Raw genomic sequence first — 66510 nt, forward strand, 5'->3', positions numbered from 1 at the left:
CAAGGATGCTCCTTTCTCCTTATACAGCTGGCGAGCTATGTTCATTCTTCAAGAGTCAACCCAAATATAAACTCCCCTCTGGAGACTTCCCTGACCCCTCTGTCTCTGTGCTTCTAGACCTCAGTTAGAATTCTTATGCATTTTATTTTCGTGGTCACTACACAGCTGCTCCTGGTAGACGACGGGTCGTAACAATAATAGGAGCATCGGGCACTTCTCCACCACCTACGACCACTATTCACTCATTTCACATGTACTGACTTTTATTTTATCTTATTTTTTTAACGTTTATTTATTTTTGAGACAGAGAGAGACAGAGCATGAACGGGGGAGGGGCAGAGAGAGAGAAAGAGAGAGAGAGAGAGAGAGAGAGAGAGAGACAGACAGACAGACAGAATCGGAAGCAGGCTCCAGGCTCTGAGCCATCAGCCCAGAGCCCGACGCGGGGCTCGAACTCATGGACGGCGAGATGGTGACCTGAGCTGAAGTCGGACGCTTAGCCGACTGAGCCACCCAGGCGCCCCTATACTGACTTTTAATCCCCACCCCCAATCACAGTGTAGGCGCTGTTATCTTTGCAATTTTACAAGGGAAGAAAGTAAAGCACAAAGGAGATGATATAAGTTTCCTCAAGTCCCACGTCTAGTAACGCTGGGGCAAATGCTGGTGGTCTGGCCCAACAGTCCACGCTCTTTATTTTTAACTGTCCTGAGACTGCTCTTTTTTTTTTTTTTATGTTTATTTTTGAGAGACAGAGAGAGTGAGCATGAGCGGGGGAAGGGGCAGAGAGAGAGGGAGACACAGAATCCGAAGCGGGCTCCAGGCCCCGAGCTGGCAGCACAGAGCCCGACACGGGGCTCGAACCCATGGACCGCGAGATCACGACCTGAGCCGAAGCTGGTCAGGCACTTAACTGACTGAGCCACCCAGGCGCCCCTGAAACTATAATACTTTTGTACAAAAACACAAGAAATTTTTTTAAACTTTGGTTTGGGTGAAGTTTTCATAGGACAAAAAAGTATCAGCTACCAAAGGAAAAAAAAATTGCTAAACCAGACTTCATCAAAATTAGAAACTTGCCCTCTTCAAAAGACCCTGTTAAGACCATGAAAAGCCAAGCCACAGGCTGGGAGCAAATATTTGTGAGGCATACATCTAATAAAAAAATTGCATCCAGAACATAAAGAACTTTTACAACTCCATAATAAGAAGACAAACAACTCAATAAAACAAGATGGGCCGAAGATTTTAACAGACATATTCCCAAAGAAGATCTGCGAACGGCCAATGAGCACATGAGGAGATCTGCATCATCGTCAGTCACCAGGGGAACGCAAATTCAAACCAGAAGGCCTAACATTTAAAAGACTGTCAATACCAACTGGAGGCTGGCGGGTGGGAAAGTAACATGGCACAACTGCTTTGGAAAACAGTTGGACAGTTTCTTGTAAAGTTAAACACACAATTACCGTATGACTCAGCAATTCTGCCCTGAGGTGTTTATCCCGAGAAATGAAAACATACGTCCACACAAAGACCTGGCGATGTATGTTAACAGAAGCAGTAAATCACGTCCAAAGCAGCACTATCCATAAAACCAAGAACTAGAAGCAATCTGAGTTGCATCGACAGGTTATTAGATAAACAGATTGTGGGTATTTCTAGACAATGGAACATTGCTCAGCAAAAAATCAAGCGATAAACTGAAGATGAATAGATTATACTTCTCCCTGTACTTCCCACTAAGTACAGCTAAACACTGAGAACGTTACACAGAAGACAAACATAAGAAGACTGTAAAAGGTACAGGTAAGAAGACAGACTGGCTAGGGACCTTGGGACCTCAGAAATGACAGGGTGGGGAGTTCCGGGGGGTTTTGCCTCACGTATCTGGGTCGGATGCCGGAGGGGATGCCAACCTGGGAACACCAACAGGTACAAACAAACAAACATCCCAAGAAATTTCTCTGGTCAAAGGAAGAAGAAGGAGAAGGGGGGGGGGGAAGGGGAAGGGGAAGGGGAAGGGGAAGGGGAAGGGGAAGGGGAAGGGGAAGGGGAAGGGGAAGGAGAAGGAGAAGGAGAAGGAGAAGGAGAAGAAAAAGTCTTGCTAGTTTGAAAGACCTTTAGACACAATTGCTCTCTGCCCGCCAAACACCATGGAAAGAACCAGAACCCCATCCACACCTGCATCAGCAAATGCTGAACGGACAGCCTGGACCTCTGCTCTTCTCTGCTATGACAAGGTACCTCTAATGTCCCCCTGCTGGTGTGCCATCAGAAAAAAATGGGCAGAGAGGTGGGACTTTTATCGCTACTTGGTGTTGATGAGGCCACCCTTCCAAGATGTCAGGGGAGACCAGTGGGGATCCTAGACCTCCATCTGCACCTGGTGATCGTAGGGTGCCACTCCCCACCCCACTCCCCAGGTCAGAAGGGGCCAACTGGATTGGCAGGGTGGATTAAAACCCATGCCACAACAGTACTACGTTGAGTGAAAAACAGCCAATCCCAAAAGGTCATACATTGTATGATTCCATTTAAATGTTTTAAATGTTTATCCATTTATTTTTGAGAGAGAGAGAATGCAAGCGTGGAAGGGACGGACAGAGAGGGAGACACAGAATCAGAAGCAGGCTCCAGGCTCCGAGCTGTCCGCACAGAACCCGACACGGGGCTTGAACTCACGAACTATGAGATCATGACCTGAGTCTGGAACCCACGAACTGTGAGATCGTGACCTGAGCCGAAGTCGGACGCTTAACCGACTGAGCCACCCAGGTGCCCCTGTATGATTCCATTTACAGAACATTCTAGAAATGACACAGTTATAGAGATGGTGAACAGATTAGCAGTTGCCAGAGGTTAGGGATGGTGAGGGGGGAGGGAGAGGGTGAAAGCAGGGAGAGCTTTGGGGCCATGGAAGAGCCCTGTAGCTTACCTGCATTGGTGGCCGCAGAAATCTACATGTGTGACAGGGTGGCACAGAACTACAAACACCCATTGTACCAGGGTCGATTTTGAAACTGGCCTACAGTTAACCTTAGTGTGTAATGTGTACATGGGACCTCTTTGTCCTACCTTTGCAGTTTCTTGTGAATCCATGAATATTTGAAAATAAAAAGTCTTTTTAAAGAAATGAACTGATACCCAGAATACAGTGGACAAATCACTCAGATGTTATGCTGGGTGAATACAAGAGTATATGATATCTGATTCCACTTACACATAACCCTGGATAACACAAATCTAATCTATGGTGACAGGAAGCAAATCAGTTGTTGCCTAGGGTCAGGGAAGGTGACTGGCATGAGGCACAAAGAAACATTTTGGGGTAATGAAAATATTCCATATATTTATGTGGTCGTAGATATAAAGGTGTATAAATCTGTCAAAACTCATGGGCACGTACCATAAATGCATTTTATCGTACACAGACTATACCTCACCAAAGCTGATTTAAAATTACTTTACAATAGGGGCACCTGGGTGGCTCAGTGGTTAAGCATCCGACTTCGGCTCGGTCATGATCTCATGGTTTGTGGGTTCGAGCCCCACGTCGGGCTCTGTGCTGACAGTTCAGAGCCCAGAGCCTGTTTTGGATTCTATGTCTCTCTCTCTCTCCCTGCCTCTCCTCTGCTTGCGTCCTCTCTCTCTCTCTGTCTCTCAAAAATAAATAAATATTAAAAAAAATTTTTTTTCAGGGGCGCCTGGGTGACTCCGTCGGCTAAGCATCCAACTTTGGCTCAGGTCATGATCTCACGGTTCGTTGGCTCAAGCCCCGCGTCGGGCTCTGTGCTGACAGCTCGGAGCCTGGAGCCTGCTTCGGATTCTGTGTCTCTCTCTCTCTCTACCCCTCCCCCACTCACACTCTGTCTCTGTCTCTGTCTCTCAAAAATAAACATTAAAAAATAAAATAAAACAAAATAAAATAAAACAAAATAAAACAAAATAAAATAACTTCACAATAAAACAAAAAAATCAGCAAGTCACCTAATTTCACGAAAAAGAAAAAAGATATTTAATTGTACCTTTTTGTTAGAAAATATGGCATACCCGGCCATCCATAAAATGGCTGAGAAAGTCCAATCCAACTGTAATACCCCCACATGTACACAAAAGCCTTGCTGACATACTTTGTCTGCAGGTACCCCCCAAAGTAACGCTCATGAACTGTATACCCTCCTGCTATCCTCAAAGCCTGACACGTAGAAGCTTAAAGGTCTACAGGTGTTGATCGACAACTTCACAGAACACGTACAAGTGCATCCCACCGGGAACCAGAAGGTGACCACATTGCAAATATGAGGGCAAAACGATTCTTCAATATGAAGGTTTCTTGATATAATCCACTCAGATTATAAGAGACTGAGATCCTGCTACTGCTCGAAATACTCTACTTGGCCAGTATACAAAAGTACAGGGTCACCACCGAATAACTCCGGAGGAAACTCCCGACCTAAAGATCTTCATACAAGTTTCAAACTACTGCTGACAGGGTCTCTGCGCTGTCTTTGTAATTTTTCTGTAAACCGGAAACTATTTTCAAATGAAAAGTCTATGAGAATAAAAACAAAAACTCTTCCTTTGTAGATTAATCACTGAATTTTTTTTTTTTTTAACGTTGGGGACACACTGTGACCTGAGCAGGAGTTGTGACGTTTCTGGGACCCACATCAGTGAAACCTTAAGGAAGGTCAGTGGCTCCACCTGCCAGTTTTTGGTGCTAGGTATACACCCCATTGCTCACAGATGAATGCGTTAGAGTGGATTTGTGGGAGGGGGGTTTGGAAAATTGTACCCGAAACATCCCCCCCGCCAAAAAAATATTGGTTAACTACTGCCAGTGCTCACAAAAACACTTCCGGATGCCAGACACAATGGAAAAGCTATCAAATGTTACTATAAAATTAACATAAACTAGTTGGCCAGTAGACAGGTGCTGTCTGGTGATGTTATTGTCTGTGAACAAATCAAGGTGACCTACTTTGAAGTACCTCTTGGGGCGCCTGGGTGGCTCAGTCGGTTAAGCGTCCGAGTTCGGCTCAGGTCACGATCTCGCGGTATGTGAGTTCGAGCCCCGCGTCGGGCTCTGTGCTGACTGCTCAGAGCCTGGAGCCTGTTTCGGATTCTGTGTCTCCCCCTCTCTCTGACCCTCCCCCGTTCATGCTCTGTCTCTGTCTCAAAAATAAATAAATGTTAAAAAAAAAATTAAAAAAAAAAAATAAAGTACCTCTTCTAGGAGAGCTGATGGACAGAACTGTCTTTCCACCCCTCTGAAGCTCGAGGGCAGGCACCAGGACAAAAGTCAACTCCCCAGAAAATAATTCTTCAGAAAAAAAAGAGGATCTCTACTTCAGACTACATATCGGGGGGGCAGGGGGAGGAAACATTAAGTAGTGAGTCAACGTGAAAATGTAAGGTCGATTGCTGGGCAAACAGTTTTCCCAGACCCAAACACAAGTGCCCCTGAAATTACCTGACTCACCTAGAGAGGTTCTAGAAATGTGAAAAAAAGCCAGGGGATGCCAAGTTCCTGCCCCTGAGAGCAGTACCCAGCAATTATGAGAAGAGAGCCATCTGGAAAAGGACCCCAGGAAGACAGGAAGAAATTCACTCCACATCCACACTCAGACAGGTCCTGGGCTGTCCAGGGAGAACGCTGGGTCACCGTTTCAAAGTGCTATTTCTTGGGCCCAGACCACAGGGGCCCCCGCGCCCCAGCCTAGAGACTGTGCCACTCAGTGCCTGCCACTTGCGTTATCCAGGATCCTTTGTTCACATGTAACAGAAAGTCAATTCAAAGTGGCTTTTAAACAAGAAAAGACATTTATTGGTTCCTATAATTTAAAAAGCCAGAAGTAGTCTGACCTCAGATGTGGCTGGATCAAAGTGTTCAAACGATCTCATCAGGATTCAGTCTCTCTCGTCCGTGACCCAGCTTTGCTTTCCTCTATGTCGGCCTTATTCTCTGACAGGCAGGCTTTCTCCAAGTGGAGGGCGCTGAAGTCAACACGCCTATAGCCTACAAGCTTGGTGGCCACCGTGGAAACACAAAGACTCTATTCTTTCTAGTTCCATCGAAGCCTCAGAAGGAAGCCTCATTGGTGCTGATTAGCCCATCCTGGGCCATGTGTCCACCTCTTGGCCAATCACTGTCCCGGGAGACAGGACATTATCATTGACTGGTGTTCAATAGATCGGTTACCAGTAGATAAGGAGCATAATCATTAAACACCCTGGGATCCACCAGCAATCCATAGTCCAGTAAAAGCAACAACAGTCAGAAAACAAAACAAAAGAAAAAACAAAAAACAAAAGACACGACACAGGAATCTCTTACAGACTGAGCAGGTTTTCAGATTTGTTCTCGAGAAAAGAGTGACAAGTACTGACACATTAAACTTAATAAGCTTCCTCGAGAAGTCTGGAATTATAATGAGTTCATACATGTGAAAAGCACTTAGATGAATGTCTGGCCCAAAGTAAGTAGTACAGAACTGTTAACTAACATCACGGAAGCACCCTAGAGAAGGAAAAACAACATATCCTAACAGGCCAGGGTGGGGTAAAGAATCGTTTAATCTAAATATTTAAAGGAATGTAACCCAATTTTGTAACAAACTGGTGAAGCAGGATATATTGGTTAAACTACTTTTGCTTCTTTGATTCATAGTTTGAGAATCGCAAGACTGTTTCAAAATATCTTTCCAGTCCCCAGTACAAGGAGATTTGGTAAGGAATAAATACCCAATGCTGATTACAAGATGGCGGACAGATAGAAACTGGAGTCTACTTTCCACACCAAATTCTAACCATAAACATGATAGGAAATATATTACAGATGCTCCAAGATCAGAAAGTGAATGGTTCATGGGAAAGAGAGGGAGAACTAGATAGAAGTCCTACTAGGCTGAAAGGGAATACCAGCGTGGAACATCAGCAGGAATACAGAGAGAGGAATCTACTCCTTTCTCCCAGGAGGAAACAAGAACAGTGCCCTGAGGTGTGGGAGCCACGTGGAAGCCATCCTTACGGAATATGGAGCAATCACACTCTGTGCCTCACCAGAAGCACACCCGTCCACTTCCAACTTTCAGTGGAAACAGAGTACAACCCTGACAGTGACACCAGCCCCTCTCCCCAGCTGGGCTGTGAAAACCAAGACGGCAACAATCTAATAGATAATATCAGCTATGAAGAGGAATACACAAAGAAAGAATTAGCAGGCAGTTGAGGAGTTTCTAACCTCATAAGAGAGGCACACGTTCAAACACTGGGAGAACTTAAACCCAAGGAAATGGCATTAATAAGGTATTAGAATAGGACTTCAAATAGGGATAAATAATATCTTCGGAGAGATAAGGGTAGGTAATCATGAAACAGGAACTGGGAGTTTCTAAGTGAAGCAATTAGAGAAGTAGGGAATAAGACAAGTGCTGTTGTTGAGATTACAACTCAGTGGCAGAACAGACACAGCTAAAGAGCGAATTGGTGAGTTGGAAGACTCAGCCAAGGAATTCTCTCAAAGTACAAAACACAGAAATATCATTTTTATTATAAAGTGAGGAAGAAATGTTGAGGGACATGGAGAATAAATCCAGAAGTTCTAACATCCATCCGAAAGGTCAAGAAGGAAAGACGAGGGAAAAAAATGGAAGAGCGGCACTATTTAAGGAAAAAAATCTTCTTTTAAGTAATGATGAAGGGCTGGAGTTCTTCCTCTCCTCTGCTCTCATTCCTTTCTCCACTGAAATGTCAGTTAAGGGACTTTTTAGGGGCGCCTGGGTGGCGCAGTCGGTTAAGCGTCCGACTTCAGCCAGGTCACAATCTCGCTGTCCGTGAGTTCGAGCCCCGCGTCAGGCTCTGGCTGATGGCTCGGAGCCTGGAGCCTGTTTCCGATTCTGTGTCTCCCTCTCTCTCTGCCCCTCGCCCGTTCATGCTCTGTCTCTCTCTGTCCCAAAAATAAATAAACGTTGAAAAAAAAATTTAAAAAAAAAGGGACTTTTTAAAAAAGCATAATGACAAAAGGAATTGGAGATCGTTGGTTCACAATCTGGCCCTGTATGCAGAGAGCAAGGAGAGCTCGAAGTAAGTGGCAGATCACTCTAGATTGGTAGGCGGCAGTTTTAATAATCAACTAACTTACAAGGCTTGTCTTGGGTGGCTGCAGAACAAGCAGATTACACCTGCCTGCCATATCTTAAAACTGTGTAAAGAAGCCATAAATGGGTTCAGTCACACGAACCATCCAGATGGTCTACACGACACACTGTTCTCTGAAGGCTGTGTCCTTGAAAGTGGCTCCCGCTGTAGGGGTGGTGGGGAGAGCATACATTCCAAGCACAGGGAAGGGCAAGGAGCCCCCAATATCCTGAGTCCGACTCTCACATGAACTGTGATCACATCTTCTCAATGATCTCTCCCAAGAGAGATGGTACAAGGGTAGATAAGAGATGACATCTACAGTTTGGACGGCGAAAGCACATGGACAAGTGGTAATTAATGTAGCAGACCGGAGAAAGTTCAAAGTCCAATGCCCACAGGGTGTGGGTGGGCCAATCAACACAGATCCCCCAGAAAGTGTCAGGAACTGGCATACTGATGATGATAGCAGTTAGGGCTACAGGTGAGACTGAGCACAGAACTGGTTGAAATTTAGAATGACAAGGAAGCAAATGGCCCCCATATTCCTTTATCAACCCATTCAGGCAATTCTCCTTCCTCTTCCCCAGGAGAAGACTAAAAGTTTATCCTCTGACTGAGCAAGGGAACTCTGGACCTGGGACATCAGGTGGACATGTCCTAGTGAAAACAGAAAATCTAAGTGAAAGCCAACATGCCAAATGGTGCATCCTCAGTCCTCTTTCTCCAAATGCTGCCAAGAATGTCAGTGGCCAGGCTTACATACCCCAAACAGGAAATTGGAATGTTGGGTCTCTGGAGAGACCAAGCATCCCACTAGAAAATGCCTAAAGATACTGATACTGGAGGTCCCACACCAATGGCCAGGTCTCTGCTCATTCCTTTGAAAGCCCCACTAACAGGCACAATCCTTTTTTAGTGCCTCAGTCTTAAATATGAAGAGAAGGCCAAGGATCACCAGACATTTAAAAAGAGAAAGGGACTCAAAAAAAAAAAAACAGGAATAGTGCAGGAGTAGAAATTTTTTTCAACCGTAATTATCATGTTCAGAAATATTAGAGATTTAGCATCCTTGAAACAAGAGCAAGGTGGGTTTTTTTTTTTTAAGTTTTTATTTAAATTCCAGTTAGTTAACATACAGTGTAATATTAGTTCCAGGTGCAAACTTCCATACAATACCTGGTGCTCATCACGACAAGCTCACTCCTTAATCCCCATCACCTACTTCACCCATCCCCCCACCCACCTCCTTTCTGGTAACCATCAGTTTGTTCTGTATAGTTAAGAGCCTGTTTCTTGGTTTCTCTCTCTTTTTTTCCCCTTGTTCATTTGCTTTATTTCTTAAATTCCATATCTAAGTGAAATCATGGTATTTGTCTCTCTCTGACTTCTTTCACTTAGCATAATACTCTCCAGCTCCATCTATGTTGTTGCAAGATTTCACTCTTTTTTTGGCTGAATAACATTCCTCTGTGTGTGTGTGTGTGTGTGTGTGTGTGTGTGTGTGTGTGTATGCATATGTGTGTGTGCATGCACGTGCTTGTATGTGTATATATACACACACACATACACACACCACATCTTTACCCATTTATCAGTTGATGAACATTTGAGCTGTTTCCATAGTTTGACAATTGTAGATAGTGCTGCTATAAACATCAGTGTGCATGTATCCCTTGGAATTAGTATCTTTGTATTCTTTGGGTAAATACCTAGTAGTGCAATTACTGAATCCTAAGGTAGTTCTATTTTTAACTCTTTGTGGAACCTCCATACTGTTTTCCAGAGTGGCTGCACCAGTTTGCATTCCCACCAACAGTACAGAAGGGTTCCCCTTTCTCCACACCCTTGCCAACACCTGTTGTTTCTTGTGTTGTTGATATTAGCCACTCTGACAGATGTAAGGTGATATTTCATCATAGTTTTGATTTGCATTTCCTTGACGATGAGTGATGATGGGCATCTTTTCATGTGTCTGTTGGCCATCTACATGTCTTTGGGAAAATGCCTATTCATGTCTTCTGCCCATCTTTTAATTGGATTACCCACCTTTTGGTGTTGTTTTATAAGTTCTTTATCGATTTCTTTATCAGATATGTCACTTGCGAATATCTTCTCCCATTCCATCGGTTGCCTGTTAGTTTTGTCGTTTCCTTTGCCATGCAGCCTTTTATTTTGATGCAGTACCAATAGTTTATTTTTGCTTTTGTGTCCCTTGCCTCAGGAGACATACCTAGAAAGAAGTTGCTACAGCCAATATCAACGAAGTTACTGCCTATGTTCTCCTCTAGGATTTTTATGGTTTCAGGTCTCACATTTAGGTTTTTAATCCATTTTTAATTTATTTTTGTGTGTGGTGTAAGGAAGGGGTCCAGTTTCATTCTTCTGCGTGTTGCTATCCAATTTTCCCAACATTGTTTGTTGAAGAGACAGTCTTTTTCCCATTGGATATTCTTTCCTGCTCTGTCAAAGACTAATTGGCCACATAGCCGTGGGTTCATTTCTGGGCTTTTTATTCTGTTCCATTGATCTGTGTGTCTATTTTTATGCCAGCACCATACTGTTTTGATTACTACAGCTTTGTAATATATCTTAAAGTCTGAAATTATGATGCCTCGAGCTTTGCTTTGCTTTTTCAAGGTTGCTTGGGCTATTCGGGGTCTTCTGTGGTTCCATACAAATTTTAGGATTGCTTGTTCTAGTTCCGTGAAAAATTCTGTTGGTATTTTGATAGGGATTGCATTAAATGTATAGATTGCTTTGGGTAATATAGTCATTTCAACACTATTTATTCTTCCAATCCATGAGCACGGGATGTCTTCCCATTTCTTTGTGTCACCTTCAATTTCTTTCATCAGTGTTTAGAGTTTGCAGAGTATAGATAGGTCTTTCATCTCTTTGGCTAGGATTATTCCTAACTATCTGATTGTTTTTGGTGGAGCCAACTGTTTTTTGAAAGTAACAAAGAACAAGACAGAAAAGTTTCAATAGCAGAAGTGGTTTTTTAAATGAGGTGTTTATTTATTTTTAAATGTTTTATTTATTTTTGAGAGAGAGCGTGCCTGTGCGTGCACAAGTGGGGGAGGGGCGGGGGGGGCGGTGGACAGAGGATCCGAAGCGGGCTCTGCACTGAGAGCAGTGAGCCCAATGCAGGGCTCGAACTCACGAACCGTGAGATCATGACCTGAGTCGAAGTTGGGGGCTCACCCGACTGAGCCACCCAGGTGCCCTGGCAGAAATATTTTTAACTTAATAGAAAAAAAGCAGAGATGAAGTTGAGGAAACCTCAAACAGAGTAGAGAAAAAGAAGTGATATGTGGACTATTCGTTGGATGTTTAAGTCACTGTATTTGGAGATTTCTTTGTTATGGAAATTAGTCTATCCTTACACTCACAAAAATAGTTTCAAAATTCTGAGGGCGGTTAATTTCCCATCCAGGATTCTAGGCCTAGGCCAATTACCAAGCAAATGTGAGTTGAATAAAGACATTTTCAAATATGCAAGATCTCAGAAAAGATGTACCTCTTAAGCACTCCTTCTCAGAAAGCCACTGGAGCAAATGTTCATGCCACACTCCTTGTGCAGTAGACGCACGATAAATAAATACATAAGTACTTCCTCACTAACCAAGTACTCCGTATATCCACTGATAAATCACCATGCACCCGTGAATTCCATAATGCATTTTTAAAATTTTTTTTGAGTTTCTATTTAAATGCTAGTTAACACATGGTGTAGTATTAGTTTCAGGAGTAGAATTTAGTGATTCGTCACTTACATACAACACCCAGTGCTCACCCCAAGTGCCCTCCTTAATGCCCATCCCCCATTTAGCCCATCCCCCCACCCCCCACCCCTCCAGCAACCCTCCGTTTGTTCTCTATAGTTAAGAGTCTGTTTTATGATTTGACTCTCTATTTTTCCCCTGTGTGCATCTGTTTTGTTTTCTAAATTCCACAAATGAGTGAAATCATTTGGTATTTGTCTTTCTCTGACTGACTCATTTTGCTGAACATGATACACTCTAGATCCATCCATGTGTTGCAAATGGCAAGGTTCATTTTTTATGGCTGAGTAATATTCCTGTGCGTGTGTGTGTGTGTGTGTGTGCGCGCGCGCGCGTGTGTGTGTGTGCGTGTGTACATCTTCTCTATCCATTCATCAGTCCATGGACATTTGGGCTCTTTCCATAATTTGGCTATTGTTGATAATGCTGCTATAAACACCAGAGCACATATAACCCCTCAACTCAGCATCTTTGTACCCACAGGCAAATACCTCATACTGCAATTGCTGGGTCGTAGGGTAGTTCTATTGTTAACTTTTTGAGGAACCTCCATACCGTTTTTCACAGTGGCTGCACCAGTTTGCACTGCCGTAGACAGTGCAGGAGGGTTCCCTTTCTCCACATCAATCAAGCCATTTATACAGGCAGGAGGCCCGCAAAGAGTTATTTGCGTGAAACCCTGCACGCCCTAAGGGCAGCCCCAGTTAAGGCAACGGAGACTGTTGCAACATTGATCACCTGCTTGTGACATGTGTGACTTTCGGGACAGCCCTTCCCCTCTTTGAGCCTTAGTGTGCTCCTTTATAAAACAGGGGTAATAATATCTACTTGTCAGAGTCTTGTAGGGTTAATTGTGTATATCCATCTTGCTTTCTCTTACTTTCATCAAACACACACACACACACACACACACACACACACACACACACACACACCTTGATTGTAGCCAACTGTTCTCTGGGGATGGTTTGGCCACCTCTCTTATGAATCTTAAGAGAGTCAATCTTTGTTTCCCTCAATTTACAGACATTTGTGGGAAAGGCAACATGCTTGAGAATTTAATCTTGGGAAATCACTTATTCTTGTGGCTAAAGTAGCAGATGGTCTATTATTCACAAAACACCTTGAAGAGCCATCTTGGTTTCAGAAAAGCCAGGAGGCGGAGCAGAGCTTGAAGAGACAGATACTTGGGACAAATAAGTTGTTTACATAATAAGGAAAATAGGGCCTTTCCTCAAGTATGTCATTGCTGAGGGGAGGGTGGAGGTGCGGAGAGGAGGTGAGAGGGTCTGCGAATAAACAGAAATAAGAGAAAGTAAGAACTTTCTACAGCAAGGCCCCTGTGGGTTGGGTCTGGGGGTCCCGAGGGTCAGGTCGGCCAGAGAGAAATCTCTGGTGGAAGGAGTGATTGCAAAAAATGTTAAGAATACAGATGGCTAACGTTAAGTCTTACAACTGACCCTGGATTTGTTCGTCCTAGATTTTTCTTTGCATTCACTTTGATTTTTTTAAAATACTGCATCAAAATATTTTCCATCTTTTTTAAAAACATGTTTAAGTTTATTTACTTATTTCGAGACAGAGAGAGAGAGAGAGAGAGAGAGAGAGAGGGAGCGTGCATGCACAAGTGGGGGAGGGGCAGAGAGAATCCCAAGCAGGCTCCACTCTGTCACTGCACAGCCCAACGTGGGGCTCGAACCCACAAACCATGAGATCATGACCTGAGCCGAGATCAAGAGTGGGATGCTTGATCGACTGAGCCACCCAGGCGCCCAAAAGATTTTCGATCTCGATTACTGAGTTTTGGGGGACCCCCTGTATTGTCATGCCCAAGGTGAGTGCCTCGCTTCCCTCCCCCTAGCCCCTGCCCTGGCTGTCACCCTTTCAAACCTTCAGTACGAGTCTGTCTCACGGACCACCCGACAGTCAGCACAGGGCGGAACATCAGGCAAGACGCAGAAGCCATTTGGAAGTCGGGGTGAGTAAGAAATGTCACTAACGTAGGGCGACAAGACAAACACCAGGCCGAAGAGGAAGGTCAACGGGTGGGATGGTGAAGGGTCGTAGGCAGGGCTCCCAGAGAAGGTGTGGAGTTTGTGTGGCCCCTGGGGTGTCCTCTCCCGGATGGAGCGGGAGGCACAAGGTGCCACGGGGGGTGGCCTTCCCGTGCAGTCCTGCCAAGATAAGCCAGGGATCCGAGGCTGGCTCTCCAAGAAACAGCGGGCGGCGGTGGGGGCTGGGGAGAGGGCCCAGGGTGCACCTGTCAGCCTCCTTCCAGAAATGCTGAGAAGAGCCCACTGTGGCATGAGTCATCCGGGCAGTCCCGAGACGCCAGCCTCACGGGGGTAGATCCGGGAGGCCCCTCCTGACACCCTGTCTGCTTGACACGCAAGCTGACGACACGCGACGACAGGCCCGGTGTCCGCGCCTGCTCCGCCAGCGACGCTGGGGAGATAAGAACGTGGTGGGGGGCCGTATCAGCCTCTGACATGGCCTCGGGATTCCCGTTCCGGCCGTTAACGTTCCGGAGGATTCCAACCTTCTATTTTCGTGTGGGTGCCTAGCAGCCAAGCAGGGAGCACTGCTAAGGAAATCACACCCCTGAGCCACGTTTTCCTATCACCCCCTTACGAAACCTTTAAGACACTGGCTTCTTAATTGCTTTCTGCCCCTCCTGGTTGAAATCTTAGCGCTTTAATGTATCTGTGGACCTGTGTGTGGCCCTCTGGAGGGCCACAAACCGCCGTGGTATCTGAGACGCTGTCGGCGCACGGGATCTACGGCCGGGTGTTCCATACGCTTCCTGGACTTCACCTGCCCCCTCGGGGTCTGCCCTCATCACCCGTATCCCATTTTCCTGCACCTCAACACCTCCCTCCCACTGCGTCCCCGGAGCCCCCCTCTCCAGCTACGACCCCCTCTGTCGCCTTCGCGGCCTTCTTCCTGGCGCACTGCGCTCTGACCTACACCCTGCCTCCACCTGTCTGAGGCACCGGCTCCCCGTAAGATCACAAAGAGCCCCGGGTCCCCACGGGAAAGGGCTCCGGCCAGCACTTGCCCCGCAGACGGCAGAAATAAACTGTTGCTCTCCAGCTGAAGATTTTTGATGGCCAGGAATAGCCTCTCCAGGGACAAGCTTTCAACTGTGAATTCACGTACACGTTACGAACGCCCCCTTCCCAGCCCTTAAAAATTCCCGATTATCCCCGTCCGTGGACGATTCAGCCGGTGCGTCCCCCGGTGTATTCCACCGCCAGGCAAGCAGACGCTCGGCTTTGTTGTTTTCATCCTGTTTGTTTTATCTTATTCTTGCTTTGTGGTCTTTTATTCTTTGCACCTTTCTCTTGGACTCCGATCCACAGAAACAGAACCACCGAGGGCATAAAGACGTAAGCACAAACCCACCCTTCGTAGCGTCGGTCGTGTGGCCCCAAACCGGAAACAGCCGTACGCCCGTGACAGCAGAGCACCACACAGCTGTTCGAAGGAACGCGTCGGCTGAATCACCAGTGAGCCCCAGAAGTTTCCGCGAGCAACATCTCTTACGGGAGGAAAGCAAGCTGTGGGGAGAAGTATATAGTTTGGCAAAGAGTTTTTTCCACGACCAAAACCAACCGCTCCTTGGAGGGCATCGTGACTTAAGAGCGCTGTGAGCACACAGAAATTCGCACAGACTCTTTGGGCTCAGCTTGGGCTCGCCTGCCAGAGACGAGGGCGCGGCAAGCGGGGGCAAGAGAGGCGGCAAAATAACCTGCAGCTTTTTCTCTCTGAACGGACGCAGCTCCCCGGGAGCAAACCTTCTAGGACTCTTCTCTGAGCTTTGAGCGTCCCCTCTCCGGCACCCTTTGGAGGCCCCACCAAGGCTCTGCCACACCCCAATACTCCCGTGGTGTGCAGACCGGCGGATGAGGAGGAAGGGGGGAGATTTGCCTAAAGGGCCCAAGACACTACCTGGAAGGAAAGGGACTGGGATTTGAATTCTTGTTTACGTTGTTCAATATTAATCAAGCCCTCTGTGAAAGACTGAGAAGGTCCTAATAGAGATCCATCAACAGGAAGGAACACTGAGGGTCCCGAGAGGGAACCCCCTGTGAGGAAAGTGGCTGTTCATACGACCGGGCTCAACACCGAGGCCTGACGGTTTAAGAGCCTAAAGCTGGGGGCGCCTGGGCGGCTCAGTCGGTGAAGCGCCCGACTCTTGATTTCGGCTCAGGTCATGATCTCATGGTTCGTGGGATCGAGCCCCGTGTCGGGCCCTGTGCTGACAGCTCAGAGCCTTCTTAGGATTCTCTCTCTCCCTCTACGTCTGCCCCTCCCCCTCAAAATAAATAAACTTAAAAATTTTTTTTTAAATTACAGAAGTGCTTTGAAAAAAGAAAATAGTCTAAAGCTGGACACGGCCCTGGTACAGCCCCCTCACACCAGAGTCACACGTGGGGACCCCACCCGAGCCTGTGTGAACTAAGAGCTTGGAAGCCCGAGGGTATGTCGTGGTCGAGGCAGGGATCCCTGTATCCCGAGAGACTGACCCTTAGACCGTGCGAGACAGTGTTTCCCTGGTCACCCCACTGAACAAGGACAGAATCGAGTGACGGCGCTCAGAGGGAAGTGCTGGGCCCCTGCAGGCAGGCCGAGCAAGCCCTCAAGTGACCAATCGGAAAAACAGATGACAACATTTCTACCCTGAAGTCGGGTCCCGTGTTTAGACGGTTTAAAGTGACATAGCTTATAATGCCATGTTTGTACGTCCAAGTTGTCCTCAAGGAACAGTGACAAATTCATACAGCCCCGTGCCCAAAGTGGGCCCCAAACGCTCATAGTGCCGGGGCGAGGGGGTCATCCTCTAGACTGGCTGTGGTCGGAACCACATTGGCACGGGAGATAGGAGGGGATGCAATTATTCTTACGTTTATGTTTAGAAAAACACTATTTTTTTAAATTCACTTTTTAAAAGTTTATTTATTTTGGGGGGGGGGGAGGGGTAGAGAGAGAGGGAGAGAGGGAATCCCAAGCAGGCTGCCCACTGTCAGTGCAGAGCTGGACTTGGGCCTCGAACTCACGGACCGTGAGATCATGACCTGAGCCGAAGTCGGACGGACGCTTAACCTGAACCGACAGAGCCACCCGGGCGCCCCTAGAAAAACACTTTAACGAGCCTTTCCGGCTCGAACACGTAAGGGCCATCCCCCTCCCCCACAGGCCCCCGGGGAGAGTGAGAGGGCTTTGATCAAGGAGTTCACGTGCCCTGTGAAGGGAGGTGGTGGCAATGTGGGAGTCGGCTGCTGGGCCCGGAGAACAGGGCCTGGGGGTCTGGAAGAGGGGGGAGCTCGGCTTCGGTGGGCCCGTGTGGCAGGTGAGGGCCTCCCTACCGCAGAGGGCCAGGCAAACTCAATCCCGCAACAGGCCTAAGAACAAAATGATCATCGTAAGGACAAAAAATAAAAAAATAAAAAAATGAAGAGGCTTAGTTCTCCCTGTTGAAGACAAGAGGCTTCTCCACTGTTCCCTGGTCTGAGAGCATCTCTGTCAGAAAACCTTTCGTTTTAAGTTCCTTCTCCATCTCCGTAAAATGCATGGAAATCCCCTTAGAAGCTAAACAAGCTTTAGATCCAAGAATGTCTTTCCCAAGGACCCAGGATCCACCCCTTTGAAATGCCAACATCAAAGGAGATGGAGCCCCTCTCTTCTGGCTTCCGTGGGAGGCTGGAAGCCCGACTGGGGGGGCGCTCCGTGCTCCAACTTGCGGAACCAGCTGCCGTCATCAAGATACAAGAAGTCTGCTTTCCTCACGACGAGGCCTGGCAGGAACACAGACCGCCATCAGTTACCAGGGGGACTTGGGATGAATGGGGCGTGACAAAGGGTGCCGCCAAGCCTTTTACTTGAGGACCGGTTACTCTTAACTTGAGATCATACTTGTGTGTGTGTGGCTGTATGAAAGGGACCATTTCCTTCTGTCCGTGAGTCTCTTAGCAGATTGCCTGTGAGACGTGTCACGTTCTGGTTTAAAGCGTAGTCAATGACAAAACTGTTCGGGGGCGCCCGGGGGGCTCCGTCGGTTGAGCGTCCGACTTCGGCTCAGGTCATGATCTCGCGGTCTGTGAGTTCGAGCCCCGCATCGGGCTCTGTGCTGATGGCTCCGAGCCTGGGGCCTGCTTTGGATTCTCTGTCTCCTCCTCTCTGCCTCTCCCCCCACTGGTGCTCTATCTCTTTCAAAAACAAATAAATATTCGGGGCGCCTGGGTGGCTCAGTCGGTTGAGCGTCCGACTTCGGCTCGGGTCATGATCTCGCGGTCAGTGAGTTCGAGCCCCGCGTCGGGCTCTGTGCCGACAGCCTGGAGCCTGGAGCCTGCTTTGGATTCTGTCTCTCTCTCTCTCTGCCCCTCCCCTGCTCATGCCCTGTCTCTCTGTGTCTCTCAGAAATAAATAAACATTTAACAAAAAGACTTTTTTAAATAATAAAACTGTTTCTTTCTCTGCAATCTTTGTGGAGGGGTTCTCCTGGGTTGGGAATTTGGGTTTTTAACTATATTTCCCCAACATAACCCACATGCTTAAAAAAGGAAAAAGAAAGGAAGTGAGAGGAAGGGCCTAGAGGAGTAAGACCCCCTCATGGGAAACTGGGGTCTTTGGAGGGACACGGAAAACAGGGCAGGGAAGGGCAGAGGAATGTCCAGGAGTGATGCGGACAACATTCAACTGGGAATTGTTTCCAGTCTGTAAATAACAGAATGGTAGCAGATAACACACATTGGCATCGTCTAAGTGTTTTAAACGTATAAACTCATGTAACATATGCTCTACTTGGGCCTATTCTTAAATATTTACTTCCCCCTCTGCCACGTGACTTTGCAATGCACCAGACAGGGCAGAAGGGGCGTCACAAAGGGGCAGAGAAGCAGGTTCAAGTGTGGACTGACTTGGGAAGTAGGTATGAGACAAATTCTTTTATAGGCAAAAGCGACCTTTGAAGGGGGTGTGTGTGGAAAAGGTCAGAGCCAGCCACTACACAGGCTGGGAACGCGAGCCATTTTATTTGGGTATTACAGAGCGGGGCGGTCCCCCAAACTGGAGGAACCGGGAGCCTGCGAATGGCAGACGGACGGTGCTGAGCACAGAGGACACAGGTGGAGAGGAGTCTCGAAAATACGAGGGAGGACGACGCCCAGTGCAGATCAGACACTTCCGTGCAGTTTGGAGGCTGTTCTGCGGGTCTAGAAGCCCTCTTACCCCCAATAACCAACAGACCAAATCATTTTTGAGGGTCAGGCGCAAGAAAGCAGACTTACTTTGCTCTGGCCCAGGCCACCAGACATACACCCTGGGGGCCAAACGCTTATAAGTGACCCGGAGCCAGGTCTAGGCAGGGACCTGCGGGAGGCGTCTTCGGATTCCTGGATGACAAAGCCCCAGTCCTGGGGTCTACAGAGTCCCTAAGCAGCACGGGCCCCACCGCTGTTCCCTAGTTTCCTGCCCCGAGAGCCAGGAGAGCCACTCAGGAAATTGCTGGGGGGAGGAGGAAAGATAAGGACAGCAGGGAAGAGGACAAAAGGGGAACTTAATGCCTAACAAAAGCCACTTACATAGAAGGTTTGAGAAGAGAACAATTCTGGTTAAGGGAAGAAGGCATCAGGGTCAGTGACGTGAAGACAAAAATTAACCTGTTACATACTGAAGGCTAAGGGACTCCGTTCACCGGAAAGGACCAAGGTCACGGGAACTGCCCGCCCGACTCCACGCTGCACCCTAACACCTGCGACCCTAACATCTGCACGCACTCCGAAGGGTGGATGCCAGGAGTTTGCGCCGCCCTGCCTCGGTGAGGCCTCTGTTTCTGGTGTCCCCGGGTCCTGCAGCCAGGACGTGTGAAAACGGCCCCGGGAAGGAGGGGGACCAGCCTTTGACCTGTCACTTTTCCAGGTTCTAGGGAACTAACTCCTGGTCATTTCTCGCAGGGCCGGGCTCCAACGCGGTAGAAACCAGGCGCCGCGGGCCCGCCGGGGTCCTTCTACCGGAGGCCAGCGCGGCCCCCCCCCAGCCAGCCTTCCCCAGGTGCCAGCCCAGGGAGGCCGAGACCCCCTCACCCCCTCTTCCTCCCCACTTTCCCGAAGGCCTGGAGCCTCATCCTTGCAGCCCCCGACCCTGCGGCCCCAGCCCCACCCCTCCCCCCCTGGCCGGTGCGGCGGGCGCCTCCAGCCTCTCGGCCCCGCCCACCGGGCCCCCTTTATCTTCCCGCAGCCCCCCCCCCCCCAGCCGTCTCCTCCGCGCACAGGTTCGGGCTCGCCTGGGGCGGGGACTGGGGAGCGCCCGAGAGTTGCGAGGGGGCGGGGACGCAGGCCCCTCTTTAAAGGCCCGCGACGGGCCGGAGGCGCCCCGACAGCCGCCGGCGGCCCCGGGCGATCCCGACGCGCAGGCCCCGGAGCCCGAGCTGCGGCGGGACCGCCATGGGCCGCTACCGCATCGGCGTGGCCACCGGCGCCTGGCTCTTCTCCGGGTCGCACAACCGCGTGCAGCTGTGGCTGGTCGGGGCGCGCGGGGAGGCACGGCTGGAGCTGCGGCTGCGGCCGGCGCGGGGCCAGGTCAGACGCCCCGAGCGGGGACCCCGACTTTGGCCGGGCCTGGGCTCGCGGCGGGAGGGCGGCGGGGACGCGGGCGGCGGGGACGCGGGCGGCGGGGACGCGGGCGGCGAGCGACGGCGAGGTCGCGCCGGCGGAGACAGGAGCCGGAGCCCGGGCCGGGCTCAAGTCCCTTCTCCCTCCGGTCCTCGCAGCCTCCCCACTGGGCTTCCCCAAGTGACCCCAGAGCCGGTGTCAATGCGGGATCGGAGGTCCCGCCAGAGGCTGCTCCGAGGGCGGGCGCGGTGACAGCTCAGGGCTGGGCCCATGTGGGCGACGACGCTCAGTCACTGATCGCTGACCCCGCGGGCCGTGCCCCGCGCGCCCTCGTCCTCCCGGGCCCGCGCCGCGCAGGTGTCCGGAGAGGGGAACAAGGGCTGCCGTCTCTGGAGGCCTTGGGCAGCGGGGGCTCCGCAAAGGCGCCCCCGACCCCCACGAAGACGGCCTCTCCCCGGGCCCCTGCTCCTAAGTGTCGCGGACTGTGGCCCCCGCAGGAGGAGGAGTTCGAGCGCGACGTCCCCAAGGACCTGGGGCCCCTGCAGTTCGTGAAGCTGCGCAAACACCACTCGCTGGTGGACGACGCTTGGTTCTGCGACTGCATCACCGTGCGCGGCCCCGGAGCCTGCGAGGAGGCCACCTTCTTCCCCTGCTACCGCTGGCTGCAAGGCCAGGACGTGCTGAGCCTGCCCGAGGGCACCGGTGAGGGGTGGGGGGCGGGGAAGCGGTATGGACACTGGGGACCTCGGGGGTCCCCAGGAGGGGCTTGAAAACAGTGGGTGCTCGGCAGATGAGGTAGGGAAAAGGCAAGGATCAGGGAAAAGTTCTCAGTCCCCAAGTGACACACAGAGTAAGGCGACTGGAGGGGAAGAAGGATCTGGAGAGCCCTCTTCCAATGAGGGGAAGGGGCCTGGGGGCTGCAGCACTGATGGAAAAGAGTGGAAGGCAGGTCTCTGTGTGGCTGGACAAGTGAGGGCAGCGACAGTCAGGACAGCATGCGCAGCAGGGGACCGCTCGGGGAAGACCACGAACCAGGCCGAGAAAGCACGCAGACCCCTGGGAGGGACAGGGCGCACCCCGACAGCGGGCCGGAGGAGGAGGCAGTTCGGATTGGTCACTGTTCCAGACGAGTCCTGAGACCAACACGGACAAGGACGGTAAGGATGGGCGCCTGAGAGGGGGCTCCGACACAGGTGAGTGCGGGCACAGAGAAGAGCTGGAACCCGTCAACACAGACAGACTGTGCCTCTGAGGCTAAGAAAGGTGAAGTGAGGGAAAGAAGGCCAACCCAGCAGCTCCTCGATGGCTTCTGAAGACAGCCGCAGGTGTGACAGGTGAGGGTGCAGACGTGTGAAACTGAGCCAAGCTGATACGTGGTAGAAAGAGGTGCGGTCACACGAGTGATTCAGATTTTATCAGCTTAATTAAGGTGATGAATCCAACCCCCGGTATTGATGAAATAGGGTCAGGGAGGGAAAGACAGGCTCACAAACATGGGGGACAACCATGACGTTTGTGTCTCAGGGCAAGGGCTGAGCGCAGAGGTGAGGGCCCCCGGGGAGTGCAAGGTCGGCAGGTCTGGGAAGCGCTCGTCTGGGCGACTGATCACATGAGGCACAGGGAGAGACAGAAGCGACAAAGCAGAACGGGGCCCTCGGGCCCTGACCACCGTGGCTAAGACGAGGACAAGCAGGGGAGAGCCCAGGACCACGCAAAACCGTGTGGCCAATCACCTTTGTGTCTCCCCAGCGCGCCTGGCAGGAGACAATGCCTTGGACGTGTTCCAGAAGCATCGGGAGAAAGAGCTGAAGGAGAGACGAAGACTGTACTGGTGAGCCCTGTCCCCCCCTCCCCGGGCCCCGCCCCTCTCGCTGACGGAGACACCCTCCCTGAAGTCCCCTCCTGTCTCCCAGCTGGGCCACCTGGAAGGAAGGGTTACCCCGGACGATAGCGGCAGAACGCCAGGACGATCTGCCTCCAAACTCGAGGTTCCATGAGGAAAAGAGGCTGGACTTCGAGTGGGCACTGAAGGCAGGGTGAGGAAGCCTGGGGCTCAGAGCGGAGCAGGGCGGGGAGACCGGACAACGGCGGCAGCGCAAGAGGGGCTGGGCTCACGTCCCCACACCCGTCCTAGGGCTCTGGAGACGGTCCTCAAGCGCGTTTACACCCTCCTGAGCTCCTGGAGCCGCCTGGAGGATTTTGACCAGATCTTCTGGGGCCAGAAGAGCGACCTGGCTGGTCAGTGGTTCCCCCAGGTCTCGATACGTCCCCGATGGCCCCGCTGGGTGACCCGCCCTTCACACCCCATAGTCCCCTTGACTCCTCAGACCCTGTCGGCCGACCAGGTCACAGAGGCCTCCAGAGTGACGAGCCAGGGGCCGCAGACAGGGTGGTCACGTGCCTGAACCGCCCGGGTAGGGCCTGGAAGGGAGGGACATCCGGGAGGTGACAAATACCCCCTCCTCCACTCCCCCTGGCCCCACAGAGAGGGTTCACCACTGCTGGCGGGACGATGAACTTTTCGGCTACCAGTTCCTCAACGGCGCCAACCCCATGGTGCTGAGACGCTCCGCCTCCCTGCCCTCCCGGCTGGTGCTGCCCTCGGGGACCGAGGCGCTAGGGGCCCAGCTGGAGAGAGAACTCCAGGTACTCGGTCTCCTTGGCCGTGTGGGCGGGGGAAGCGGTGAAGGCGAGGGACCAAAGATGGGTCAGGGGAAGGGAGGCCTGGTCGCCCACTGTGCCGGGCTGCGGGGCCCCGTGCAGAGAGCCTAAGGATGACAAAGCGTGGAGACGGGTGCCGCGAGGAGCTCCCGGCACGGAGGGGAAACCGGACGAATTCCCAGGGCCCCGGCGGGGCCGGAGACGTTAGCAGGGACGATGACGTTCCCTGGCTGACGTCATACTCCCCGACAACGGCACCGCGGGCAGGGACGAAGGTGAAGAAGGCACCGCCAGTGGGCGAGACCTGGGGAGGCTGCCTGGAGGAGAGCAGGGTCTGGAAGGGCCGTGCGGGTGTGCGCACGTGCCGGCTGGATTCGGCGGCGGCCGTGGCCAGGGGCCCTCTGTGCGGCGCTCGGACGAAAAGGAGACATTTGGACGGGAAGCGAAAGAGCGTTTGCCAAGCTAGTGGGGACCAAACACAGGGAGCAGAGCACCGAGGGGTGACGGCGAAGGGGACCGGCCAGCCTGGCAAAAGGACAGCTTCCGGTACCCGTAACACAGACCGGGCCGGACGCGGGCCCGGCTCTGAGCCCAGATCCGCTAACCGCACGTGACGCTCCGTTTCTCGGCTCAGCGAACCTGACGGGGTGGGACCAGACGCTCCGGGCCTGCCAGCGGGGCTCTGGTGCCGACACAGGATGATGGCAAGAAGCTAGATCGAGGCCGTCGCCTGGCCTCTGCCTGGGCCCCCAGGGGTGCACCGTCGACCGTAACCTCGGGCGCGTCCCTCCTCCTCCCCGCAGAGCGGTTCCCTGTTTGAGGCTGACTTCAGCCTGCTGGACGGAATCCCGGCCAACGTGATCCGAGGAGAGAAGCAGTACCTGGCCGCCCCCCTCGTCATGCTCCAGATGCGGCCCGAGGGGAAGCTGCTGCCCGTGGTCATCCAGGTGAGGCGCCCTGGGCACCCCCTCCCCACACGGCTCTGTCCGCCCGACCTCTGCTCCCAGCTTCTTTGTCCCTCACCCCCACCTCACTCAGAGCGGCCGGTCCGCCTGTCACTCTTGGCTTGCTGGCTCACCCAACTGGAAGTTCCCGTTCTGTTCGAGAGCCATACTGGCCTTCTGGATTCTTACCCTGTACCCGGTGGTTCTCAAACTTCTGTGGGCATCACAGTCACGGGAGGGCCTGTTCAAACACAGGTGGCCGGGTCCCCCCACCAGACGTTCGGGTCCAGTAGGTCTGGGGGTAGGAAGTGGGAATCTGCATTTCTAACAAGTTCCAAAGCCGCTGCTGGTTTGGGGGCCACACTCTGAGAGACCTCTCCTCTCTCCGGGGCCCCTGACTCAACACCCATTGTCTCGCGAGTCCCTTTCTCCCACGGTTCTCGACGGTCCGGTCCGTCACCGAGTCCTGCCCACCGTCTCACAAACCCAGCTTCTCCTTCCCATTGCCCACCCTTGCTCGGGCCCAGGCTTGCTGGGCCCCCTGCTTCTGACGCTCCTGCATTCGCCCCACCATCTGGGCACCGGTGCGCAGCGCAGGTGGGAGGCAGGGTAGGAGGGGGCCTTGGTCTTCCTCCTAGACCCTAACCTGCAGGGAGCAACACCTTCCGTACTTGGCCGTGGCCGCCCCCGGAGCCGAGCAGAATGCCACACAGCAGGCGGAAGTTCAGTAACTGTCTGATTTCCTTCTTGCAGATCCAGCCCCCCAGCCCCAGCTGCCCCGCGCCCCCGCTGTTCCTGCCCTCGGATCCCCCGCTCGCCTGGCTCCTGGCAAAGATCTGGGTCCGCAATTCCGATTTCCAACTGCACCAGCTCCAGTATCATCTGCTCAACACTCACCTGGTGGCCGAGGTCATCGCCGTGGCCACCATGAGGTGCCTCCCAGGGCTGCACCCCGTCTTCAAGGTACGTCCTCTCCCCTCCGTGCCCCAGTTCACAACCCCAGAGAGAGGAGACAGCCCAATGCCAAGTGGCGCCGCAGGAACGCAAAAACGTTTACATCGGTTTGTGAACGAAAGCGGGGAGACGAGGAGCAAGACTGTACAGCCTGAAACCCGTGTGTTAATGACGTCAAGTCACTTAACGTTTCTTCGGGAACGCTCTGAAATTCTCAGGGAGCTGACGATGTAGCAATGAGCCTGGAGTACAGCTGGAATGTTGTTAGTAAGACAGCAGCCTTGTCCCTGCCTTTGGAGAGTCACTGTTCGGCCAGGAAGGCAAGTGACGCCCCAGAGAGCCACCCGGGAGAACAGTAACTGGGCCCGGAATTTGACGTCACCAGAGACAGCCTATGAGCACCACGGAACTCCCGGGGAATGTTCTGCTGCGACCGAAGAGCGTGCTGAGTCAGAACAGATCAAAAGGCCGGGAGAACGCCCCAGCAGGCTACCTGTACCTGCCCAGGACCGGCACACAGAGACACGCGCTGGCAAGGTGGGGGCGTGAATGAAAAGCGAAAAGAAGTCAGAGACTTCGTGGAGGGAGGGGACAACGGCCGCAGTGATCCCGGGTGGGCGACTGGAGACAGGCTGGAGGTCCACGCTCCCACGACACCTGGGAGCCCACAAGGTGGGGGGAACGCCCTAGAAGGTGGTGAAATTTTATACAACAGCGAGTTCAGGCTCCATGGCTAGGCAGAAGGCAGCAAAGTAAGCCTCGTGCTTGCTTAAAAATGTTCTCAACGTCTTGATGGCACTTTAGGTACAGGGACATGGCGGGGAGGGACAAAGCTGATACCAGCTTCTGAACGAGGCTGGTTGTCAGCAACGGCAAGGTCAGGAGAAGAGCCGGTCTGGAAGCAAAGACGGGGTGTCCAGTTTTAAATACGGGGCGCCGAAGCGTCGGCAGGTTGGCACGTGAGTCCCCGCCGTGGGGCTTCAGCTGGGGGCTCCCACCCCGCCCCCAAGCCTGGGCGGGCGCGGCCGCGGCCCCCGCGAGTCCGGGACAACACAGACAAGAGGGACACCAGCGTGCGCAATCGAGTCTCAGATCTTGCCGGTCTCGTGACGCCCCCGCGTCGCCGTCTTCCGCCCTTCTGGAGTGGGTTAGGCCTCTGTTCACGCTGGCGACCCCCCCCCCCCCCCCCCCCCCCCCCCCCCCCCCCCCCCGTCACCAGCGCAGCCCTGTCCCCGCCTCGCCCCGCTCATCACTACGCTGCCCCGAGGCACGTCAGCCCCACGGGAGAGCGAAGCTGCTAACGTCACAAAGATTCCTCCCGCAGCCTCTGGATCTGGACGCGGGGACAGACTGGAATCCTGACCTTGGCACCTCCCGGATGCGCGCTCAGGGTCCTTGGCTCCAAGCGGGGATGACGGGAGCTCCGCTGTGGGTTTGTGAGGGGTAACGCCACGGCGTGCCACAGGCTGAGAGCCACAAAGCACATTCGCTCTTGTGATTATGGTGGCTGTTAGGAGGGTTGTTGGCCCTCGGGGATCTTCTCTCCCCCTGTGGACTTGGGGCTTTCTAGGACACTCAGGGATCACCGGGGTCATTCCCCGCGTGCAGCCTCTACAGCGCAGATGAACCCCACACTGCAGGAAACCTGCACGTGACCTGGGCCGAAGTAACACAAAACAGTCTGAGATCAAAGAAACGCGTGTGGGGGTCAGACGGCCTTTTTCATGCCTAATAAAAAGCAGTTTCTTAAAGCTATTAAGATTAGAGGGGCCTAACCGCCAACCTGGGGCTGGGGCAGATGTGACGACGCCCCCCCCCCCACCAGTGTAAGCAGGCAGCTCAGTATGGCCCCTCCCACGACTCACAAACCCCCCCCCCAAAGGCGCCTCCCCTGGACTGCAGCGCCAGATGGGGGCGTGGCTCTGCAAACGAGCAGAGAGGCTAACTTAAGCTAGGAGTATGTGCACGATAGAGATATAAAAGAAAATAAAAAGGACACGTACACTCAAGGCGGGAGTAACGAAGAGCAGTGGTAACAGCCGCAGCCGCAGCCTGACTCCCGGGGCAGCAGAGGGCACGAGAGCGAGTGCTCAGGGACGCACAGACAGGCCTGTCCCCGCAGCACCAGGGAGGAAAGCGTCCAGGGGGGAGAGGGCCACCAGGCCTGGCGCCACACCCCAGGAGGAGAGACCCCAGCGTGGCCTCCCTAACCCCCCACCCCCCTCCACCCCAGCTCTTGATCCCGCACATCCGCTATACCTTGGAAATCAACACCCGGGCCAGATCCCAGCTCATCTCGGAAGGAGGAATATTTGATAAGGTAAGGAGGTGACGGGCCACGGGGTGGGGCTCATCACCCAGCATTCCGTGACCTCCCGCCACTTTCAGGATCCCAGACGGTGGGAGTGTCCTGGCCCTAAACCCACGCGCCTGTCCCTCTAAGCTCGTGTCTTTAAATGTGGAACCCCACCTCCGAGCCCCTGCACACCGTGCTCGGTCTTTTCCCTCAAGGCCTCTCTTCTCTCTTGTCGCAGGCGGTGAGCACTGGCGGAGGGGGCCACGTGCACTTGCTCCGTCGGGCCATGGCCCAGCTGACCTACAGCTCCCTCTGTCCTCCTGACGACCTGGCTGCGCGGGGCCTGCTGGGAATCCCAAGTGCCCTCTACGCCCACGACGCCCTACGGCTCTGGGAGATCATTGCCCGGTGGGTGAGAGTGGCGGCTGGGAAATGCAGGGGCTTCGGGGAGGGGGCCAGCGGGGCTCTGACCTGAGGTCAGCATGGGACAAAACTCCCACACGAAACCTAGAAGGTCCAGGGGCGCCTGGGGGGCTCAGTCGGTTAAGCGCCCGACTTTGGAAGGTCCAGACAGGAGGCGCAGGAGCTCAGTCCTGGGGAGACAGGAAGAGTCAGGAGGCAGCGGACGTGCAGGAAGGGTGGGCAGGTAAAGCACGGGGTCTGGCGGAGTCAGGGATTCTGTCAGAAGAATGCCTTTTTCAGCCGCGGGTCCAGAATTCTTTTTTTTTTTCCCCGTTTGTTTATATATTTATTTGTTTTAACGTTTATTTGTATTTTTGAGAGACAGAGCCAGAGCAAGAGTGGGAGAGGGGGAGGGGCAGAGAGAGAGGGAGACACAGAATCTGAAGGAGGCTCCAGGCACGGAGCTGTCAGCACAGAGCCCGACGCGGGGCTCGAACCCATGAACCGTGAGATCATGACCCGAGCCGAAGTTGGATGCTCAACCGACTGAGCACCCAGGTGCCCTACGAGTCCAGAACTCTTAAAACTAATGGCACACGTTTCCTTCCTTTCTAAACTAGCGTTTGGAAAGAGCTAGGGAACGTCCCCCAAGACAACGCCGGTAAGACCTGTCCCCACAAACAGTGAGCGTCAGCTGGGCAGAGGCCGCAGGAAGGGAGTAGAGGTCAGAGGCTGGCGCCTTCTCCCCTCAAGGAGCTCAGCCCCTTCTCCTCTGGGCAGGTACGTGCAGGGCATCGTCCGCCTTTTCTACCACAGGGACGACGTCGTGAGAGGGGACCCTGAGCTGCAGGCCTGGTGCCGGGAGATCACCGAGGTGGGGCTGTGCCAGGCCCAGGACCGAGGTAGGACCCTCCCCAGAGACAGGAGCCCCATCTCGGTCCTGCCCCTCTGGGTTCAGGCCCCAACCCCTCACCACACCCCCCTCTCCAGCCACGCATGAAGCTTCGGAATCCCGTTCCGAACTGAAGATAATTCCAGATACCCAGGGACTGTCCTCCGCAGAGACCCTGGCCATCAATCTTTACTGCCATCCCCTAGCCCGAGTCACAGATGCCCCTAATCCGCCACAGCACGGGGGCCCGATAAGACCAGGACCACAGCCAGGGTGGGACGTGCCCGGGTCCCGCTGGGGCTCCCGTGCTCTCCTCGTGGTTATTTTCCTACATGCGATACAAACGGGGTGAGTTTTTCACCGAGGCCCGGGGTCCGGCACTCAGCTTCCCCGCCTTCTCCTCCTGCTTCTGTGCACACGCTCTGGGCGTACTGCACACGCCCACGGTGCACGGTCACATCTGGGGCACACTCAGCACCGTCCGCGCCTTGGCACAGACCTGAACTCCATGCACTGCCCCTCGGGGTCCCGGTTCCGAGGCCAATCGGGCCTCCCTTCCCCTCGGCCGAGATCTAGCCTCCGCCGTTGGCACCCCCACCTGCGCTTTAACCTCTGGGGAAGACACAGCTTTTCTCAGCCTTTGGCGGGTCCATCCTCCCTCTCCAGCACACACGGGCCAGCAGGGACCGCTTGAAATCATCCTTCGGGCATCCTGCGTCCGGGGAGCCGCTCTGGCCAGGCCCTGGGGGTACAGTGGGCGATAAACCAATGCCTACACTCCCCCTTCCGGGGCAAACTTTCCCTGGTACACCTCAGTCCCAGAAAACCCTTCTTCCTCTCCCTAACCATCTCCTCCCAACCACCATCTACATCTGGAAGATAAAAATAAACACTCATATGGCAGCTTTAATCTCCACCGACTGCCTCTCATTCTCTCTTTTCCCCTCTCCCCCCCACCCCCACCCCGGTTCTCATGGTGCTCTTTGCCTAATTTTCCCGATAGCCTTTCTAGAGGAAATGTGCTAAAATTAAAAACAGCTTGAGAAAAGCAGTCAGGACCCGGAGTTCAAGGTCAGCCTCTGCCTTTTCCCAAAGATGGGATCCTGCCCAGCAGGTTAATCTCTCTGGTCTTTGATTTTTTTTTTTTAATCTACAGAAGGGGAGTGATTATATGTTCCCCTTAACAGGATAATTGGGTCTCTGAGTCCCCACCTCCACTGTAAAACCAGTGGCCCGAGACAACCTTTGTGGAAACCCTCTCTTGGCCATGACACCACAAACACGGGACTTCTCGTAATCCTCACCTTGTAACTCAGACACTTATAATGCCCTTGTTCCAGAGTAGGAGGAAACATCCCTAAATTCTTAACCCCTTTTTGAGGCAGAAGATATTCTATCAGTCAGAGCTGTTCACCCCCAACCCTTCCGTAATAATAATTATTATTTATTGAGAATTTATAATGTATTAGGTGACTTCAATGCATTTTCTCTTTTATAAGGCAGGTGGCATCCACACTTTACAGGTGAAGAAACCGGGGTTCAGAGAGATTAAGTCATTGGTCTAAGGCACCCAAATATTATTGCTTGAACCTGAATTGAAACTCACATCTAATGCAAATATACTTGAATAAAGGAACAAATACCCATCAATGCCAAAACACAGGTGACCCTTAAATAACGCAGGGGTGAGGGCACCGACCCTCCCCCACACACCCAGCAGTTACAAATCCGCATCTACTTTCTGACTCCCCCCAAAACTTCACTACCAAGAGCCTACCGTTGACCGGAAGCTTTACCAGTAACATAAACAGTCAATTAGCATGTATTTTGTGTGTTCTATGTTATCATATGCGGTATTCTGACGATAAAGCGAGCTAGGGAAAAGAAAACGTCAAGAAAACCGTAAGGAGCATACATTTGTAATACCGTACAGTAAATAACCCACACATAAGCGGACCTGTGCAGTTCAACCCCGAGCGGTGCAGACATCCCAAGACGTCAGCCTTCAGGTCTCTCCTCTCCGGCCGTAGCCTCCAAACCCCCTTCCTCTCTGCCCAGGTTTCCCTGCCTCCTTCCAGTCCCAGAGTCAGCTCTGTCATTTCCTTACGATGTGCGTCTTCACTTGCACTGCCCAGCACGGGGCCATCAACCAGGGCCAGGTATGACAGCCGGCAGCCCGGGTCCCCGAAGGCAAGTGTCGGACCTTGGGATTCCCAAGGGAAAGACGGGGGTTCCAAGCAGAAGTACCAGGACCCTAGGCTTGCAGTTTCTTCCCCCAGCTGGACTGGTACGCCTGGGTCCCTAACGCCCCGTGCACCATGCGGATGCCCCCACCCACGACCAAGGAAGACGTGAAAATGGCCACAGTGATGGGCTCACTACCTGACATCCGACAGGCCTGTCTTCAAATGACCATCACGTGGCACCTGGGTCGCCGCCAGCCAGACATGGTGAGACAGGACTCTGGGAAAAGTCAGAAGGGAGACATGAGAGTGAGGGTCTGCATGCTTCTGCCTTTGGACTAGAAACTGACCGACGCTTTGTTCTTTCCCAGGTACCTCTGGGGCACCACAAAGAAAAGTATTTCTCAAGCCCCAAGGCCAAGGCTGTACTAAGCCAATTCCAAACAGATCTGGAAAACTTAGAAAGAGAGATCACAGCCCGGAATGCACAAGTGGACCTGCCCTACGACTACCTGAGGCCCAGCCGCATAGAGAACAGTGTTACCATCTGAGCTCTAGGGCGCCCCCGCCTGGAGGCCTTCAGATCCGCGCTAGTGCCGATGCTTCATCTGGAATTTCCAGGAGTCCAGTCTCTGCTGCTAAAGCTCTACTCTCTCCCCCCAACTAAAGCCCCCACGTCAGTATCCCACCAGTCCGGGGGGGCCGCAAACCTTTTCTGTAAAGGGCCAGCAATAAATGTCTCAGGCTTTGCAGGCCACGCGGTCTCTGTCACAACCACTTAACGGTCCCGAAACGGCACAAAAGCAGCCACAGACGATAGGTCACTGGAATGAGGTGTCACTGTGCTCCTGTAAAACTGTACTTATGAGCCGTGAAATATGAACTTCAAAGTGTCACAAAACGGTCTTCTTCTTTTGGCTTAGTCAACCATTTAGAAATGCAAGAAAACCTGGTGTTTTGCTGGATGGACCCGCACAGACCGTGGGCTCGATTTAACCCGCAGTGGGGGGACCTGCCTGGGGCTGCTCTGCGCTAGCCTGAGGCACTGCCCCGACTCTGCAAAAACGGTTCCAGAGAACCTCTCGGAGGTTTCTTGGATAAATCAACTACCTCAACTAATTCTCCTTTCCCGGGAGCTAGACTTCCTGTGGAGTGGCCAACTTAAATCTTCCTGCCTCTGTTTTTTGGCAACGCCCCCTCCACCCTGTTCCCCCTATTTGTACACCTACCCCAAAAGCCCTTGAGTAACAATGATGCTCCTGGGCAAAATAAACACCCGCGTGCCTTGATGGCTTCCCCCCCCACCACCACCACCAACACCTCCACCAGTCTCAAGCATGGGAGGCATGAAATTCATGTCCCAAGGCCACTTTGCCAGCTCCTTTGGTATCCCAGGGTCTGTGTTTCCCAGGATTCAAGTTCTTTCTCACAACCTGTTTCAGAATGATATGCATTAAATAAATGGGGGGAAAAGTACCACAAAGTTGTTCTAATCACGGACACAGTGTTTCTTCGCGTTTGGTAACAAAACGTGACTTAAGGATTCCCGATGCTAAGAGCCCTTGGGGTCTCGGGATCAAAATAGCCCCTCTCGATTATGCGGTGGATCACTGCCCTCACTAGAATGGGTACAACGGGCTCAGTGGAAAACGGTGTTCTCCAAACACCCTAGCTCCCTAAACAATTCTCACAAACCTGCCCCTCGCCAGTGAAGTAGACAAGCTTTCTCCTCGGAGTGGGTGATCGATTCCCATTGTTAAAGTCTTGTGCCCTACACCTTATTCAAGGAGCCTATGATCACTTTCCGTGGTTCGCACGCAGCAGGGAAGCAAAGTGGCATCACTCTGGTGTACTTACTCCTTTCTCCAAATACATTTAGCAAGACCACTCCCCCTACACACACAGCATGTTCACGGAGTCTGTTTTCCCGAGACTTTTCCTAACGCCCCGCATTTCTCCTGGGTTTGGGCATCCAGAACTATTCAGTATTCTGCGTTTGGTAACAAAACGTGACTTAAGGATTCCCGATGCTAAGAGCCTTCAATTCTGAAGCCTCCTGGCCACGACTGCACGCTTGGCCTCGGGAAGGGGCTCCCATCTGCTTTCATCGTGTCAGAGTATCTATTTTTAAAGGCAGGGATGAGAAAAAAGGAGATAGAGGCGGTCTTTCTCGGTGTAAATCCCTATGTGTCACTTACCATGCCCCCCATCACGGGACACCACCCGCAACTAGCGTATCTGAGGGGGAAAATTCGAGTAGCTCCAATCCTGCGCGCCTCAGAGCCCGACGCCACGGTTACCAGAAGCTCCGCCAGAGCTACTCCTTCCCCGGGCGCCGCTGCGCTGCTTCCTCGTCACGTGACGCGCAGTATTCGGTCACGTGGCGCGCTGGGTCCTCCCATTCCAGCCTGGGCCGGGGGGGGTGACCAAGAAAGCGGAGGCGTTGCTCCGACAATAATCCGCGCCCCAGCTACATAGATCATGAGGGGTTCCTGGGGGGGCCGTCTCGGCCTCACACGCCTCCCGCTCCGCCGGAGATCCGGGAGAGCCTGGAGGCGCCCAGCGAAGTCCGCCCGGCGTCCCCCGGCGCGATGGTTGGGACCGGAGGCCACGCCCCCTCGGCTGCGCTCCCGGCGGCCCGTCCTCCGCCGCGCGAGCCCCCAAGTCCAGCTCGCTTTCCCCGGGCGCATCCGGGCCTTCGTCTCACCGCCTTTCCGCTCGGCACGCGACTAGGTGTTCCCCCGACCCCCTTCTCCATGGCGTCGCTTCTGTGCTGTGGGCCCAAGCTGGCCGCCTGCGGCATCGTCCTCAGCGCCTGGGGAGTGATCATGTTGGTGAGGGGACCGCCGGCGAGAGCCGGAGAGGGCCCGACGCGCCCCAGTGTTGGAGGGCTGGAAAGGCTGGGAGAGTCCGGGCCGTAGGAAGCAGCAGGCAGGCTGAAGGGGGAGGCTGATTACCCGCTGGAGGACGAGACACTTGAGATCGAGAAATGGGGAACTTAAAGGGGCGGGAGGGAGACGAAGCTGGGAACGGGAGCCGCGGCTGGTAAATTTGGAGACCCCTCAAGGTAGGAGGAAGACGAGCTGGGGTCTTGAGAGACGCCTGCGCTGAGTAGAGGGCAGTGGGGCAAGGGAGCGCTTGTTCCCGAAATGGGTAGCGGGGCCCTTGTTTCCCCACGACTACCCGTCCCCCTCCAGGAAGAAATACTCAGAAGGGCTGATTTCCTCCCCGTCCCGTGATAATGACGCCCCTGGACAAGAGGATAATCTGGGTTGCTCACTATTCCTGCCCTTGCACCAGCCGAGCCGTCTCCGTCACCGACTCAGCGCCCTATTCCTGGTGACTGAGTCCGAATCCGGCAACATCTACTCGAATCCCAGCTCGTTCCGGTAGTGCCCAAATCCAGATGTTGTGGCAACATTAGAAGTGGGAGGAGTTTAGACAGTGAGCAGGTTCGGTGCCTGGGTTCACCCACCAGACCATTCCCTCTTTTCAGATAATGCTCGGAATCTTTTTCAACGTCCATTCCGCTGTGCTAATAGAGGACGTCCCCTTCACCGAGAAAGATTTTGAGTAAGTCAGGTGGGAGAGGCGGGGCTGGGGGCGGGGTGGGAGGCGGCTGAACTGCAGTAGAACGGTAGGCGGGGGATTACAGGTGGCGGGGTGCTTGGGGCCCCGAGGCGAGGGAGCTGAGTGCAGACGGCTAGTAGTCTCCCTAGCGGTCGTGGAGTCGGACCTGAGTAGCCATGCTAAACCCACCGCTTTAGGCGTGGCTTCTTAGGTATATTCCTTGACTTCTCTGCGCCGCCATCCACCTCTGCCAAGGGGATGCTATCATAGGGGTCAGTGACCCCAGAGGGTTAGGAGGAAGCCCGAATAGTACGTGTAGAAGCGCCTAGAATGGTGGCTGGCACACCGTGCCCAGTAAATGTTGGCTGCTGGATGGTTTCTGACACTTCACTACCTAATCTTCCCCCCCCCCCCCAGGAAAGACCCCCAGAAAATATATGACCTTTACGAGCGAGTCAGCTACAACTGTTTCATCGCCGCGGGCCTTTATCTCCTCCTCGGGGGCTTCTCCTTCTGCCAAGTTCGACTCAATAAGCGCAAGGAGTACATGGTGCGCTAGAGCATCGTCGCGCCTCCCCTCTGCGGCCCCCTCCTCTATTTAAAGACTCTCCCAGCCCTCCCACCCGCGTCCCCACTCCGGCGCCCCCTGCGGGACCGGGTTTCCCCGCGCCGAGATTGAATCGCTCCTTCCCCGGCGGAGGGAGGCGGCCTCCGTGACCCCCCCCCCCACAATAAAGCGAAACCGCTCCCTTCAGCCTCGTGTCTGTGCTTGGGTCGGAGTGGGGGGGGGGGGGGCGGGCACGGGGGCTGGAGGCCGGTGTCCACTCCCGGAGTCTCGACGCACCGACGGAAGTGGAGTGAGGCCGGGCCGGAAGTGAGGCGGTGTCTTCCACCGTCGGCCCTCGGCTCGCCCGGGACCGCCCGAGCCTCGGCTGCTGGCGAGGGCGGGGAGCGGCCGAGCGGGAGCCAATCGGCGGCGGCGGAGGGGGCGGGACTTCCTGCGCGGGGGGCCCGAGCGCCTCGGTCGCCCGGCTCCGTGGTCCCGGCCAGGCGGCGGCGGCGGCGGCGGCGGCGGCGGCGGCGTCTCCGTGAGGAGGCGCGCGGGACCATGACGTCAGCGTCCACGAAGGTTCGCCCTCGCTCGCGGACAGCGCTCCCTGGCGGCCACGGGAGGGCGGCCCCCCCCCTCCCCCGTTGGTGCCGACTCTTCCGCCCGAGGCGGGGGGCGGGCGGGAGCCGGGCCGGGGTGGGGCCAGGGGCTCCGGGCGGGCGGGCGCTGGGGGAGGGGGGGTGCGCCGGCCCCCCGTGACGCTGCCCCGCCCCCAGGTCGGGGAGATCTTCTCGGCGGCGGGCGCCGCCTTCACGAAGCTCGGGGAGCTGACGATGCAGCTGCATCCCGTGGCCGACTCTTCCCCCGCGGGGTACGTGAGCGCGGGGCGCGCGGACTCCGTGGGGCCGGGACAGGTGGCAGCTCGCCGGTGTGAATAAAGACTGTCGGATGAGGGAATGACAGGTAGCAGCGCAGACTGGAGGCTCCAGACCCGGAACCCCTGCCGCGAGCCGGCGGCCGCAGAGCCGGGGGGGTCCCCTGCGCACCGCGCGCGGGGTTCTGTCCCTGAGACCCCCGCGGGTCGGATGGGTCTGCGCCGGCTGCTTACAGCCGCCGCTTCACGTGCCTGGGGGAGAGGCTTGGGGGTCCTCAGGATTCCCACGGGGCGTTAAGAGCTTTTATTTGTTTATTTTTTAAGAAAGCCCTCTTTAGGGATCCACGGAAGGGGCCCCAGGGCCTGCGGGGGAGGCTTGGGGGCTGGCTGCGCACCCCCCTTCCCACTTTCGCTGTTCCCCCTTTCCCCTCTGACAGCGCCAAGTGGACGGAGACGGAGATAGAGATGCTGAGGGCTGCTGTGAAGCGGTTTGGGGACGATCTTAATCACATCAGCTGTGTCATCAAGGAACGGACAGTGTGAGGGAGGGTGGCCGGCAGAGGAGGGGGGGTGGGCACTGTCTTCCACCGCACCCGAGCCAGCCCGAGGTCCACCTTCCCGAGAACTCCCTTCCAGCTCGACAGCCCTCCTACCTCGCTGCCGGCTCTGTTAGCACCTCCGCGAAGAGTTTGGTCAGAAGTTAACTGAACCGCTGGGGTAACAGGACCTCCCAAGAATTTAATCTCGGGGCGGGGGCCGCCTGAGATCCCCAACAACCGGAACTTCTCTGGTTGTTTGCGCGGCTCCTTGGAGGGGACATTGTGATTCCGAACGAGTTGATCGGGATCCGCTAATAAGTTCCCCTCTACCTGTCGGTCGGTCACCAAGGTTCACCTGGGAGCCTTCCGCCCCGGAAGAGAATTAGGACTCGGGCCTTTCCGCCACTCAGCTCAGGGAGTCCACTCTTCAGATCCCAGCCGCCCTAAGCGCGTGCAAAGCCTCAGGAAAACGAGAACCCTACCAAAGGGCCGGGGCCCTAACCAGATTCTTATGGAGGGGCTCCCAGTGTTCCTTCAGAATGGCCCATTACCCCTTCCCTCCCCTCCCTTCTTCCTTCAGTCTCCCCAGGACTCCCTCCCTAACCTGCTCTGTCTTCTCTTCAGGGCCCAGATAAAGGCCACCGTGAAGCGTAAGGTGTACGAAGACTCCGGCATCCCTCTTCCGGCCGAGTCACCCAAGAAAGGGCCCAAGAAGGTGCCATCTGGTGTCTTGTCGCCTCCTCCAGCCGCCCCTCCACCAAGCAGCTCCGGTGTCCCTGAGGCCGGGGCCCCCCCCGTAAAGAAACAGAAGGCCGGTGAGGGCTGTGGGGCTGAAGGTTCAGCGGGAGAATCGGGCTTGGGCCAGGGAAGGACAAATGTCCCTTCCTCTCCCCGTCAGGGTTCCCAGAGAGTGGCTGAGAGGGCAGAGGGAGGGGGAGCTCGAAGCTCTGGGAAGCTGGGGGGCAGTCGGAGAACCTAGAACCCAGTTGATGTCCCCACCCCACCCCCCCCCCCCCCAGATGTGACACTCAGCGCTCTGAACGACTCGGACGCCAATAGTGACCTGGTGGACATTGAAGGGCTAGGAGAAACCCCTCCGGCTAAGAAACTCAACTTCGACCAGGGTAGGCGTCCTCCTCCTCCCACACCAGCTATGGGGCTGGGGGCGGGGGTGGGGGGGGAGTGCTCACTCGGATGGTAGGGGAGGGTCTCCACAGGAGCCCCCTGCCCCCTCGTACAGAGGTTCTGGAAGAGAAGGTCCTCCAGTCCACGCTGCGGGGGACGGGCTCAGCAAAGAGCCGGGTGGTGTGGGGGGGTAGGAGTCGCCTTGGAGGCATACTTGGGGCTCACCCCGTCTCGGCCCATCTTGCTTCCTGTTCCAGACAGCCTGACCCTGGATTCTGGCCTTCTCGTGACCTCTGCTGACCCTCCTCTGCTCTCTCGCTGAGCCTTCCACCTCTGACCCCTCTCACTGTTCACCCTGGACCTGTGGATCGCCTGGGACTCTGAGCGGGCCCGCAGAGCACGGCCCACGAGGCTGCTGGGGCTGCGCACTCCGCTGTTCCCGTGTGAGCGTCTACCCCCAGCCCCTTTGACCTCCATCGGACGGACGTTTTTATACCAAAAACAATAAAGATTCTCCTCTCAGCTCCGTGCCTACAGCCTAACATCATTGGAGCGCCACGGGCGGGTGCCTCTCCCCTCAGCCCCACGGGGCTCAGCCCCTTCTGGAAGTTCTCACCACCCTGCCTAGAGCAGCACAGCCAATATTGGCAGACTCTCTTCCCAGTGCCAATATTTCTGTGCTGCTAGAGCCAGGGGAGCTGGGCGTGGGCAACAAAGACTCCACTTTGCTCTCCGAAGGCAGAACTGAGCTCCCAGGGTCTCTGGCGGTCAGTATTCCTGAGGCTGCCCTGGGGATCTCAGAGGGGCGTATTTCCAGTGCTTTCATCCCCCCCACCCCCCACACACACACACAACACCTCACAAGAAGGCCCAGATGTTTTCCGTGTCGCTTCTCCGGGGTGGCCTCCCCCGGGCCAAGCCTCAGCGGTGCCTCCCCCACCCTCGCTCTAACACCACAGTGTGGTTTGGACGTGGCCACAGTGCCGTACAAACCACAGTGTGCTGCTGGGGCGGGGGCAGGACCGGGGTGGGTTGAGAGCACGGGACGGGGCTGCGAAGACCCCGGCACCCAGAGCAGGGACGTAGACAAGGCTCACGAGGCAAACGTGGCCCCGAGAGGGGCTGGGAAGAATAAGAAACGGGGGCCGGGCGCCGACGGGGGCCTATGGGGCGAGCTCGCAGTGGTGATAAGACTGGAGCCATCTTCCCTCTGCAGGAGCTCTGCTCAGGGGATCCCTAGGGTGGGGTCAGGGGCAGAGGAAGCGGGGAATGACCGTGGGGGCCAACACACTGCCTGCCGACTCGGCGAGGGCAGGGCCCCGAGGCTTCCTGTGTCCGTCCCTCCCCTCCCTGGGTCAGAACCCAAGAGAAAGCAAGGAGAGACAGAAGGCCGAGGACAGCAGGGTTGGGAGTTGGCAGTCCAGAGGTGGTGGGGCCGGAACATGGTCGGGAGAGGGGGGCCGGAAGTCGCCCTGGGCCCTGGGCCTGCCACAAGATGGAGGTCCAAGGCAGGAAATGGAGGCCAGGGGGAAAAGGGGAGCAGCAGGGCCCAGGAAGAGGGCTGCCTGGACCTGGGGGCCAGGTACTCAACCCCCAGCACTGTTCCAGCTCCCCGCCGCCCTCCGGGACCCCCGCCCTGCCCCCTGCGACCACCCCCATCAGCCCATCCAGCAGGCCCAGGAAGGCGGGCCCACCCCAGAAAGCCACGTTTAAGCTGAGACACACATGCCTGTCCCCACCCCCACCCTAGGCCTCCCCTCAGCCTCTTCCTCCTGCCCAGGACTTGATTTTTAGAAGCACCCCCCAGGAAGCACAATCTAGGGGCCCAGAGGCCTTCCACAAATCAAAATAACATCCTCTGAAACCCTGAAGTCTTCCTTCGTCCCATTCCACCCTTTACCACCACCCCCCTGCCGACACACCCCCCAAAACTCTTAGCAATCAAAAAGATCTAAGATGGTGGGTGTAAGCAGTCTGCTTGGGCCCCGGGGGGTGCCAGACCCCCTCCCTTGAGACCCCTGTCTGTCCTCTACCAAATCCTGCCAGGGCCTCCTGGTCCTCACCCCACCCTCCACAGCCCCCCAAACTGAGCAGCTGCCCCCAGCTCCCAATTCTCGGCAGAGCCTTTGTGGGGGTGAAACAGAAATCAAACACCATGCTGACGGCCGGGGATGTTGGGGGGCCTTCGGGACTCAGCCTTTGGTTTCCACCTGGCGGACTGCACTCGAGGGGCACAAGAGAAAGCCTCTCCAATCGTCCCCCCACTTCCAGGACTGACAAAGCCCAACCCCACCCCAACACGCACCTCCAAACCTCCCCCCCAACCGCCACGTCTCTCCTGAAAACAGGGGACACTTTCCTCCCCACTTACCTCAGCTACTCTCCCCTGAGATCCTGGTCCCCTATTTTGAAGGGAGCAAAATTTGGGGTGCATCCCTCACATTTGGGGTGCAGGAGAAAGGAGCCGCCCCAGTCGCATCGCTGGCCTCCTTCCTCTCGGCTGGCTCAGGGAGTGGGGAGTGCCCTAGGGAGGGGGGACCCCCACAAGAGAGCTCAGAAGGGGGTTCCTCCATTCCCAGTCAGAATTGGGGACACCCCCCCAAACCCGTCCCAGCCCATCCGTCTCCAACTCGGCGGGAGAGGCAGCTGCAATGCCCCAGTCAGATTCCCCCAACACTACATTCCTCACCCCATCTAGAGGGGTCCCGGGGGCCCCAAAAAATCCCAAAAAAATCTAGGATGTTGGCAGGACGGTCCTGGACCAGCACCCCAAATTTGGGGTCCTCAGATACCCCCGTTTTTTCAGGAAAATTCCGTCTTTCACCTGCCTCCCGCCAGCCCTGCTCTGTCCCGATGCCAATTTTGGAAGTCACTCCCTCCTTCCTCCTCCCCGGCTCTCCAGGCCCCCCCGCTCGGGGGCTAGGGTCCAGGAAACCTGGCTTCCAGACCGGGGGGCACTCCTCGAAGGGCTAGGGGCCAGGAGGTCAAGCTCATAGCCCCAGTCTCAGGGAAGCAGGAAAGCCCGATCCTCCCCTCCCCTCCCCCCTGGCTGGTCTCCGCGGTGGTTTAAGGAAAGTCTGGAGGATTGGAATCTGCCATTGCTGTTGCACAGGCAGGTTTTTTTCCTTGGGTTGGGGGGGTGGGCGGTGGGAGGGAGAGAGGGGAGGAGAGCCGAAGAGAGCAGGGACCCAGGCGTGCAGAGCTGGCCTGAGTCACCCCCTCGCCCCTGCTGCCGTGGGGCACCCCTCCCCCCTCCCCACCTCACCCACATTCCCAGTGCTCTATCTGCTTCCCGTTTGGGGCTCTTATCCTGGAAACTCTGGGTACAAGAATCACCTCCTCGTACCCCCCACCACCACCTCTCCTTGCCAAAGTTCCAACAGCACTGCCCAAGCCCGGGATGTCCACTTTACCACGGGACACCCCATATCCCCCCACCTTCCCGGAAAGTGAGGTGTGCTCCCTTAAGAAATTGGGGTTCCGAGTCTGAAACCACCTTTTCTCCCTCAGATCTATCCAGGCCACATAGAAATAAGAGGAGATACCCCACCCACTACCTTTCCAAATCTCTCCCTTCACATCCTGGGCGTAATTGGGGGTCCACCAGAAAAAAGAGATTTCTAGAATCCAGGGTGAGAGGGAGCTATGAGCAAAGGACATCCCACATCAGCATCACGCTCCAAATTAAGTGAACCTTCAGATCAATCTCCCCTTGAGACCCATCCCTCCACTTCATCAAACGCACCCAAAGAGTGGCAAAAAAAAAACACCCCCAAATAAGGACACCCCAAAACTTTAGTCTCTCACCCTGGGCCCTCACCTTGTTTCTCCCCCTGGAAAAACCTTCATGGCTATCTATGTAAACAGTGGACTGTTCCCCTCAAAGTAAGTTTCCACAACATTCAGATATAAAGCTTTGCTTCCCCTCAGTGACCCCTGGTAGCAGAAGGCCTTCAAACTTGCTCCCAGGTCCCTATTATGTCCTGCCTCAGGCTAACAAAAAACCCTCGAAGTTAAATTTCACGCCCCCCAAATCTAACCTGAGCCTCAAAACGCGTACGGCTTCCCCACACAGACTGTACCCCAAAGTCAGCACGACTGCTCTACTTGAAATCAGATGGTCCATATACACCGATGACTATGAATCCCCAAAACAAAACCCTCACCCACCCCCTGAAGACCGTCTAAGCGGTTTGTCCTCATATTCCAAGCTGACAATCTCCAAATTATGGGTGTCAGAATCCCCCCAAACGAATGTAGCTTCAGACTCAGCTCCCTCAAACTTACCATTGGCCCTCGGGGCCTGAATTCAGCCGCCAGTGCCCAAAACAGTCAAATGAACTCAATACCCGGTCATAAACGTGCACTCTCCACCAACTGACCAGATCACGCAAAATCGACTCCGGCCTGATCCCCAGGGGAGCCCCCAGGCGCCCTCCCAACTCCAAATTGAGCAGAGACCGAAGTAACCCTCACAGACAAAGGCCACACCGACCCCCACCCCATCCCTCGTGGTCCTGGATTCTCAGTTTCTCAGCTGCTCTTTCCTGCACCCAAATACAGACACCCTCAGATCTGAAGAGGAGGACCCCAGGCCCGGATAGACAGCTCCAGGGATAGCGGGTAGATGTCCCCGGGCACCGGTAGACTGTCCTGAACACAAATGCAAGTCCTGCTTTGCAGCTAGCCTCAGCTCTGCCTCCCCCGCCCCCGCCAAATAAACACTGCCGCCCCCAACGTCCCCCCAAACAAAATATGAGGGTGTGACCCGTGCCCATCTCCCAGATGCCGGGACCTAAATTTAGGGTTATCGGCCCCTCCTTCCCTCTCTCCCTCCTGTTACCCTGAGACCCTCCCTCCCTGCTTTCCTTTCTCCGTCCACCGCGCCCAAATTTCATATTAATGTTCACTAAAAATTCACCCCTACGGGCAGATTGATAGGGTCTAGCTAATTAGAAAAGAAAACCCTGAGCACCCAGGGCTCAGACCCAGAGCCCGCGGATTTCTAACCCCGGCCTCGGAGGAAAGTCCCCGCTGTCACCTAACTCTCCCTCCCTCCGCCCAACCCCAGTCCCCTCCTAGGAGACAGAGGGACAAAATTAACCAGCGCAAAGGGGAGAACGAAGGTTTCAGCCGCTCAGACCGAGTGGATCCTGCGCCCCGGTCCGAGTGGACCCCAGCCGGGTGGAGACGGCGAGGCGAGGCTAGTGCTCGTCCGCCCCCTCGTGGAAGGAGTCAAACATTGCCGGGTTTTGCCTACTTGCCGCGCTGGACCCCGGCGTCCCGCCAGCCTCCGAGCGTAGCCGACGGGCGGGTGCCCGAGGCCCTAGTGAGCTGGGATTGGGGGAGGGCGAGCGGGCTTTGGGCGGGAGTCTGTCTCTCTGGATCCCTAAAAGGATTCAGGAGAGAGTTGGGAGCGAGAATCCGGACGCCCGGGTCTCCTGAGCGTCTCTGGGCCCCCACCCGGGGCTTTCCCCACCTCCTCGAGGGGAAGCAGCTGGCGGAGCCGTCCGGTCGCAGGACAATGGAAGGAAACGAACTAGAAATCATATCCGTCCCCTCCCTAACCCGCCCGATCAGAGCCCCCCTTCTTGCAGGCACCGCTAGAGGAGCCTGTCATTCACACGACGACCTCCCGCTGTCTTGAGACCCCCACGCGAGTCCACCGTCGCCTCCCCACACCTGGTGCCTTGTTGGGCGCCCCTTTATCTCCTGGATACCTTACGTTGGAAGGGGGGAGTTTCCCTGTATTCACTCTCCGGGAACAGGCACCCCCTTCCAAAAGCCAACACACCAATTTTCGCTGCCCCAGGCCCCTCGACGACCCGGGTCACCCATGTTTCCGATCTCGAGATTCCCCAACCCCCTCCCCAATTCCACCGTCCCATCGCCGGTTCCACTTTCAGTGGCCCAAGACCCCTGACGTTACGACCACCCAGGGTTTCTGAGGTCCCGCCCTCAAGCCGGAGACCCCGCCCCGGGCTCGCCATCTGGAGAGCAAGGGAGGAAGGAAGGATACAGACCCAGGCGTTCACCCCACCTCCACCCCCGCCCCCGCCATCCCGGCCAGATAAAGGAGCCGAGTCCAGGAGGGGAGAGGGACCCCGCCCCCCTGAGAAGAGAAGCCGCAGCCCCTGCAGGACGGGGGTAAGAACGACAGACTGAGGGACCCAGACTCCGGGGTCCCCGCGAAGGGTTCTGGATGGTAGGAAGACTGAGGCCCAGTACTCGGGCTGCGCTAGGGGTCGGGGACCAGATAGTAGTGGGAATTCAGTGCTTCGGAAAGGGAGCTTCGACTGGGATTTGGAGAGGTGCGGACCGCGGGCCGTCTAGGGTCTCCAGGCAGGTGGGACACCCGAGAGCCAGGCGCGCGGCGAAGCAGAGGGGAGCGGGGTGCTGGACGGGCACGAGCAGTGGGGACCAAGGGCGCTGCGGCCGGATTCCCCACGCGGGCCCTCGACGGCGCGGTCGGGAACCTCCAGCTCGCTGCAGGCACTGTGGAGTCTCGGGGTGGGGGGCGGGAGGGGGGTGCAGCGAGCGCCGGTGAGCTGAGGCCAGAAACAACTAGACGGCTCGAGCCAGGCTGCGCGAGCCGGCCTAGGGGCTCGGCTCTAGCTGCGCGTCAGCAGAGGGGGCGAAGCGAGGAGGGCAGGCGTCTGAGGTCGGCCCGGGTCCCTGAGCTCCTTGCTCTGCACCCGCAGGCCTGCGACGCGATGGGCTCCACCGCCACCCCGGAGGGGGCGCTGGGCTACGTCCGCGAGTTCACGCGCCACTCCTCCGACGTGCTCGGCAACCTGAATGAGCTGCGCCTGCGCGGGATCCTCACTGACGTCACGCTGCTGGTTGGCGGGCAACCCCTCCGCGCCCACAAGGCGGTTCTTATCGCCTGCAGGTTGGACGGGTGACTCAGGGGGTGGGGTGGGGCCAAATGGGAAAGGGGCGGAGCCATGAGGCCTTCGGAAGGGGATCCGAAGCCTAGCCTTCCGGAAGCAGGAGGCTGAGCACCCCGGGATTGGGGCGACAGTGGGGAGGACGTGGCGCGTGTCTCCCAGGGGCCCCCAGGCGCTAACATAGCCTATCTGCCCTCTGTCCAGCGGCTTCTTCTATTCAATTTTCCGAGGCCGCGCAGGAGTGGGGGTGGACGTGCTCTCCCTGCCCGGGGGCCCCGAAGCTGGAGGCTTCGCTCCCCTTCTGGACTTCATGTACACCTCACGCCTCCGCCTCTCTCCCGCCACTGCGCCCGCGGTCCTTGCGGCCGCCACCTACTTGCAGATGGAACATGTGGTCCAGGCATGCCACCGCTTCATCCAGGCCAGGTGAGGGAGCCCCAGCTCCGTGGGGTGAGGTGGCATCCCGGGTGTCAAGGGCAGAGGCCGAGCTTTGCAAATGGCACTAAGATCCATCGCACTGTTCCCAGCTATGAACCTCTGGGCATCTCTCTGCGGCCTTTGGAGGCAGAACCCCCCACGCCGCCAACGGCCCCTCCCCCGGGCAGTCCCAGGCGCTCCGAAGGACACCCGGACCCACCTACTGAATCTCGCAGCTGCAGTCAAGGTAGCCCAGACCCCAAGGCCTGCAACTGGAAAAAATACAAGTTCATCGTGTTAAACTCTCAGGCCTCCCAAGCGGGGAGCCTGGCGGGGGAGAGGAGTTCCGGTCAACTTTGCCCCCAAGCCGGGCTCCCCAGTGGAGATGAGGCTTCCAGCAGCAGTGGCAGTGAAGAAGGACCCATTCCTGGTCCCCAGAGCAGGTACAGAAACTGGAACCTCAAGAATTGGTAGAGGCTAGCCTCGGCTAGGAGACCGAGCCATCGGGCGGGCCTGGGTGGCCAGGAGCGGAGAGGGAGGGGTGGGGCTTCGGCAGCACAAAGGGCGTGGCTCATTGGTCAGTATTGGCTCACCTCCAGGGGGCAGGCCTTTGGCTCCAAGTCCTCCAGGGTAGAACCCCCCCTCAGTAGAAGCTCTCCTAACCCTTTTCTCTGGGCTTGCCATCTGCCTAGGCTGTCTCCAACTGCTGTCACGGGACAGTTCAAGTGTGGGGCTCCAGTCCATACCCGCCATCTCCTCACAGCCCCGGCTCAAGAGACCCCTGGCTCACACTCTGGGCCGGCTTGTCCCCCACCAGGTACAAGAGCCCTTTCGGTTACTTCCTTCTTGGCTTTTCTCCTGGGTCTGCTCAAGGCCAAGTTTGGGCCAAAAGGAAAGGCCCTTTCCAATTACTGCAACGTAGAGTCACGTGCGGAGCTTTTAACAATCCCATTGCCCGGGTCACGTCCCCGAAGATCAGAATGCCTGGAAGAGGGCACCAGGTATCAGTGCTCTTTAAAGCTTCCAGTGAGCAGCGAAGTTCTGGCCTGTTCCCCTCGGGGAGGAACGGTGGGCCCAGAGCTCGGCAGGGCCTGCCTCTCTGACAAGCTGTCAACCATCGTGGTGCAAGAGGGGAGCAACAGGGGCCAGTAACTGGGGCCTCCCCGTACCACCGCCTCTACCGAAGAGATTAGCAGAGTATTCTGGAGTCAGACAGACATGAAGTCAGATCTTGGCTTGTCCTCTCATTAACCATGTGACCTTGAGTAAGTCAGACGAGCCCCAGAAGCCTTTCCAGTAAATTGGGAAAGAGAAAACCCACTTTACCAATGTGGTTTGAGGATTCACCGGTATTGTTGTCATGACCCACCTCCCCTGCCAGGAAGTGAATTTCTCGGCTGCCAGAGCTGCGAGGCTGTGTCCGGGTGCTCGTCGGGGCTGGACCCCGTGGCTCCTGGGGATGAGGACAAACCTTACAAGTGTCAGCTGTGCCGGTCCGCCTTCCGCTACAAAGGCAACCTGGCCAGTCACCGCACGGTGCACACAGGTAGGGGAGGAGAGGGCCCCTCCGGGCTTCGTGCCCGCGGGTGTCCTAGGGCCGGGTCCCCGACCTCCCTTCCTCCCTGCCTCCAGGGGAGAAGCCCTACCACTGTTCCATCTGCGGGGCCCGCTTCAACCGGCCGGCCAACCTGAAAACGCACAGCCGCATCCACTCCGGAGAGAAGCCGTACAAGTGTGAGACGTGCGGCTCGCGCTTCGTGCAGGTACCCAGCCGGCTCCGAGGCCAAGCTCCGAGGCCAACGGGCCGGAGCGCGGGGCGGGGCCGCGGGGAGGGTCCCTCCGGCCGGCGCGGTCTGAGGTCCCCCTCCCCTCCCAGGTAGCGCACCTGCGCGCGCACGTGCTCATCCACACCGGGGAGAAGCCCTATCCCTGCCCCACCTGCGGCACTCGCTTCCGCCACCTACAGACCCTCAAGAGCCACGTTCGCATCCACACCGGGGAGAAGCCTTACCACGTGAGTATCCGCCCCGCCCCGCCCCGGCCTCGCCCGGAGCGGGAGCGGGGCCTCGAGGGGAGCACCTGGAAGTGGGCGGAGTCCTGAGAGATCAAGGGGCGGGGCCGGGGAGGCTCAGGCACCCGAGTCAGGCCCCCGGACTGGGCGCCGTCCGTCCCCCACCCCGCGCCCCCAAGAGGAGGGGGGGGGGGGGGGAGCTGAGAGCGGGGCCCGCCTCCTCGGCCTCCGCGGAGGATCTGGGAAGACGCGAGGACCGAAGAGCTGGTCTTCCGCGGGGAGCCGGAGAGTTGCCCCGCCTAAAAGGTGCTGGTGGAAGGGGGCGGGCGCTGACCCGGCTGCCCCCCCCCCCCCCCCCACAGTGCGACCCCTGCGGCCTGCATTTCCGGCACAAGAGTCAACTTCGGCTGCATCTGCGCCAGAAGCACGGGGCTGCCACCAACACTAAAGTGCACTACCACATTCTGGGGGGGCCCTAGCTGAGCGCCGCCCCGATCCCACTCGCCTCCTGGAAGCCGGGAAAGCTGCGCTCAGGCCCGGCCTCCCTGTCGGCCTTGGGCATGAGGAGAGGGGTGGTGTGCGAGGCCCCTCTGGTATCAGAAACAGCCACCGCCTTAAATTCTCATGGGGGGGGGCGCGGGGGGAACAGGGATGGCAGGTCGTGGCTTGATCTGCCTGTTTTGCTGGTCAAAACCTCTTCCCCACAATCCAAATTGTCCTTGAGACAGCAAGCTGGGAGCTGAGGGAGGGGAGAGACTGGAGGCCTGGATTCCCTGAGGGAACAGTCCTCCACACCCGCGGCCCCCTCTCCGTTTGGTTTGTCTGTAAATATAATTTATTGAGGCCCGTGGGTGGCACCGGGGCCTCCATTCGATTGCATTTCCCACCTCCCTCTTCCACAAGTGTGATCCAAAGTGACCTGAAGCACAGTATGCGAGGTCACAGCTCTGCTGGCAGAGATTAGCACTTGGCCGCGTCCTTAGGCTTGAGTGTTTTATGTTTATTATTGTCATTAACTTTTATCTTCGGAATCGTCTCGTTTCTTCAACCTGTTTGCTTGTTGGTGTGTGCAAAATGGAGGAAGGGCTTCTGTGTGTCCTGTCTCTCCCGGTTGTAGGTCTGGAACCTTAATTTTCTAGGGCAGCACTGGGCACGTGTGAGTTTGTGGCATTGGGTCAGGAACCCTCTCCGGTATTCTGGATAATGTAGGTTCTCTAGCGGGCTGGAACTGGCTATAGACTTTTTTCTCTGTTTTCAAGACTTCGAGGAAGCTTTATGGTGAGCCTGACGGGGAAGTAGGAAGTGTTTCCTGGGGGCTGTGGATGTGGGAGCTTTGTCGGTGTTGGAGCTAGGGGGAATGATTGGAGAGGCTTTCTCTTATGGCCCTAACCTTCCCAAGAGTCTGGCCACCTGGGTTTGGCTGCACTATGTCTGTCTGGCATGAACTGGGCTGTATTTGAGCCCAGAATCTTCCCACTGGGGCTTGTGCTTAGCACTGAGTTGATCCCTCCATGAGGGAGAGATCTGAAATTCCTTATCAGAGATGATGTAAGCTTTTCGGGTTCTGCCCAGCCTCTAAGAATGGTATGACCTGCGGGGGAATTATGAAACTCTTTATCTTGACTAACAGCTGAGTCACGACCAGTCCTTTACTGTAGATGTGTTTGGATTTGAATGTTCCTTGGGATTCTGTCTACCTGAGACAAACCCCTTCTCCCTTTGGTGAGCTTTTGGGCATTTGTGGCAAGTGTTCAGATTCCAGAAACGTCTTTGCCTTGAGAAGTCACAGGTGCTTGGTAACTTTGTTACTTTAGAGAAGCCAGGTCTGTGACCTGGCCTTCCTGCCACTGTGTTCCTGTCTGAAACCAGCGAAGGCAGCAGGACCTTCCACAGGGAGAGAAATGGGGCTGAGTTCCATTCTGGATTTGCTAGAGTTTGGGATTATGATTGGGATTGCTGTTGGGATTAGAGATTTAAAAGATTAATTGACTGATGGACCTTCCAGTTGACCGAGTATCCGGGTAGGACTGAGAGATTGGTAGGTTGGTTGAGGGGCAGTCTCCGGTGCAGGCCAAGCAGGTGGAAAGTTGGGAATGGAGTTGCCTCTTAACTGGATGGGATGTCTGGAATGTGAGATGATACCCTGGAGCCTTGATTTACAGTCCTTCCCCTCCTTGGGAGCTCTTCGATTGCAGGGTGCGGCGTGGAGCTGGCTCAAGATAGGTCAGTACTAATCGCTTCTGCTTGAGGCCAGGTGAGAAAGCAACTTTTCTTGATCTTTCCCTCTTACTCCCCGCCACAGAGTTGAGAGCAGAAGAGAGATAGGAGAAGGAACCATGATTTTTTTTTTTTTTTTTTTTTAAGCCAACTGGTTGGGCAGGTGGAGAGCGCCCAGGGGTGGAAATGTTAGATCCTGCAAGATCAGAATGTTGGAATAAAGAAGCCTCTCTGTGCTGCCTGCTGTGTCCAAGGTTCTTGCCTGGGAGGATCTGAGAGCAGGGCACAGCCTGGGAAAGAAGGTTCTTCCCTGCTGGACTCCATCTTGGATTTTGTGACCATTCCACTGCCCCCATCACATCAGACCCTTAGAATGGCCCTTGTTCTCCCTTTCCCTGCCCTTGCCTTCCGGCTCATTGTGTGAGAACCAGTGACTTCATGAAGTTTCTCCGGAGCCACCTGCATCCTGCCGTTCTGAAGTCACTTCCTGGTCGAGGTGTGGGGGCAGCCGCGAGAAACCTGGAAGCCACGAATAATGCCGAGAGGCGGGGGGGAGGGGAATATGCATCTGTGCTGGGGTCCTAATGCTTGGGACACCCCCTGCCTACCACCACCACCGCCACCAAGGAAAATGGATAGGACTTGGGTCCCATGAGGGCCATACAGGATGCAGGTGGCAGTGACAAGGCCATGTATGTGGTTGGAGCCCATGTGAGAGCTCCACCCCTCCCCCAGCGATGGTGCCTTGGAATGTATCCACTGCCCAGTTCGTGCTTCTTCCCCGCCCTATGCGTGGCCTGGGTGCCCGGCTCCGCTCTGCCCGTAGGCAGAGGGTCACTGATTCTGTTAGGTTACCTCCCTTTTGGATTTAAATTCCTCCTCTGTGAAAGAAGTCCATTAACATGGTCTGCAGTTCCTTCCAATATTTACAGTTTGTGGTTGTATTTCTCAATCTGAAAACTCATGATCTAGATTAGATTTTTTTTTTTTAAGTAAAATAATGAAACAAAGAACCCAAACTAAAACCTCTCTTCCTCCTCCCACTATAGCTTATGTCCTGTTGAAAATGAGACCAGCTAATATTACTTATCCCCTGCTACCTGTCAGGTCCTAAACTAAGCATTTTACTTTAGTGCATACATAGATTTTCTAATTCAATTCCCCTGACAACCCGAAAAAGTAGGTACTAATCTTATCCCCAGTTTACAGTTAGGAAAGCCACCTGAGAGGCTCAGTGGCTTAGACAGTATGTGATGAAACCAAGATTGGAGCCTTGATTTGCTCCTAAAGATTATGCCCCTGCACTGTGTTATACAGCCGCATCAATTTCTACATCTTGGCATTATTTCCCACCAGCCGAAGTTTTGATTCCACTTAACAAAATCTTGGGGGGTATGATTATTTTTATTAACCACACATAAAATTATAAGGCTCAAAATGCTTTTCTTAAGAAAAATAGTTTTGGGAAAGCGCAAGTGGGAAGGGGCAGAGAGAGGGGGACCGAGGATCCCTAAGCAGGCTCTGCGCTAACAGGCCGACAGCAGTGAGCCCAATGTGAGGCTCAAACTCGTGAACCGCGAGATCGTGACCTGAGCTCAAGTACGAAGCTCAACCAACTGAGCCACCCAGGCGCCCCTGCTTGCTTGCTTGCTTTTCTTTCTTTTGAGTGAGACAGAAAGAGCAGGGGAGGGGTAGAGAGAGAGAGGGAGAGAATCCCAAGCAGACGCGGGGCTCGAACCCACGAACTGTGAGATCATGACCTGAGCTGAAACCAAGAGTCAGACGCTTAACCAAGTGAGCCACCCAAGGCTCTTTTTTTTTTTTTTTTTTTTTAAGTAGGCGTCACACCCAGCGTGGAACCCAATGCAGGCCTCGAACTTACGACCCTGAGATCAAGATCTGAGCTGAGATCAAGAATCGGATGCCCTACCCACTGAGCCACCCAGGCAGCCTCCCCCCTCCCCCCTCCCATTTGTCTGGGTATGAGCCCTTGAACCCAATTTGCCAGGTCAGGGTCTTGGGGAGCATGAATTATAATGAAGAAACAGGAAGCCAAGCCCTCGGTGCTGTCTTAGGTGGACCCACTGGGTACTGGTTGGGTAGGAGGGGCTGACCGCTCCGGTGGTCAGAACTTGGCTCTTTAGTCAACCCCATCAGGAGATCAAATACTGCGTAGAAGTTGTTGTTACCAGAGGGTGAAAGAAAAGGTTCCAGCCCCACCGAGGAAGGGGTGTAGGTGATGTTTGTGGGGCCCCGGGTGAGCTCACAGCCGCCCTTCCTCTTCCCAGTTATTTTTGGTCTCTGTGACCTGTGGGTTTCCTGCTGGTGAAAACAGAAGCAACAGGAACTGAGTTCCCACTGCAGAAATGAACGCCCGCAGTCCAACAGCCTGTCCTTCCCCTGGTCTCTTCCGGGGCCTCGGAGACCTCCGGGATCCAGGCATGTAGCTTCTAGCGTCCTCGGGCGCTCGGGCAGGTGTCTTCGTCTGACACTCTCATCTCAGAACCCCTGCGCCCACCGGGCGACCTGGCCTTGCAGCTAGGCCCCTCGTTGAGCGAGTGGGTGTCTTCCTCTCCCGAACCAGTTCACCCACCACCTCCCCGCACGAAACTGCCAACGGGAGGGTCTCGGTGCGGAAATCCGCACGGATAAAAGTGGGCGGGGGACGCAACGGCCTCCCCGCACATCCCCGAGTCCCCGTGGGGCCCACCCGGTAGGCCGCCTCGGGTCCCCTCTTTACGCATGCGCCCCACTCGCTGTCCGGGTCCGGGACGCGGCTCTAAGCCCCGCCCCGCCCTTCTGGCCCCACCCCCCGTGCTCCGGAGTCGCGCGTCCCCACCAGCGAGCCGTGCCCGGGGGTGCCGGCCGCGGTGGCCGCGCAGCTGACACTTCCAGTGACAAGAGCGATAACCCACACGGGGGCTGACGCGCCGCAGGGCTGGGCCCGCACCCGGGGCCGCCTCGCGGCTCCTCCGCTGAACGTCGGGCCCCCGCGCGGGCCCGTCCCGCCCCGGCCTCGACCCGCCGCGCGCTGCCCGCGGAGCCACGCCCCCGGGCGCCGCTCGCCCGCCCTCCCCACCTAGGTCGCCCCCCTAGGGGAGAGGCGCAGGCGCCTCACGCAGCCTCCCAGCCGCTTAAAAGCCCTCGTCGGTGCCTTCCTCTTTAGCAGCCTGCCCTCCGCAGGCTGGGCGGCTCGCGGGGCGGAGGTGGAGCGTCCCCGCGCCCTGCTCCCGCCCGGGCGGCGCGCACTGGCTGCAGCCGCGTCCCCTCCCCGATGGCGCGCAGGGCCGAGCCCCCCGACGGGGGCTGGGGGTGGATGGTGGTGCTGTCCGCCTTCTTCCAGTCGGCGCTGGTGTTCGGGGTGCTCCGTTCTTTCGGCGTCTTCTTCGTGGAGTTAGTGGCGGCGTTCCAAGAGCAGGCGGCGCGGGTCTCCTGGATCGCCTCCATAGGGATCGCCGTGCAGCAGTTCGGGAGTGAGTGCCGCGCCCGGGTCCGGCGTGCAGGCGACCCTCCCTCGGAAGGGATAGGGGGTTGAGTGGGGGGGGGGGGGTGAAGGGGGCGCCAGAGAGTCAGGGCGGGGCTGGGAAGGACGCCGGAGATCTCGCAGAACCTCTTCCTCTTTCTCAGGCCCCGTGGGCAGCGCCCTGAGCACGAAGTACGGGCCCAGGCCCGTGGTGATGGCGGGGGGCATCTTGGCTGCGTCGGGGATGCTGCTCGCCTCCTTTGCTACCTCCGTGACCCACCTATACCTGAGCATTGGGCTGCTGTCAGGTGAGGCCCAGGACTAGGGCAGGAGAGGGAAAGGGCCTCCGGGCTTTCACCTGCTTCCTGCCCCTTCCCAGAGGCTCGGGGAGGCTCAGAGAAAGTTTCTGCTAGCACCTGTGCCCGCAAGGGAAGGTTGAAGAGGGATGACTAACTTGATAAAGCGCGGCTTGGGGGATATTGAGAAATTCAAAGATGACGGATCCAGCAAATGCAAGCCCGGGGCTGGAGTGTAAGAATCACCCTACACTTGTGCCAGCTTCGGTGGCTGTGAAATAGATCTCGTTGTCCAATTTGCATACAGACCAAGAAAGGCTTCGGAAGCTTATGTAACTTGGCAGCTGGAGCTCACCGTAGCCAGAAGTGATATATAGCCCAAGCCCAACTGCAAAGTTCTGAGCTACCACCCCACAAACGGTATTTCTAAGCCTCTGCAATCCCCTGAGGTGTATCACCCCATCTGCAAGACGCCGAGCCCAAGGCTGGGAGATTGAATAAAATACAGGGTAACGATGCTAGGGGCTGTAACCCAAGCCTGTGCTACATCCTGGGCGGTGGTGGGATTTCTGGGTGCCCCGAGCCCCCTAAGAGCCCCCCAACCCCTATTTGTTCCTTTCTGACAGGCTCTGGCTGGGCCTTGACCTTCACTCCGACCCTGGCTTGCCTGTCCCGTTACTTCTCTCGGAGGCGATCCCTGGCCACGGGGCTGGCACTGACCGGCGTGGGTCTCTCCTCCTTTGCCTTTGCCCCACTTTTCCAGTGGCTGGTCAGCCGCTACGCCTGGCGGGGGGCACTGTTGCTGGTGTCTGCCCTCTCCCTCCACCTGGTGGCCTGCGGGGCACTCCTACGCCCACTCTCCCTGACGGAGGACCCTGCCGTGGGCGGCCCTGGGGCCCAACTCTCTTCCCTCCTCCGCCACGGCCCCTTCCTTCGTTACACTGTGGCCCTCACCCTGATCAACACTGGCTACTTCATCCCCTACGTGCACTTGATGGCCCATCTCCAGGACCTGGACTGGGAGCCTCTGTCTGCCGCCTTCCTCCTCTCGGTGGTGGCTGTGTCTGACCTCGTGGGACGTGTGGCTTCTGGGTGGCTGGGGGACACCGCCCCAGGACCTGTGGCTCGACTCCTAATGCTTTGGACCACCCTGACCGGGGTGTCACTGGCCCTGTTCCCCGTGGCTCGGACTCCCACGGCCCTGATGGTTCTGGCCGTGGCCTATGGCTTCACATCAGGGGCCCTGACCCCCGTGGCCTTCTCCGTGTTGCCTGAACTGGTGGGCACTGGAAGGATATACTGTGGCCTGGGACTGGTGCAGATGGTAGAGAGCATCGGGGGGCTGCTGGGGGCCCCTCTGTCAGGTAAGGGGGACTGGGCTCCCAGGGGGGTCAGGGCTGCATGTATTGCGAGGGGGAGGGAACTATTTAAATTCCAGTGTCTGTGAATACTGCCCTCCGGGATGGCACGGAACACGGGTCCGTCAGAGCAGCCCCGGAGTGGGTCCATGGCGCAAAGAAATCGGGGACCGTGGGAGGATTAAGGGGAGCTATGAGGAGCCCTTGGCAGGGTGTCTGCAGCTTGGGTTTTCAGAGGACCTGGCTGGACCTGGCCAGACATAGCCCACCAGCGTCTGCCCGTTGCCCTGTCCTACTGGGCCCCAGGCCAGGTGACTGAGCCGTCGGGTCAAAGTTCTCCATGCCCCAGATGCCAAAACCTTCAGGCCCTTAAATTTCTCCTAACTATTAACTCGAAGTGTAAAAGAAGGACCACTGTTGCTTGAAGGAAAGGCATAGGTGTGCCTGGCTCGATGTGGACGCCCAGGTCTCTGCTGGCTGGTTTGGAGGCCCTTTCCAAAGGCGGGAAGGGGGTGGACGTTAGCTTTAGAAATCTCGGGGTCCCAGAGTTCTGGAGCTCATCCAGTCCTGCCTTGTGAGTCCTGATTCTTCCGAGGTGATGCGTTCAGGATTCTCTTTTCCCTCCACCGGTCTTGGGAAACGGGTCACCCACGTGTGTTCTTTTTCTCTCTTGGATCTAGGCTACCTCCGAGACACGACAGGCGACTACACAACTTCTTTCGTGGTGGCCGGGGCCTTCCTCCTCGTGGGGAGTGGGATTCTCATCACGCTGCCTCACGTCTTCTGCTTCTCGGCCTCTGCCTCCAAGCCCCAGGACCCCAAGACGGATGCAGTGGATACCAAGGTCTCTCTCACCAAGGAAGGGCTGCAGGAGGACTGAACTCTGCAAAGGGACTGTCAGACCCAGAAAGCCAGAGGGCGCAAGCTCTCGGGGCCTTCCGTCCCATCCTGGTGCCCACAGAACCGCAGTGCCCAAGAACAAGGCCTCTTGGCCCGCCTCCCCCCGGGGCAGTGTGTTGCCTGTGCCAACCTTTCTTGTCTCGTTGAGGACTCGTAGCTCTTCCTTGCCCCCACGACCTTTCCTGGAGGATCCCGGAGCTCAGCCTTCTCCCCTGCGCTGTGAATCAGCCGTGAACACCCAAAGCCAAGATCTTCACGTGCCTTACATGTGATTTCTACTTTGCTGCCCTTCCAGCTTTCTTCTCTGAAGACCGATGTTTGGGAGAGAGGGAAGCCCTTCTGAGATAAACCTAAAGAAGGAAACTGGATAATCATGAGAACCTCACAGAGAGCTGGGGCGCATGTGCTTGGGTTGGCTGAATGGGTTCGTGGCTAGGAAGCGGGGAGGGGAAGTATCCATATGAACCCTGGACTCTGCTCTCTGGGCCACGGTTCCTCTGCCTTGTCCACTGACCTCCTCTTTCCCAGGCTCCCCCCGTGACTCAGAAACGAAGACAGCAGTGAGGACACAGGGTGGGGGGAGTCTGGGAGGGGCAGCAGAAGCTTGAAGAGCTGAGGTCTGGGTCTAGCATTTCCCACAGGCCAAAGGAGCCAGAAACAGACTCAGCCGGGAGGTCTGGAGGGGGCTGATAGGTCCCTCATGAGCTCCCCACCGCGAACACACGGAAACTAAGGAACAGCTTTTCAGAGACTCCCTGTTAAAATGGCAACAGCTTGGGCAAAGACAGGTGGACCAGCTGGACGGAGGGAAAAACACCCCAGAGTTCAGTGGGACCCCGTTCGTTTGAGTCAGCCTTCTTAAATATCTTCAGCAGAATGTTTGCAGCGCCCTAGATTGGCTAACAGCTGGAGCTTGCAGGAAACCGGATAGAAATTCTTTATTGGGGGAGTGGCCCAAACAAAACGGTCAACACGTAGTGTCCAGAGTGGATCGAGGGCCTCCCGAGGAGAGCAGGGAGACCGGAAGAACCGGGAGCAGCTCCCCCCTCTCGGGAGGAGGGGTGGCCTGCCGGGAGGGGGAGGCCGGTGGGCAGGAGGGCAGCGCCCCCGGCAGCCCCATGTAGATGAAGCTCCCGGAGAGAATGAAAGAGCCGCAGGCGAGGAAGGAGGCGGTGAAGTCCCCGGTCTCGTCCCTTAGGAAGCCTGCAAGGAAGGGGAAAGGAATTTAGAGGCCTGGGACCCAGGGGTGGGGGGAGGCGGTAAGGGAGGGACAGAGGATGGTTGGGAGCGGATCTGCTGGCTCGGGCCCTTACCTGACAGGGGAGGGCCCAGAAGCCCCCCCAGACTCATCAGCATCATCACCAGCCCTGTGGCCTGTACGACACCTCCGACGCCCACTAGCCCCGGGAGCACACCGAAAACCAGGGGGGCGTAGCTTCCGGCGCTCAGCCCGTAGGCCCCAGCCGCGGCCAGCAGGGCCCCCCGGCAGCCCTCCTGGCTCCCCGCCAAGGGCGCCAGTCCCACGGCCAGCACCCCCAGCCCGGTCAGAGCCCCGAACACCAGCAGAAGCCGCGAGAGGGGCACCCAGCCCTGGTCCGCCAGCCAGCCGCTGATCAGCCGCGCACCCGCGTCCCCCACCGCAGCCACGGCCACCACCAGCGCTGCCCCATACCCGCCCAGGCCCCGGTCTAAAGCGTGGGGGGCCAAGTGCACGTAGGGGACGAAGTAGCCGCCCCCAACCAGGGCTGTGCCCAGAGCAAAAACTGAGAAGGCCCGGCGCGCGAAGAGACCCAGGCCGAGGGCAGCTAAGGGCCCGCGGGGTGGCGCCGGGGGGTCGCCAGGGAGCACCAGGGGTCGCAGCAGGGCGCCACAGGGGGCGAGGTGGAGGGTGATGGCGCCGAGGACGAGCAGGGCGCCCCGCCAGCCGAAGGTGTCAAGGAGGAGCTGCAGGGTGGGCGCCAGGAGCAGCGAGGAGGCCCCGTTGCCCGTGAGCGCCAGCCCCACGGCCAAGACTCGACGGCGGGAGAAGTAACGAGACAGGGTTCCCAGGGCAGGGGCGAACACCAGGGCCCAGCCGGAGCCTGCGAACGGACGGGACGGGGTGACGACAGGGACCCGGGATGCTCTGCGCCAGCAATCCCAGCCCGGATCCTCGCAGGAGGCCCCGCCCCTTTGGCCTCCAGCCCCCCCGGAAGCGCCCACCTCCACCATCACCCCTTAAGGACCCGGGTGTCCCTCTCCCCTCACCAGCAAGGACGCCCAGGCCAAGGTAGAGGTGCAGCAGACTGCGGGCGAAAGCGGAGAAGACGAAGCCCAGCGAGGTGAGGACGCCCCCAACCATCACCACGGGGCGCGCCCCCCAGCGGGTGCTCAGGGCGCTGCCCACTGGGCCTGCAAGGGGGCGGAGTCAACGGAAGACACGCCTCTGGACCCCCAAACTCTATCCAGCACTCCTCTTTGGCGGCTTGCCAGGCCTAAAGCGTCTCTCTGCCCGCCCCCCCACCCCACCCCGCCTAATAGCTCCTGCCCTTGACCTCAAGACGAGACCCTCTCTTTTCTAGAACTCGTTCCCCCCGGTCCCCACCGGTCGCCCTTTCTCAAGGGCTGTCTGGTGAGCAGGTGGGTCCTCCGCCACCGCACACACTCTCCGCCACTCCACCCCGGTCCCCGCCTCCCACCTGGGGGTCCCCCTCACTGGCTGCCTGCTGCACCGCCAGGGCCAGGGCGCTGACCCACGCAGTGTCCTGAGTGCTTCGGTCAAAGTGCTCCGCGAGGTCAGGGAGGGCGAGGCCCAGCGAGCGTAACAGCCCGTAGGAGAGCCCATTCACCGCGAAGGCTGCGGCGGCCACCACCCAGCCCCAGCCCCCGTCCGGGGGTCCGGCAGGCTTGGGGGTCATCGCCGTCTGGGGAAGGGGGGACACACAGCGTCGGCGCCTCCTCTAGGAGACCTGGGCATCCCCGAGATGCAGGCACGGCCCCCTGAGCACGATAGGGCGGGGCGGAGGGAGCGGGAGTCAGGCCTAGGGATAACCGCCCCCACGCCCCCCCCCACCCCGGTCCGCGCGGGCTCCCGGGACGGGGTGACAGCCGGATCCCCCAGGCCTGGGGCTCCCCCTCCCACGCCCACCCCTCCCCCCTTACCCGGCCCCTCCGGGCGGTGAGGGAAGGGGAAAGGCGAGGACACCCCGGCCAGGTTTTCTGCCTGCTTCCTGGGCGGGCGGGGCCCCGGAGGGGAGCGAGCGCCGAGATGGAACCCCACCTGGACCGGCTGTCTCGGTAAACAGAGCTGGCCACCGGGGCCTGAGCCACCTGGGACGCGGGGGGTGGGGGGGGGTAAGGAGGGCGGGGGAGCTGTCAGCCAATGGCCTAGCCGCCGGTGAGGCCAGACGCTGAGTCCCACGGGGATTGAATTATATACACACGCCTACACACACACACACACACACACACACACACACACCTCTACCTCCCCACCAGGGAGGGGGGCGGGAAGAATGAACGCGGCCCCGCCCGGCTCAAGCCCACGCACCTGCCACCTGCTTCTCCTGGAGGAGACCCGTGGATTGCAATCCAGGGCAAACCCAAGGTCGGTAGGGCAACACGTGGGAATAGGCGTGACCCCCAAGGCCAGGGGCGCTGAGTACTTTTGCTCTCAGGGAACATTGCTGGAGGGCCGGGCAATGCTCGGGTATCAAATCACTGACCTCCACTGAGTGCTCATTTCTTGCTCAGCAGTAAGGGGCCCTCAAGGACCCAGGGGGAGGAAGAAGATTCCTTTACCAGGAGGCGCTGTGATGAGCCAGGTGCCCTCCACCCACGTCACCTGTACACGCTCCCAGTAAACCCGTGAAGGTGTTGTGCCCAGTTTACAGATGAAGCTACTGAAACTTGGAGAGGCTAGGCGCCTTGCATCAAAGCAACCCAGCTAAAAGATGGTGGAAATACTTGAATTTGGTTGGATCTGTCCAACTGCAGACGGTGAATGGAGAACAGGCCTGGGATTGTAATGGGATACCACGGTGGAGGGAAGGGCCTGGGGACAGTGTGATGGCTGACTAGCCTGGAAATGGCAGAGCTTCTGCAGGGCCATGGAGTTCGTGATTCTAAGATAAGCGTTACTGGGAAGAGAAAGGATCCTTGGGATCAGACTCGCAGAAGATTCAGATTCGAATTAAAAAAAATTTTTTTAACGTTTATTTATTTTTGAGACAGAGAGCATGAACGGGGGAGGGTCAGAGAGAGGGAGACACAGACTCTGAAACAGGCTCCAGGCTCTGAGCCGTCAGCACAGAGCCCGACGCGGGGCTCGAACTCACGGACCGCGAGATCGTGACCTGAGCCGAAGTCGGATGCTCAACCGACTGAGCCACCCAGGCGCCCCTCGAATTTTAAAAACAAAGTAAGAGATCTGAGAATTGGACCCAGGTACTGATTTCGTGGGGGAAGTTTATTTAAAAGTATACTTTTTACACCAGGATTAAAGTTACCGTTGCTTTACTTCAGGTATTTGAATCAAGAGATCTGTGGGGCGCCTGGGAGGCTCAGTCAGCTAAGCGGAGACTTCGGCTCAGGTCATGATCTCAACAGTTCGTGAGTTGCAGCCCCGCGTCGGGCACTGTGCTGACAGCGCGGAGCCTGGAGCCTGCTTCGGATTCTGCGTCTCCGTCTCTGCCCCTTCCCTGCTCGTGCTCTGTCTCTGTCTCTCAGAAAGTGAATAAACGTTAAAAAAAAAAAAAGTGAATCAAGAGATGTGTTCTTTGGTTTAATCATTGCGCAATATCATAGAAAATGTGGCAATCTCCAGTTTGGAGCAGGCGTCACCTGAGAGCCACGTGGGGGCAGTGTTCCCTAATTGTTGAGAGAGTATCCGCAAATTGGAGGAAAACGACCACATTTCTCTACTTTGGGGATTAGGCCTGTAACAGTCGAAAGTAGACTCCCCCTCTCCCCTCTCTCCTCTGCACTTACAGCCATCAGTGCCTCACCTGCTCCGAGGACATGCCTGGCTTTTTCTCGCTTGTGAATTTTTGCATGTGCGATGCCCACTCCTTGAAACGTCCTGGATGGGGAGCAGGAGTCCCTGAAGGTTTACAGTCCTGCCCCGTGCACCCCAGGGAAGTGGTCCTGCCCCGTGCACCCCAGGGAAGTGGTCTTACCCCGTGCACCCCAGGAAAGTGGTCTTTCCCCGTGCACCCTAGGAAAGTGGTCCTGCCCCGTGCACCCTAGGAAAGTGGTGTTACCCCGTGCACCCCAGGAAAGTGGTGTTACCCCGTGCACCCTAGGAAAGTGGTCTCACCGGTTTCCCTCCAGCCAGGGCTGCTGTTGTGAGAGGCACCTGAAAGGCGGAGCCGGCAGACCCCCACTTCCCAAGCCTGCTGCTGAGGACCCTGCTGCAAGCTGCACCCCCTCTGAAACAAAGCTCGCACTGTCCGCTCTCCGTGGTGGAGTAAACACGCAGCGCTCAAAGAGGAGGCCGGCGCCCCTGGGTCTGGCGGTTGTACAAAGTGACCCCAAGCACCTTTACGGGCCACCTGTGAACCTAGAGGGCATCCCAGGGCCTGGGACTGGGCTGATTGGTGGTGAAAGGGCACGGTCATTTTCTGTCTCACGCTCCCTATATTCTTAGCCAAAATGACCATCACTTTACAGCTTCTGCTTATGGAGCCAACACAGCGTCGGAGGTTGGGAGAACGGACTCCAAGCTGGACTTTCTCAGCTCAGCCGCTTATTAACCGTATGATGGTGAGCAAGTTACGCAGCTTCCCTGTGCCTCAGTTTCCCCATCTCTAAAATGGGGGTAATGATAGTGGCTACGTGGTAGCGTTGGGAGGGGATTAAATGAGCCACTGTGTGTCTACACCTATGAGGACAGGACTTCGAGAATGTTGGTCTCTGTTGCTCTGGGCGACCCCGGCTGGACCCCACAGGGCCCCTGCTCGGTCGAATGTTGCCGTCTCTCCCTTCCGAGCGCCCACAGTCAAATTAGGGCAAAGGCGAGATACAGAGAGCTCGACACAGGGAGAGGGACACAGACCCCACCGAGCGGTGCATGGGAGGAGCTGACTCATTCATTCGCTCAGGTCTGCTGGGAAGGCTTCACAGAAGAGGAGCCCTTGAAGCTGGGTCTTGAAGGATGAGTAGGAGTTTGCCAGATGGTTGCCGTGGGCGGGGACACTCCAGGCAAAGGGAGCGGCTTGTGGAAAATCACAAATGCAGGCACCAGCTTGGCATATTATTTATTGTTTGGGGAGCCGTGACAAGCGACTGTGCGGAGACGAGAGAGCATACAGAACAGCGCAGGACAAAGCCACCAGGGTAGAAGAGGCTCCCGTCATCCCAGGTCTTGAAGACCAGACTGAGGGTTGAGATGTTTTCCCAGGGACCGATGCCTCTCGAAAATTTCCACTGACGTAGTAGCATTTGCGAACATCAGAAGCTGAACACAGAGGATGACGGAACACCCCAGTCGGGGTGGGGGGGGTGGGCAGGAGAGTCCGGGGCGAAACACCTTTTTTTGAGGTGGGAAATTTCTTTGAAAAATCTTGTTTTACGCTGAAAATTCACGTGAAGGTCTGCAGCCTACCTCATTCTAATCTTTTAAGTTTTATTTTATTTTTGATTTTTTTTTAACATTTTATTTTATTTTCTGAGAGACAGAGAGAAACAGAGGGTGAGCAGGGGAGGGGCGGAGAGAGAGAGGGAGACGCCGAAATCAAAGCAGGCTCCTGGCTTCGAGCTGTCACACAGAGCCCGACGCGGGGCTCGAACTCACGAACCGCGAGATCGTGACCTGAGCCGAAGTCAGACGCCGAAAAGACTGAGCCACCCAGGTGCCCCCAAGTTTTCTCTAAGTCATCTCTACACCCAACATCCGGCTCGAATTCACGACCCCAAGATCAAGAGACTCACGATGCACCCACTGAGCCAGCCCCCTCTGACTCATAACCTTCGACGCATATTTTCACGGGAAAATAATGCTTTAAGTGACAAAGCAAAGCATTTAAGTTTTTCTCCCGCCAAGTCTCCACTGAGGGTGCAGCCAAGCCCCTGGGGGCAGTCGGCCCCGACCCCACCCACCGCTAATCAGCGATGGTTGCTTCCCCTGCCTACTTAACCCCCATGGAATCTTCTGGGCCCGCAGGAACATCACCCACCGTTGTTTGTCCTCTGCCCCTCACCCCCACGTTGCCTGGGAGGCAGGCCCCGGCACTATTGATCTCCGGGTCTTTGACACCAAGGTGCAAGGTGACAACTAATCCAGAGAAAACACGGAACGGGGGATTCATGGGCTGAGCAGACTGGATGGGGGTGGGGCGGCATCCCAAGCGGTGGCTGTGATGGGCCTGGGTGCCACTGCCTGCCCACAGGGAGAAAGCCCCAGACACAGGCGCTGAGCCCGGGAGATCAAAAGAGAGGGTCAAAGTCTGCTCGTAATTTGGGATCCAGGAGTGTGTCTGGCTATAAACACTATAAAACGGCTCTGGGACTTTCCCAAGGCAGCACCTGCAGGAGGTTCTCGGGGCCCCAGCGGTCTGAAACCCCAGGGAAGCCCTGAGCTGGGCCCAGCCATCCCCTGGGTCCGCCTGCCGGGTGGGATCCTTCTGCGGAAGGCCGGCGGGAGGGAAGGGGGCAGGCAGGGACACAGGGCTGTACTCGAGGTAGGCAAAGTCTGACGCTTTCTGGAGTTTGGCCCAGCTGACCTTGGGCTTCCGCGTGCCTAACAAAGCTGCCTCTTGGGGCGCCTGGGTGAGTTCGGGGCTCGTGAGTTCGAACCCCGCGTCGGGGTCTGTGCTGACAGCTCAGAGCCTGGAGCTGCTTCGGATTCTGTGTCTCCCTGTCTCTCTCTGCCCCTCCCCTGCTCGCGCTCTGTCTCTCCCTCTCTTTCTCAAAAATAAATAAACATTAAAAATAAATTTCAGAGCTGCCTCTTACCCCATCACCCCCAAAATCTTCTCCTTCAGCGCACCCAGAGACCAGGCTTTGGGAAGTCAGCACAGACCTCAAAGCCCAGAGCCAAGGCCTGGAAGAGTGGAAGGAAACATGACCCAGGAAGGGGATGGGGACGCAAAGGTCCGGATTTGTGGGTCAGGGCCAGGCCAGCACATGGGCTGAGATGCTCTGAAAAGACGGGGGGTGGGTAGGTAACAAAGCAGGGGGCAAAGCCGCCCACCCAGGACGGTGGGGCTCGTTGTGTGCAGGGAACGAGTCCCCTTGGGTGACCACGTGTGAATGGAGAACGAGGCCGGGTCCCCTGAACTGCCTGTGGGGGGCTGGGCCTGGGTAAGGGATTTGCTGAGTCTGTGGCTGAAGGAGCCTGGTGACGGGGTCACAGTCAGAACCCGCAAGACAGAGCTGAGGCTGGAGCCTGGGCCGGGCCGGATCCTACCCTCCCTTACTCCTCACTGACTCCCCCTACCAACCCGTGCCTCTTGCAGCCCAGCCCCATCCTGTCCCTCCGCCACTACCCCTGCCTCCCCAGACCCCTTCCCAAGGGGAAGGCCGGCAGCCTCTGGCTCCTGGGTCTTTCTGGAAGCCCAGTTTCCAATGACAAGGGATCGGGAGAGCCGGAGCGCTCCGCTGAAGGCTTTGAGCCTGGTCTGTGTGTCTAAATGTCCAAACGTGTCTTACCTGGCATTTTCTGGTTCTGGGACTTTGGCTCACGTCTGTGTCAAAGCTCTTAATTACAGGCCACGGGCGCTAACTCTGACTTACTGAAGGAGAGAAATGGCGGATTACAGGACACCGGGTAGTCTCGGAATTACCCAGAAGGCTACAGAACTTTGGCAGAAAATGGTCTGCCGAGGGCCTAGATGACTTACAAGGGCCACTGCTGTCACCGCGGGCCACTAGACGTTGCTTCTGGCTCTCTGCCACCACCGGGCCTAAGCCCAAGCCCAGGGTCTGTGCTCCTGACCACCTGAACCCCAGTCACGTGCTCGCGTCCTAGCTGGAAGGGACCCCGGGAAAGAGCACCTGTGCCCTCAGCGTCCCTAGGTAGGTGGATTCTTGTCTCCATCAAAAATAATGAGGCGGGGCGCCTGGGTGGCTCAGTCGGTTGAGCGTCAGACTTCGGCTCAGGTCATGATCTCACAGCTCATGAGTTCGAGCCCCGCATCCGGCTCTGTGCGGACAGCTCGGAGCCTGGAGCCCGCTTCTGATTCTGTGTCTCCCTCTCTCTCTGCCCCTCCCCCGCTCGCACTCTGTCTCTCTCTCTGTGTCAAAAATAAAAACATTAGGGGTGCCTGGGTGGCTCAGTCGGTTGGGCGACCGACTTCAGCTCAGGTCATGATCTCGCAGTCCGTGAGTTCAAGCCCCGCGTCGGGCTCTGTGCTGATGGCTCAGAGCCTGGAGCCTGTTTCAGATTCTGTGTCTCCCTCTCTCTCTGCCCCTCCCCTGCATGCACTCTGTCTCTCTCTCTCTCTCTCTGTGTCAAAAATAAAAACATTAAAAAACAATTCGAAAAAATAACGAGGCACACGTCAATCATGTCTCAGCAAAGCGTAGACCAAGTGTGGGTGACCCTTCGTTCCGTTTCCTCCCGTTCTCCTGGCCACAGGCAGCCACCCTTTCGTCTTCTCTCGGTCCAGCTCCCTGCAGGCCTCCTGTCTTGATTCCAGAGGGGGAGTCACGCCAGAAAGGGCCAGAGGTGAGGGCTGTCATTTCCCCTCTGCAGTAACCCAACCTCTTAGCCACCTCTGCATCCTCTGGGCTGCTGTCTGCCTTCCCAGCCCCAGCCTGCGACCTTGCATTGGACTTAAAGGACTCGCCCCTTAGGGGACTCCCGAAGCTGACAACCCTTCACATCTGCCGAGGGCTACCGGGACCCTGCTTGGCGGGCCGAAGCTGACAACCCTTCACATCTGCCGAGGGCTACCGGGACCCTGCTTGGCGGGCCGAAGCTGACAACCCTTCACATCTGCCGAGGGCTACCGGGACCCTGCTTGGCGGGATTCTGCGTCCCTGGTCCCAGGACCAAAGCCAAGGTGGGAGGAGACAGGGAGTGAGAGAACAGGTTTTCCTGCCCCTGCCGGGATGTCACTTGGACATCCTAGAGCCAAACGTGTGTAAGGCAGAGCTTTGGGGATCAAGTAAGCGGGAGGGGGGGCTGTTTTCTTCCCCCCCCCCCCAGGAAGAGCTCCCTGCATAGACACCAGGAGCAGTGGGTGGGCGAGTCCCGAAGTCTCTGTGACCCTGGAGAGGCCCTGCCTGGCTGCCACTGAGGCCACAGGACCTCTGGCTTGTGTGCAGGGTGGGTCTTTCCCTTCGGGGTCCCGGCCTCCCACGGAGCCCCTCTTGTCTGCCCAAATCTCCTTTGTCCCGGCCCACACTTCAGGGTCATTTCCTCTGCAAAGCCTTCTCCAGCCTCTCCCTACTTGCAAAGCATTTTCAGTCCTGAGCAGTGCTTCCCCCAAAGGGTCCCTTCCTTCTCTCCTTTCCGTTCGGGCAGGCGGCCTTTACCCAACTTTCTTCCCCCGGTCTCAAGTCCGGGCGTGTCTCTCTTTCTTGGTTTACAACCAGGAACTTCTCGCAGTGGGACCGATCCAAAGCACATCTGTGAGTCTAGTGTCTACTGTCTATTGGAACAGGGTGGTGGCAGGGGCTGGCCTGAAAGGAAGTCACATCGGGCTGGGCCTACAGAGGTGGAGGCGAGGCCTTGGGCATCCGGTCGACCAGCTGCCTAGCAGAGGCATGTGACTTACGGGTTATGAGCTTACCCATCCTGGACCCAGAGATCCGGGAGGTGACAAGTTGGTGCCCAGGGCTCAGATGTCTTGGGACAGTGGCCAGTGATTGCTGGGAACAGTGAGCAGCAGCGTGGGGTAAGACTGGAACCTGAGCTCCATGGTACATAAAGCCGGGTTGTTCTTCCGTGGCTTGTGGGTTTATTTCCCTGTTGTCCTTGAGGAGAGCTGATTCATCCCCTGAGTACACAGGGCTCAGGACCAGAGGCTTTCCGAGTGCTTACAGATATGTTACGGACCTGGAAAAAAAGTATATTCTAAAATCCAAAAACTGGGGCGCCTGGGTGGCGCAGTCGGTTAAGCGTCCGACTTCAGCCAGGTCACGATCTCGCGGTCCGTGAGTTCGAGCCCCGCATCGGGCTCTGGGCTGATGGCTCAGAGCCTGGAGCCTGTTTCCGATTCTGTGTCTCCCTCTCTCTCTGCCCCTCCCCCGTTCATGCTCTGTCTCTCTCTGTCCCAAAAATAAATAAACATTGAAAAAAAAATTAAAAAAAATAAAATAAAATAAAATCCAAAAACTGCAAAAATCTAAATTAATAAACGTCTAAGGAAATGTGTGCAAAATACAATGGTAGCCAATCAACATCTTGGTTAAATTTCATATTCCTAAAGTTTCATTACATCGGCACACAATTTGTAGATTAGTTTTTCTCACTTCCTAGAATTTCCTGAATGTTCGTGCAT

At 56.4% G+C, this 66510-nt stretch overlaps 6 protein-coding genes and 2 long non-coding RNA genes across 15 annotated transcripts; 5 read left to right on the forward strand and 3 right to left on the reverse strand.

Annotated features, from left to right (window-relative positions):
- The first annotated feature begins 19518 nt into the window (after positions 1-19518).
- LOC115501396 (polyunsaturated fatty acid lipoxygenase ALOX12) lies at positions 19519-31626 on the forward strand. Of its 6 annotated transcripts, XM_030296454.1 has the most exons (15): positions 19519-19749; positions 19886-19982; positions 21040-21244; positions 22292-22373; positions 22456-22578; positions 22677-22780; positions 23028-23188; positions 24007-24150; positions 24901-25110; positions 27335-27421; positions 27636-27805; positions 28580-28701; positions 30750-30850; positions 30971-31141; positions 31246-31626. In XM_030296454.1, the coding sequence occupies exons 1-15, from the start codon at positions 19721-19723 to the stop codon at positions 31423-31425; spliced, it is 1986 nt and encodes a 661-aa protein (XP_030152314.1). In that variant the 5' UTR covers positions 19519-19720; the 3' UTR covers positions 31426-31626. The 6 variants fall into 6 exon arrangements, with proteins under 6 accessions (XP_030152314.1, XP_030152316.1, XP_030152317.1 ...); XM_030296455.1 differs by lacking the exons at positions 19519-19749; positions 19886-19982 and adding an exon at positions 20288-20509 and having other exon boundaries at positions 28616-28701; XM_030296453.1 differs by lacking the exons at positions 19519-19749; positions 19886-19982 and adding an exon at positions 20289-20509.
- On the reverse strand, positions 27343-33367 carry LOC115501401. Its single transcript, XR_003964783.1, has 3 exons — positions 33073-33367; positions 29290-31154; positions 27343-27990 (listed from the first exon to the last, which is right to left on the reverse strand). It is a non-coding gene; the product is annotated as an uncharacterized LOC115501401 (long non-coding RNA).
- LOC115501402 lies at positions 31453-33062 on the reverse strand. The gene is made up of 2 exons (XR_003964784.1): positions 32104-33062; positions 31453-31722 (listed from the first exon to the last, which is right to left on the reverse strand). It is a non-coding gene; the product is annotated as an uncharacterized LOC115501402 (long non-coding RNA).
- An 83-nt stretch (positions 33368-33450) lies between the features above and the next one.
- RNASEK (ribonuclease K) lies at positions 33451-35198 on the forward strand. The gene is made up of 3 exons (XM_030296465.1): positions 33451-33708; positions 34371-34447; positions 34862-35198. Exons 1-3 carry the CDS (start codon positions 33466-33468, stop codon positions 35001-35003), a joined length of 462 nt encoding a protein of 153 aa, XP_030152325.1. The 5' UTR covers positions 33451-33465; the 3' UTR covers positions 35004-35198.
- Positions 35199-35468: 270 nt separating this feature from the next.
- On the forward strand, positions 35469-38056 carry CE1H17orf49 (chromosome E1 C17orf49 homolog). Of its 3 annotated transcripts, none has more exons than XM_030296462.1 (6): positions 35469-35573; positions 35771-35865; positions 36306-36407; positions 37032-37222; positions 37427-37531; positions 37790-38056. In XM_030296462.1, exons 1-6 carry the CDS (start codon positions 35553-35555, stop codon positions 37852-37854), a joined length of 579 nt encoding a protein of 192 aa, XP_030152322.1. In that variant the 5' UTR covers positions 35469-35552; the 3' UTR covers positions 37855-38056. The 3 variants fall into 3 exon arrangements, with proteins under 3 accessions (XP_030152322.1, XP_030152324.1, XP_030152323.1); XM_030296463.1 differs by having other exon boundaries at positions 35470-35573; positions 37794-38056; XM_030296464.1 differs by lacking the exon at positions 36306-36407.
- Positions 38057-44239: 6183 nt separating this feature from the next.
- BCL6B (BCL6B transcription repressor) lies at positions 44240-49992 on the forward strand. The gene is made up of 8 exons (XM_032591177.1): positions 44240-44424; positions 44627-44848; positions 44950-45282; positions 45532-45656; positions 46221-46385; positions 46472-46602; positions 46716-46853; positions 47213-49992. Exons 1-8 carry the CDS (start codon positions 44246-44248, stop codon positions 47327-47329), a joined length of 1410 nt encoding a protein of 469 aa, XP_032447068.1. The 5' UTR covers positions 44240-44245; the 3' UTR covers positions 47330-49992.
- A 2201-nt stretch (positions 49993-52193) lies between these two features.
- LOC115500619 (monocarboxylate transporter 13) lies at positions 52194-55932 on the forward strand. Its single transcript, XM_030295162.1, has 4 exons — positions 52194-52540; positions 52695-52838; positions 53453-54190; positions 54865-55932. Exons 1-4 carry the CDS (start codon positions 52342-52344, stop codon positions 55062-55064), a joined length of 1281 nt encoding a protein of 426 aa, XP_030151022.1. The 5' UTR covers positions 52194-52341; the 3' UTR covers positions 55065-55932.
- SLC16A11 (solute carrier family 16 member 11) lies at positions 55550-58027 on the reverse strand. The gene is given in 4 exon segments (XM_030295169.1): positions 55550-56287; positions 56398-57271; positions 57273-57475; positions 57780-58027. Coding segments are annotated over 4 exon segments (1515 nt in total). The 5' UTR covers positions 57982-58027; the 3' UTR covers positions 55550-56051.
- Positions 58028-66510: the final 8483 nt, after the last annotated feature.

The sequence above is a fragment of the Lynx canadensis genome, chromosome E1 (genome assembly GCF_007474595.2).
Source record: "Lynx canadensis isolate LIC74 chromosome E1, mLynCan4.pri.v2, whole genome shotgun sequence".
Classification (NCBI taxonomy): Eukaryota; Metazoa; Chordata; class Mammalia; order Carnivora; family Felidae; genus Lynx; species Lynx canadensis.

Excerpts from the sequence above, each read along its gene's own strand:
- BCL6B (XM_032591177.1), top strand. The coding sequence starts at position 44,246 with ATGGGCTCCACCGCCACCCCGGAGGGGGCGCTGGGCTACGTCCGCGAG. Across the intron at positions 44,849-44,949 it reads CACCGCTTCATCCAGGCCAG|CTATGAACCTCTGGGCATCT; the intron begins GTGAGGGAGCCC and ends CACTGTTCCCAG. Across the intron at positions 46,603-46,715 it reads GCGGCTCGCGCTTCGTGCAG|GTAGCGCACCTGCGCGCGCA; the intron begins GTACCCAGCCGG and ends CTCCCCTCCCAG.
- LOC115500619 (XM_030295162.1), top strand. The coding sequence starts at position 52,342 with ATGGCGCGCAGGGCCGAGCCCCCCGACGGGGGCTGGGGGTGGATGGTG. Across the intron at positions 52,839-53,452 it reads GAGCATTGGGCTGCTGTCAG|GCTCTGGCTGGGCCTTGACC; the intron begins GTGAGGCCCAGG and ends CCTTTCTGACAG. Across the intron at positions 54,191-54,864 it reads GCTGGGGGCCCCTCTGTCAG|GCTACCTCCGAGACACGACA; the intron begins GTAAGGGGGACT and ends TCTTGGATCTAG.
- CE1H17orf49 (XM_030296462.1), top strand. The coding sequence starts at position 35,553 with ATGACGTCAGCGTCCACGAAG. Across the intron at positions 35,574-35,770 it reads TGACGTCAGCGTCCACGAAG|GTCGGGGAGATCTTCTCGGC; the intron begins GTTCGCCCTCGC and ends CCCCGCCCCCAG. Across the intron at positions 35,866-36,305 it reads GCCGACTCTTCCCCCGCGGG|CGCCAAGTGGACGGAGACGG; the intron begins GTACGTGAGCGC and ends CCCCTCTGACAG.
- RNASEK (XM_030296465.1), top strand. The coding sequence starts at position 33,466 with ATGGTTGGGACCGGAGGCCACGCCCCCTCGGCTGCGCTCCCGGCGGCC. Across the intron at positions 33,709-34,370 it reads CCTGGGGAGTGATCATGTTG|ATAATGCTCGGAATCTTTTT; the intron begins GTGAGGGGACCG and ends CCCTCTTTTCAG. Across the intron at positions 34,448-34,861 it reads TTCACCGAGAAAGATTTTGA|GAAAGACCCCCAGAAAATAT; the intron begins GTAAGTCAGGTG and ends CCCCCCCCCCAG.
- LOC115501396 (XM_030296453.1), top strand. The coding sequence starts at position 20,375 with ATGGGCCGCTACCGCATCGGCGTGGCCACCGGCGCCTGGCTCTTCTCC. Across the intron at positions 23,189-24,006 it reads AGCTGGAGAGAGAACTCCAG|AGCGGTTCCCTGTTTGAGGC; the intron begins GTACTCGGTCTC and ends TCCTCCCCGCAG. Across the intron at positions 27,422-27,635 it reads AAGGAGGAATATTTGATAAG|GCGGTGAGCACTGGCGGAGG; the intron begins GTAAGGAGGTGA and ends CTCTTGTCGCAG.